Below are 72,089 nucleotides of genomic sequence, written 5' to 3'. Positions count from 1 at the left end.
TATTTGTACATCAGTCAGTCGCAATTTACCCATGGTACATCAGTTTTGATGCTCTCAAACACGGCCATTCATCCAGACATAAATCTATTGTTGTAGAACATCTGACATGTAGAAGAAGGAATCCCATCCGAAGGCTGTATTTATCAAGCGTCTCAGTAGGAAGGCTGGTCTCAGATCAGTTTTAGATGGACAGGTGGGATCTGTTCCTAGGTCAGAGCTCCTACTCTTATCAAGCGTCTCAGTAGGAAGGCTGGTCTCAGATCAGTTTTAGATGGACAGGTGGGATCTGTTCCTAGGTCAGAGCTCCTACTCTGATGAGACATTATATTTATTTCACCTTTATTTAACCAGGTAGGCTAGTTGAGAACAAGTCCTTTATTAAACCAGGTAGGCTAGTTGAGAACAAGTCCTTTAATTAACCAGGTTGGCTAGTTGAGAACAAGTCCTTTAATTAGCCAGGTAGGCTAGTTGAAAACAAGTCCTTTAATTAACCAGGTAGGCTAGTTGAGAACAAGTCATTTATTTAACCAGGTAGACTAGTTGAGAACAAGTTCTCATTTACAATTGCGACCTGGCCAAGATAAAGCAAAGCAGTTCGACAACATACAACAACACAGAGTTACACATGGAGTAAAACAAACATACAGTAGAAAAAGAAGTCTATATACAATGTGAGCAAATGAGGTGAGATAAGGGAGGTAAGGCAACAAATGCCATGGTGGTGAAGTAAATACAATATAGCAAGTAAAACACTGGAATGGTAGATTTGTAGTGGAAGAAAGTGCAAAGTAGAAATAGAAATAATGGGGTGCAAAGGAGCAAAATAAATAAATTAATACAGTAGGGGAAGCGGTAGTTGTTTGGGCTAAATTATAGATGGGCTATGTACAGGTGCAGTGATCTGTGAGCTGCTCTAACAGCTGGTGCTTAACCTGTTGGGGATAGGGGGCAGTATTTGCACGGCCGGATAAAAAACGTACCCGATTTAATCTGGTTACTACTCCTGCCTAGTAACTAGAATATGCATATAATTGTTTGATTTGGATAGAAAACACCCTAAAGTTTCTAAAACTGTTTGAATGGTGTCTGTGAGTATAACAGAACTCATTTGGCAGGCCAAAACCTGAGAAGATTCTGTACAGGAAGTACCCTGTCTGATCATTTCTTGGCCTTCTTGATCATCTCTATCCAAAACAGGGGATCTCTGCTGTTACGTGACACTTCCTACGGCTCCCATAGGCACTCAGAAGGCGGCAAAAAGCTGAATGGTGGCTTTGCAGGCCCTGGCTGAAAAACATTAGCGCATTTTGATAGTGGTCGATCAGAGAACAGAGACTGGAGGCGCGTGCACGAGGCGACCCCATGTTTTTATTATTTCGTCTTTGAACGAAAACAACGACTCCCGGTCGGAATATTATCGCTTTTTACGAGAAAAATAGCATAAAAATTGATTTTAAACAGCGGTTGACATGCTTCGAAGTACGGTAATGGAATATTTAGAATTTTTTTGTCACGAAACGCGTCGGGCGTGTAACCCTTCGTCACCCTTGGATAGTGTCTTGAACGCACGAACAAAACGCCGCTATTTGGATATAACTATGGATTATTTTGAACCAAACCAACATTTGTTATTGAAGTAGAAGTCCTGGGAGTGCATTCTGACGAAGAACAGCAAAGGTAATCACATTTTTCTAATAGTAAATCTGAGTTTGGTGAGGGCCAAACTTGGTGGGTGTCAAAATAGCTAGCCCGTGACGGCGAGCTATCTACTCAGAATATTGCAAAATGTGCATTTGCCGAAAAGCTATTTTAAAATCGGACATAGCGATTGCATAAAGGAGTTTTGTATCTATAATTCTTAAAATAATTGTTATGTTTTTTGTGAACGTTTATCGTGAGTAATTTAGTAAATTCACCGGAAGTTTGCGGTGGGTATGCTAGTTCTGAACGTCACATGCTAATATAAAAAGCTGGTTTTTGATATAAATATGAACTTGATTGAACAAAACATGCATGTATTGTATAACATAATGTCCTAGGAGTGTCACCTGATGAAGATCATCAAAGGTTAGTGCTGCATTTAGCTGTGGTTTGGGTTCATGTGACATTATATGCTAGCTTGAAAAATGGGTGTCTAATTATTTCTGGCTGGGTACTCTGCTGACATAATCTAATGTTTTGCTTTCTTTGTAAAGCCTTTTTGAAATCGGACAGTGTGGTTAGATTAACGAGAGTCTTGTCTTTAAATTGGTGTAAAATAGTCATATGTTTGAGAAATTGAAGTAATAGCATTTCTAAGGTATTTGAATAACGCGCCACGGGATTCCACTGGCTGTTGAGTAGGTGGGATGATTTCGTCCCACATACCCTAGAGAGGTTAACGGGATTGGTTGGACAACAACCAGTGAGATAGCACGGCGCGAAATTCCCCCAAAAATTTCTCAAAATTTAAATTCAAGTATTATACGGCATTTTAAAGATACTCTACTCGTTAATCCAACCACATTGTCCGATTTCAAAAAGGCTTTACGGTGAAAGCAAAACATTAGATTATTGTAGGATAGCACCTTAGCAACAAAAAAAGCCATTTTCCAAAGACGGATAGCCATCACAAAACCAGATATACAGCTAAAATTAAGCACTAACCTTTGACAATCTTCATCAGATGACACTCCTAGGACATCATGTTACACAATACATGCATTTTTTCTTCGATCAAGTTCATATTTATATCCAAAAACCCAATTTTTACATTGGTGCATGACGTTCAGAAAATGTTTTCTCCCCATAACTATCGGTGAATGGGCACATTAATTTACAGAAGAACTCATAAACGTTGACAAAATGTATAACAATTTTGTGGTAGTGCTTTGCTGCAGGAGGGACTGGTGCACTTCACAAAATAGATGGCATCATGAGGGAGGAAAATCATGTGGATATATTGAAGCAACATCTCAAGACATCAGTCAGGAAGTTAAATCTTGGTCACAAATGGGTCTTCCAAATGGACAATGACCCCAAGCATACTTCCAAAGTTGAGGCAAAATGGCTTAAGGACAACAAAGTCAAGGTATTGGAGTGACCATCACAAAGTCCTGACCTCAACCCTATAGAAAATTTGTGGGCAGAACTGAAAAAGTGTGTGCGAGCTATAAGGCCTACATCCTGACTCAGTTACACCAGCTCTGTCAGGAGGAATGGGCCAAAATTCACCCAACTTATTGTGGGAAGCTTGTGGAAGGCTACCCAAAACGTTTGACCCAAGTTAAACAATTTAAAGGCAATGCTACCAAATACTAATTGAATGTATTTCCTACTTCTCACCCACTGGGAATGTGATGAAAGAAATAAAACCTGAAATAAATAATTCTCTACTATTATTCTGACATTACACATTCTTAAAATAAAGTGGTGAACCTAACTGAGCTAAGACAGGGAATATTTACTAGGATTAAATGTCAGGAATTGTGAAAGATGTAGTTTAAATGTATTTGGCTAAGGTTTATGAAAACTTCCGACTTCAAATGTATATTGCAATATATTTCAATCTCTTTTTCCATTTTTAAATTAAATATTACTTCTGGCAACCCGCCTCACCCAATGTGATACGGATCTGCTATTTTTTTAGACCTTATAGCTAGAACCTCCATCAGAAGCTAGCCATCAGAAGCTAACCAGCTAATTAGCTACTAGCTATTTAGTCCTTGTTAGCCACTGCTAGCGGACCATTACACCGGATAATCGCAGCTAGCTAGCTGCTACCGAGTGGCCCAGCCCATCTCCCGGCCTGCTCAGTGGACTCTATGATCACTCGGCTACACAGCTGATGCCTCCTGGACTCTTCACTAACACAACTAGAAGCCACTACATCACCGGATTCCTGCCGTAAGCTCTGGACCTTTGCACCGGAGTGGCTATAGTGGCTAACACCCTTGTCCCGAAGCTAGCACCAGTTAGCCTTGAGCCAGGTGCATCTCCCGGCTAGCAAACAAAATTTCTCCAGCTACAATTCCTCTTTTGCCAATTGGCCTGGACCCTTTGTTGACATGGAGCCCCGACGATCCATCACGACTGGTCTGCCGACGTAATTCCGTCCGATGTGCCCTCAACTGGCCTTTGCCAGACGTCGGTGACGCCCTTGTCCCGAAGCTAGCACCAGTTAGCCTCAAGCCAGGCGCGTCTCCCGGCTAGCATAGTAACGACTACCTAACGGCTTCCCTGGTTCATATATTGCTGTTCACTGGACCCTATGATCACTTGGCTACATAGCTGATCCCTGCTGGACTGTTCATTAATCACGGTACTCTGTTTTGTTTATCTGTCGGCCCCAGCCTCGAACTCAGGCCCTGTGTGTAGTTAACTGACCCTCTCTGCCCATTCATCGACACTTTACCTGTTGTTGTTGTCTTAGCTGATTAACTGTTGTCTTACCCGTTGTTGTCTTAGCTAGCTATCCCAATCAACACCTGTGATTGCTTTATGCCTCGCTTTGTCTCTCTAATGTCAATATGCCTTGTATACTGTTGTTTAGGGTAGTTATCATTGTTTTATTTTACTGCGGAGCCCCTAGTCCCACTCAACATGCCTCAGAGAGCTCTTTTGTCCGACCTCCCACACATGCGGTGACCTCACCTAGCATAACTGGTGCCTCCAGAGATGCAACCTCTCTTATCATCACTCAACGCCTAGGTTTACCTCCACTGTACCCGCACCCTACCATACCCCTGTCTGTACATTATGCCTTGAATCTATCCTACCACACCCAGAATTCTGCTCCTTTTATTCTCTGTTCACAACGCATTAGACGACCAGTTCAGATAGCCTTTAGCCGTACCCTCATCCTACTCCTCTGTTCCTCGGGTGATGTAGAGGTTAACCCAGGCCCTGTGTGTCCCCAGGCGCTCTCATTTGTTGACTTCTGTAACCGTAGAAGCCTTGTTTTCATGCATGTTAACATCAGAAGCCTCCTCCCTAAGTTTGTTTTACTCACTGCTTTAGCACACTCCACCAACCTTGATGTCTTTGCCGTGTCTGAATCCTGGCTTTGGAAGGCCACCAAAAATTCTGAAATTTCCATCCCCAGCTACAACATTTTCCGTCAAGATAGAACTGCCAAAGGGGGAGGAGTTGCAATCTACTGCAGAGATGGCCTGCAGAGTTCTATCATACTTTCCAGGTCTATGCCCAAACAGTTCGAGCTTCTAATTAAAAAAATTAGCTCCCAGCTGTACCCAGCTGTACCCTGGACACCATATGTGAATTGATTGCCCCCCATCTATCTTCAGCATTCGTTCTGTTAGGTGACCTAAACTGGCATATCCTTAACACCCCTGGCCATCCTACAATCCAAGCTAGATGCCCTCAATCTCACACAGATAATCAAAGAACCTACCAGGTACAACCCTAAATCCATAAACATGGGCACCCTCATAGATATTATCCTGACGAACTTGCCCTCCAAATACACCTCTGCTGTTTTCAGTCAGGATCTCAGCGATTACTGCCTCATTGGCTGCATCCGTTATGGGTTTGCAGTCAAACGACCACCCCTCATCACTGTCAAACGCTCCCTAAAACACTTCTGCAAGCAGGCCTTCCTAATCAACCTGGCCCTGGTCTCCTGGAAGGATATTGACCTCATCCCGTCAGTAGAGGATGCCTGCTTGTTCTTTAATTATAATTTCCTCACCACCTTAAATAAGCATGCCCCTTTCAAAAAATGTAGAACTAAGAACAGATATAGCCCTTGGTTCACTCCAGACCTGACTGCCACTCGACCAGCACAAAAACATCCTGTGGCGTACTGCACTAACAGCTCCCCACCCCCCCGCAGCTACTTCCCCAAGCCTCCCCAGCTTCTCCTTCACCGAAATTCAGATAGCTGATGTTCTGAAAGAGTTGCAAAACTTGGACCCGTACAAATCAGCTGGGCTTGATAATCTGGACCCTCTCTTTCTAAAATTATCCGCCGCCATTGTGGCAACCCCTATTACTAGTCTTTTCAACCTCTCTTTCGTATCGTCCGAGATTCCTAAAGATTGGGAACGCTTCCGCGGTCATCCCCCTCTTCAAAGGGGGTGACACTCTAGACCCAAACTGTTACTGACCTATATCCATCCTGCCCTGCCTTTCTAAAGTCTTCGAAAGTCAAGTTAACCTCTTACATCTAGACGTTCCGCTAGCGGAACACCTGCTCTAATATCCAATGATGGGCGTGGCGCGAAATACAAATTCCTCTAAAATCCGAAAACTTCCATTTTTCAAACATATGACTATTTTACACCTTTTTAAAGACAAGACTCTCGTTAATCTAACCACACTGTCCGATTTCAAAAAGGCTTTACAGCGAAAGCAAAACATTAGATTATGTCAGCAGAGTACCCAGCCAGAAATAATCAGACACCCATTTTTCAAGCTAGCATATAATGTCACAAAAACCCAGAAGACAGCTAAATGCAGCACTAACCTTTGATGATCTTCATCAGATGACACACCTAGGACATTATGTTATACAATACATGCATGTTTTGTTCAATCAAGTTCATATTTATATCAAAAAACAGCTTTTTACATTAGCATGTGACGTTCAGAACTAGCAAACTAGCAAACTTCCGGGGAATTTACTAACAATTTACTAAATTACTCACAATAAACGTTCACAAAAAGCATTACAATTATTTTAAGAATTATAGATACAGAACTCCTCTATGCACTCGATATGTCCGATTTTAAAATAGCTTTTTGGTGAAAGCACATTTTGCAATATTCTAAGTACATAGCCCGGCCATCACAGGGCTAGCTATTTAGACACCCGGCAAGTTTAGCCTTCACCAAAATCAGATTTACTATAATAAAAATGGTCTTACCTTTCCTGTTCTTCGTCAGAATGCACTCCCAGGACTTCTACTTCAATAACAAATGTTGGTTTGGTCCCAAATAATCCATCGTTATGTCCAACAGCGGCGTTTTGTTCGTGCGTTCTAGACACTATCCGAATGGTAAATCAGGGTCGTGCGCATGGCGCATTTCGTGACAAAAAAATTCTAAATATTCCATTACCGTACTTCGAAGCATGTCAACCGCTGTTTAAAATCAATTTTTATGCAATTTATCTCATAGAAAAGCGATAATATTCCGACCGGGAATCTGCGTGTCTGTAAACGGAGGGAAAAACAGAAAGGCGGGGGCGGCCAGTGCTCGAGCCTAAGCCCTTTGTCCTCTGATAGACCACTTAGCAAAAGCGCTCGTGTGTTTCAGCCAGGGTTTTGAATTACGTCATTCAGCTTTTTGCCGCCTTCTGAGAGACCATGTGAGCCGTAGGAAGTGTCACGTTAGAGCAGAGATCATTTGTAATGGATAGAGATGGCAAACAAGTTCAAGAAATGGTCAGACAGGGTACTTCCTGTACAGAATCTTCTCACGTTTTGGCCTGCCAAATGAGTTCTGTTATACTCACAGACACCATTCAAACAGTTTTAGAAACTTTGGAGTGTTTTCTATCCAAAGCTAATAATTATACGCATATTCTAGTTTCTGGGCAGGACTAATAATCAGATTAAATCGGGTACGTTTTTTATCCAGCCGTGAAAATACTGCCCCCTAGCCATAAGAGGTTAACAAACAGATCACTGACCATTTTGAATCCCATCGTACCTTCTCCGCTGTGCAATCCAGTTTCCGAGCTAGTCACAGGTGCACCTCAGCCACGCTCAAGGTACTAAATGATATCATAACCGCCATCGATAAAAGACAGTACTGTGCAGCCGTCTTCATCAACCTGGCCAAGGCTTTCGACTCTGTCAATCACCGTATTCTTATCGGCAGACTCAATAGCCTTGGTTTCTCAAATGACTGACTCCCCTGGTTCACCAGCTACTTCTCAGACAGAGTTCAGTGTGTCAAATCGGAGGGCCTGTTGTCCGGACCTCTGGCAGTCTCTATGGGAGTACCACAGGGTTCAATTCTCGGACCGACTCTTTTCTCTGTATATACCAATGATGTTGCTCTTGCTGCGGGTGATTCTTTGATCAACCTCTACGCAGAAGACACCATTCTGTTTACATCTGGCCCATTCTGTTTACACTGTGTTTGCAAACCTCCAAACGAGCTTCAATGCCATACAACACTCCTTCCATGGCCTCCAACTGCTCTTAAACGCTAGTAGAACTAAATGTATGCTCTTCAACCGATCGCTGCCTGCACCCGCCCATCCAGCATCACTACTCTGGACGTTTCTGACTTAGAATATGTGGACAACTATAAATACCTAGGTGTCTTGCTAGACTGTAAACTCTCCTTCCAGGCTAATATTAAGCATTTCCAATCCAAAATGTAATCTAGAATCGGCTTCCTATTTCGCAACAAAGCCTCTTTCACTCACGCTGCCAAACATACCCTCGTAAAACTGACTATCCTACCGATCCTTGACTTTGGCGATGTCATTTTCAAAATAGCCTCCAACACTCTACTCAGCAAACTGGATGCAGTCTATCACAGTGCCATCCGTTTTGTCACCAAAGCCCCATATACCACCCACCACTGGGACCTGTATGCTCTCGTCGGCTGGCCCTCGCTACATATTCGTCGCCAAACCCACTGGCTCCAGGTCATCTATAAGTCTTTGCTAGGCCGCCTTAACTCAGCTCACTGGTCACCATAGCAACACCCACCCATAGCACGCGCTCCAGCAGGTATATCTCACTGGTCATCCCCAAAGCCAACACCTACTTTGGACACATTTCTTTCCAGTTCTCTGCTGCCAATCACTGGAACGAATTGCAAAAATGTCTGAAGTTGGAGACTTATATCTCCCTCACTAACTTTAAGCATCAGCTATCTGAGCAGCTTACCGATCGATGCAGCTGTACACAGCCCATCTGTAAATAGCCCATCCAACTGCCTACCTCATCCCCATGTTTTTATTTACTTTCTCTGCTCTTTTCCACCCCAGTATTTCTACTTGCACATCATCATCTGCACATCCATCACTTCAGTGTTAAATTGTAATTACTTCGCTACTATGGCCTATTTATTGCTTTTCCTCCGTACTCCAGATTTTTCTATTGTGTTATTGACTGTTCGTTTGTTTATCCCATGTGTAACTCTGTTGTGTTTTTGTCGCACTGCTTTGCTTTATCTTGGCCAGGTCGCAGTTGTAAATGAGAACTTGTTCTCGACTGGCCTACCTGGTTAAATAAAGGTGAAATAAAAAATAAAATCTTAACTTTATTGACAACACCCAAATGGATACTGTCATTAACACGGTTCTTCAATAATTACACACAATTCATAATACTGTAGCAAATATTATATTAAACAGGACATTCAAATGAGCCTTACAATTATAATCCAAAGTAGTGTGAAATGAACTCATCATCAACCTGGTAATGGAGGTTACTCCCCTGAATTTCCCCCATTCACATTCAGAATACATCGTGAAAAACTAAAATCTTTGCTCACCATTTTTGCTCCTGGCAGATATACTACATCCATAACTATCGGTTTCTTCATTAGCAGGGAGGAGTTTCTGCAATCAAATTGCCCTCGTGCTGCAATTTTAGCAAACACAGAAAGGGGACTATATTGGAGACCAATTAGTCGTCTGGCACACTGCTTAGAGTTTCAACAACATGAATAACTTATTTCTAGCCTACAATCATCGATGTCACTACTAATGTGAAAAGAAGACAAAATATGACTATTCTTGCTCATTTTAAGACAATTGTCAAATAATTTTAACATTCATTACAGACGTCAATTGTTGTCCAACATCATGGCTCCACTGTTGGCATCACCTTTTACAGTGGATTACCGCTGTTGTGGGCCTTTAATCATCTGTCTGACTTTGTTGTTCACACAGGAGAGATACGGGACTATCGTGGATCCTCTGGGGAGCCTCAACAACATCATGATGCTGAAGAGGCAGAGAAGAGTCTCTCCACATTAGAACACCTCAAGAAACACCTGCAGAGATCCACAGGGAAGAGAACTCACTGCTGCTCTGACTGTGGGAAGAGATTCACCTCCCCATCAGGCATTAAAATTCATCAGAGAATCCACACAGGAGAGAAACCTTATAGCTGTGATCAATGTGGGAAGAGTTTTAGTCAATCTGGCTCTCTGACTCTACACCAGAGAACACACACAGGAGAGAAATCTTATAGCTGTGATCATTGTGGGAAGAGATACTTATATAAAAGTTATCTGATCAAACATCAGAAAAGACATGAAGGAGTTTTTTCATGATATCAATGAAATAATGTCACAATGTAGAATGTTTTAACATTGTAGTAGGAATATTTTAATAGGGTCACAATGTAGAAACCTAAACGTTTGTCCCCTATTCTATTGATTTCAACATGATATGGATATTAGCCTCAGGGGGAAAATCCAGGCTCTGAAATGGAAGAGTTACTATTTATGAGATTTAACAAAAAGAGTTGTGTTACACTTACCATGTTGGTGACGCACTTGAATCAAAATGTATCTGGCTGTTTTCTACAAATTGTCCTCTAACCAGGGATGTACACATTATTCCCAGATTCCGTGTGGTTTTTGAGCTGTTAGTTTTAACAGGACGTGCAACCTCATCTCCCTCCTCTCGGCACAATTGATTTCAACATGATATCGATGAGTTATGACAAATAAGTTTTGCGTTCCTTTGTTTAGTGACCCCTACATTTAAATGCATCACTCCAAAATGTAGCTGACTGTCTTCTGCAGGTTGTCCTCTAACCAGTGAGGTAAAATATATCTCCATTTCCATGTGTGTTTTGTTTTGTTGTGTTAGTTTCAAGAGCAGGTTCAACCTGATTTCCCCCCAAATGGATATAAGATTTGTGTTTTGCGTTTAGCTAGTGCGTTGCTATGGATCTTTATTTATTTTGACTGCACGTTTTTCCGTATTGGAGATGAGTTTTGTTTGGGCTCGTTCCAAGGAGACGAGAGTTCTAGAAGCTAGTGGGATTTAGAAAGAGGAGAGTTCTAGAAGCTAGTGAGTTTTAGGAAGACGAGTGTTCTAGAAGCTAGTGAGTTTTAGGAAGACGAGAGTTCTAGAAGCTAGTGAGTTTTAGGAAGACGAGTGTTCTAGAAGCTAGTGAGTTTTAGGAAGACGAGAGTTCTAGAAGCTAGTGGGATTTAGGAAGACGAGAGTTCTAGAAGCTAGAGGGATTTAGGATTCTATAGAAAGAAAAAGGAGAAACAAATAATCCTATTTTATATTATTATTTAGAAATACGTGTTTTTTCTTGTTTTTAATTGTTGACAGCCAGTAGACACCATGTTTATATTGGTGAAGGTGAATCATTGTAGTTGATTATAATGTGAAATGGAAGTTGTTTTCTGTTGGTGGTGAGCAAACTTTTCCAACAAAAATATAGGATATATTTGTTGTCTTAAGGGGGGAGGTATTACAGGCTTTGGTTTTTCCATTTATGTTTTGAGGTTGGACTTTAGCATGTCTAGCTCGTTAGCACGTCTAGCTCGTTAGCCCGTCTAGCTCGTTAGCACGTATAGCTCCGTTAGCACGTCTAGCTCGTTAGCTCGTTAGCACGTAGGACGCACTATTTGTCACTCGTTAGTCAGTATGTGTTACACCTGTGCTGGCTTGTCCATCTCGTTAGTGGGAAGGTGTTTCACCTGAGCTGGTCCAGGTTCTATTTAAGAGTGTCTGGCCCAGTGCTCCAGTTGTCTTGATACATGTGGAGAGTCAACACCTTTAGTTGCTCCACCTTTTTGGTTTGCTTCCTGTCTTTAAGTTTGGTGTGGGTTTTTCTTTTGTTTTCCTCTTCTTGGGCAGATTTAGTGGGTCTCATGGTGGGTGTCTTTTAGGTCCCAGTTGTTGTTACTAGTCAACTTTCAGAGCCCCTCCTAAAAAACAAGTTATATTGTGGGTTGGATATAGCATCATATTGTTGATATTTTAATCAATGGCGTTTCCTTACAATGCTCATTAGTCTTTCAGTTGTTATTGTTTTTTATCCTCATATTTGTGTACTAAATATTTCTGATTATTTTCATAGTTTTTTCCTGTGAAGCCATTGTGTTGCATCCATGTCTGACATGTGCTGTATAAATAAAGCTTGATTTGATTTGAACATATTGTAAAACAAATTTACCCAATGACTGACCAATCAACAAACTCTTGGTCCACCTTAGTCTGAAAAACTGTATCAATCCCACTTTTCCAGCCTGCTGAAGGCGTGGTGGAGTGGTAAACACCACCCCCGGCTCTACCAGGGGCTTGAGGTGGTCTCCCACAGCTCTGATTATGTCATGTTCTGTGGCCTTGCTGTTCCATTTCTTGACTGCCCCTGCAACACAGAAACACATTTAGTCATATTATATAAAACACTCAAAGTAATGGATATGGAGCATCTATGGCCTCAGTTACACCTGGCACCTAAATGTGACTTCTGTCATCCGATCACTCCAAGCTGCATTAGGTTCAGATCTACCAGGATGGGCCTTTGACATAGTCTGGATGCAGTCCGGCCATTGAATATGCATAAGCAATGTAAAGATATGCTGGGAAAAGTACATTTTACACAAATGACCTTCATAAATCAAATGTTGTTGGTCACATACAGGTGTTCAGCAGATGTTATTGCGGGTGTAGCGAAATGCTTGTCCACAACAAATACCTAATACACACAAATCTAAGTAAAGGAATGGAATTAGGAATATATAAATATATGGATAAACAATGTCAGAGCAGCATAGACTGAGATACAGTGGAGAAAAAAGTATTTGATCCCCTGCTGATTTTGTACGTTTGCCCACTTACACTTTCACTGACAAAGAAATGATCAGTCTATCATTTTAATGGTTTATTTGAACAGTGAGAGACAGAATAACAACAACAAAAAATCCTGAAAAACGCATGTCAAAAATGTTATAAATTGATTTGCATTTTAATGAGTGAAATAAGTATTTGACCCCTTTAACTTGTTGTCTGAAGATAAAATGTACATTTTACTGAACTGCGTCCAGTCAGCAGATGGACTAGATGCCTCTTAGGCCGCCCATTGTGACTCCGTCAAGAATTCAGCAGAGCAAGTTTGTATGAAGGTCTGGTTATTAAATGGGTACATAGTTCAATAGTAATATCCTCTAAAACGCTCCGGTGACAAACTTTACTGCCCTGTTTCTAGTTGTCCACATGGCTGGGAGAACCTATTCAAGTAAGTAAGTAAATATATTATGAAAATGTAAAAAAAAACGATGTATTATTAGCTAACTAGCTACAGTGCAGGCTAACTCAAATGAGCTGCTAAATGAGCTAGCTATCTATCTAGACAACTACACATACTGTATAGATAGATCGCTAGATATAATTAAATATCACATTCTGTATAGATATAATTAAATATCACCAGCTACCTAACTTCATTTTAGCTAGCTATCTTGATGTATTTATCACTGTAAAAAACAAACTCCACATGCATTTGTAGGTAGCTAGCTAACAGCCATGGAGGAGGGTGAAAGGATAGCAGCCCCAACTGTCAGTGAGAGAGGAGGCTATTCTGGATAGGGCCGGTACTTTTGTGTAGTTCCTGTCCCTAGAAGTGAGGACGGAGATAATAGTAACATAATATTCAGTGTGGTGTAATCTGACTATAATGAAGTCTGTTTCTTGTGAGGTTTTCTGTCCTCAGATAAAGAGCTCTATGAAAGCCAGTCTACATATGAAGAGGTCCCAATGAAGAGCAGTGGTTCTCAGTCCTGGGGACTCAAAGAGGGGAACATTGTTGTTTTTGCCTTCACACTGCACAGCTGATTCAAATGATTCAAACTCATCATCAAGCTTCAAGTGGTATTTATGTATTCATTTGTGATGCCATCCTTGATATGATCCTGTTATTGTCACATGCTACACATGTACATATGTGTGCCCATGCATCTATCAATCCAATGTTATCATGATTTGTTATCAGGGATATTATACTTTAGTAATCCACAATGACCTGGTGATGTAACAGTCTAATAATTACATTGTCTTCCATATTCCTACAGATACCTTGTAACTGGAGATTCCTTCAAAACGATTGCCTACAGTTACCGTGTAGGGCACTGCAAGGTTGGGTGACCAGGGTCATCTGGGACTGCCTCCTGGAGGAATTCAGGTGTGTGAAGGCTACCTGTGTCCTGCGTAACTTCATGAGGATGGACACGAGGACCAGGAGGGGATCTGCAGCTCGTCGCCGTGTGCCAGAGGAGGAGTCTGCTGCTCTGCAGGATGTTTCAAGGATGGGGTCCAACAACGCAGCAAGAGAGGCAATCCGTGTGCAGGAGATCTTCACCTCCTACTTCTTCAAAGAGGGTGCTGTTCCCTGACATCACCATAGACGTCACTATGCACAACCAAAGGCTCTTTTAAGAGCCATTCACATTGCAATAAGAGTATTCTTCCATTTGCTGAGCTATGTCAACTGCAGTTATTCAATTCACAGTTTCTCTCCCTTTGATTTCTACTTCTCAGGTGAGGGTGCTGTTTAGGTAAGGGTGTGATGTCTGTTCAAAAACAAAACAGGCTATTTTAAATCACCCATATTGAAAAAATGTAGAACAATTAGACACCCTATAACCCACACCTCCACACTCATGTATCAATCTGATTGATGGATTGTGTTGTGCAGTAAGCAGGTTCAGGTGTATAACTGTGGCTCCTTCCACCTTCAAAGAATAGGCAAGAGGGCCAACCATGGAGAATAGTAAGACACTTCATTATTTCTATAACTACGCTGTATTGTTTGTCCTTGTGTGTCCGTTCATGTTTTTCAGCATAAAGTCCTCTGCAACCACTTAGTGTGGTGTGGACACCAGGTGAGGCCTCACACAGATTCCTGTTGAACACTGTCGCTTTAACGACCTTATTTTCTCAATAACAGTCTCTCTCCTTCACTTCATCCCTCTCTCCTCTTCTCCCTAAATCCTCTAGGTTATATCAGCTGTGTCGGTGAACCCCTCCTGCATCTGAACGCTACAGTCACAAGATGCAGGCCTCCTAATTGTCCCTAGAATTTCTAAGCAAACGGCTGGAGGTAGGGCTTTCTCCTATAGAGCTCCGTTTTTATGGAATGGTCTGCCTACCCATGTGAGAGACGCAGACTCAGTCTCAACCTTTAAGTCTTTACTGAAGACTTATCTCTTCAGTAGGTCCTATGATTAAGTATAGTCTGGCCCAGGAGTGTGAAGGTGAACGGAAAGGCTGGAGCAACGAACCGCCCTTGCTGTCTCTGCCTTGCTGGTTCCCCTCTTTCCACTGGGATTCTCTGCCTCTAACCCTTTTACAGGGGCTGAGTCACTGACTTACTGGTGTTCTTCCATGCCGTCCATGGGAGGGGTGCGTCACTTGAGTGGGTTGAGTCACTGACGTGGTCTTCCTGTCTGGGTTGGCGCCCCCCCCCCTTGGGTTGTGCCATGGCGGAGATCTTTGTGGGCTATACTCGGCCTTGTCTTCGGACGGTGAGTTGGTGGTTGTAGACATCCCTCTAGTGGTGTGGGGGCTGTGCTTTGGCAAAGTGGGTGGGGTTATATCCTGCCTGTTTGGCCCTGTCCGGGGTATCATCGGATGGGGCCACAGTGTCTTCTGATCCCTCCTGTCTCAGCCTCCAGTATTTATGCTGCAGTAGTTTATGTGTCGGGGGGCTAGGGTCAGTCTGTTACATCTGGAGTATTCTCTTGTCTTATCCGGTGTCCTGTGTGAATGTAAATATGCTCTCTCTAATTCTCTCTTTCTCTCTTTCTTTCTTTCTCTCGGAGGACCTGAGCCCTAGGACTATGCCTCAGGACTACCTGGCATGATGACTCCTTGCTGTCCCCAGTCCACCTGGCCATGCCGCTGCTCCAGTTTCAACTGTTCTGCCTGCGGCTACGGAACCCTGACCTGTTCACCGGACGTGCTTGTTGCACCCTCGACAACTACTATGATTATTATTATTTGACCATGCTGGTCATTTATGAACATTTTAACATCTTGACCATGTTCTGTTATAATATCCACCCGGCACAGCCAGAAGAGGACTGGCCACCCCTCATAGCCTGGTTCCTCTCTAGGTTTCTTCCTAGGTTTTTGGCCTTTCTAGGGAGTTTTTCCTAGGGAGTTTTTCCTAGCCACCGTGCTTCTTTCACATGCATTGCTTGCTGTTTGGGGTTTTAGGCTGGGTTTCTGTACAGCACTTTGAGATTTCAGCTGATGTACAAAGGGCTATATAAATACATTTGATTTGATTTGAACTGGCTACATAGAGGGCACAGCATGATCAGAGGTGAGAGGTCACTTGGTCAGGTCAACAGGAAGTATTATTAAAGAGATGCTTTACATTGAAATACAGACAGAGATGCAGTAGTCCCAGAGTTAATGATCCAAGGTCAGTTTTGCATTTCACCTCCTGATTGATGACTAACAATGTTAAAATAAAAAATAATAACACAAGGTTTAAACATGCTCTCTCTCTCCATCTGTCTCTTGTCTGCAGGTATGTTTTGATGTGAGAGGATGCCAACCCCCAGTCCCATCATCGCCACCTCACCTGCTTTTAAGAACCTTTGGGTCGACGAGAGACACTATTATGTAATTGTGATGAACTGAGAGAATATTTATGTAGCACTGTGATTCATTAATCATGTGCTGCCTTCCCTGCTCCTATGTGCTTACCTCTTTCCCTTTCTGTCTTTTACACCTCTCTCACCACCTCCTCTTTCTTCCTCTGTTTTTATAATGCACAACAGATGTGCATTGAAGTACAGATTAAACTTGTATTTATAACACTTGGATAATGAGCTTTTCAATAAAGCATTTCACATTCTCTACTGGTTGAAATGAAGTGTAATGTGATGAAATACTCCACCTATCCTGTGTTTATCAGATCAATGCAGATGAAGGGCATTAGATGTTGAGATGAACCAGTGTTAGAGTATTTACATGATGCATAGGAAGTGTAGTGTTCTGTTTTTTAACATGATATTTCTGTATATATGAATTAACTAGTTAAATCCTGTTTCTTGTCTATTAGTTACAATGTGTAACCATTGATGTCCCAGGACCAAGATTGGTAAACACTGTTGAAGTGTATAATTGTAATACATGCATGCAGACACAGCGTCATTCAAAGACTGGAATTTGATACTCCTGGTATTGGATATGACTGAAAAATAATCTCAAAGACATTCATACCTAAACTGCACCTTTATTTGCCAAGGTAGAGTACATGATCAGTGAATATGTTAAATGTACAGGCTACAATGTGGGGATCTCATGCATGGTAATAACTACATGTATATACGACTTGCATCCTTGGCACAACATGATATTATATTCTACTCAATCCATAGGCTTCATTAATGTCATTCAGGCTGTTTTGAAGTTGATACAACTGGCTATGATAGCTGAGGTTCATAGGTTCTGAACTAATATGTATACCAAACGTTTGGGTCCATACACAGATCGGCTAGATAGCTAGCTACACATCCATAGGCATACAGGTATTTTAATCATCCACTGCACAATAAGCAAGAACATAGCTAGCTACGTTATTTCATCTATCTGCATGGCAAATATCAGCAAGGCAAGCTAACACAATTGTACATTCAATTTTCAGTAAATTCTTCAGCTAGCTAGATTCTATACATTCACTGTTTCACAAAACGACAGCCTGGTTTGCTGGTTGTTTCAGGAGTCCCTAAAACAACCAGAATGACAATTACATACTCATGTCACAACACCCATAATGCTAGTCAGCTAGCTGGCTAATGTTAGCTAGTCAGCTAGTTGGTTAATGTTAGCTAGTCAGCTAGCTGGTTATTGTTAGCTAGTCAGCTAGCTGGTTAATGTTAGCTAGTCAGCTAGCTGGCTAATGTTAGCTAGTCAGCTAGCTGGTTAATGTTAGCTAGTCAGCTAGCTGGTTAATGTTAGCTAGTCAGCTAGCTGTTTAATGTTAGCTAGTCCGTTAGCTGGCTAATGTTAGCTAGTCAGCTAGCTGGTTATTGTTAGCTAGTCAGCTAGCTTGTTAATGTTAGCCAGTCAGCTAGCTGGCTAATGTTAGCTAGTCAGCTAGCTGGTTAATGTTAGCTAGTCCGTTAGCTGGCAAATGTTAGCTAGTCAGCTAGCTGGCTAATGTTAGCTAGTCAGCTAGCTGGCTAATGTTAGCTAGTCAGCTAGCTGGCTAATGTTAGCTATTCAGCTAGCTGGCTAATGTTAGCTAGTCAGCTAGCTTGCTAAATCGCGATTTTCGTAAATAAACATTATGATAAGAAAAAGCATAATCGTTTGTCTCTACATTAACTAACATTTCTGTCAACTGTACATGTTTCTGCATGATTCGTTATGACGTTATAATCCCTTACATTTGCTTCCATCCTAGTATTTCTGTCCGCCATCTTTGATCCAGTTCAGTTCTGTGTAGGGGTACCCCTCTCTCCTAGTGTTTCTGTCCGCCATCTTTGATCCAGTTCAGTTCTGTGTAGGGGTACCCCTCTCTCCTAGTATTTCTGTCCACCATCTTTGATCCAGTTCAGTTCTGTGTAGGGGTATCCCTCTTTCCTAGTATTTCTGTCCGCCATCTTTGATCCAGTTCAGTTCTGTGTAGGGGTTCCCCTCTCTCCTAGTATTTCTGTCCGCCATCTTAGATCCAGTTCAGTTCTGTGTAGGGGTACCCCTCTCTCCTAGTATTTCTGTCCGCCATCTTTAATCCAGTTCAGTTCTGTGTAGGGGTACCCCTCTCTCCTAGTATTTCTGTCCGCCATCTTTGATCCAGTTCAGTTCTGTGTAGGGGTACCCCTCTCTCCTAGTGTTTCTGTCCGCCATCTTTGATCCAGTTCAGTTCTGTGTAGGGGTATCCCTCTTTCCTAGTATTTCTGTCCGCCATCTTTGATCCAGTTCAGTTCTGTGTAGGGGTACCCCTCTCTCCTAGTGTTTCTGTCCGCCATCTTTGATCCAGTTCAGTTCTGTGTAGGGGTACCCCTCTCTCCTAGTATTTCTGTCCACCATCTTTGATCCAGTTCAGTTCTGTGTAGGGGTCCCCTCTCTCCTAGTATTTCTGTCCACCTTTTTTGATCCAGTTCAGTTCTGTGTAGGGGTATCCCTCTTTCCTAGTATTTCTGTCCGCCATCTTTGATCCAGTTCAGTTCTGTGTAGGGGTACCCCTCTCTCCTAGTATTTCTGTCCGCCATCTTTGATCCAGTTCAGTTCTGTGTAGGGGTACCCCTCTCTCCTAGTATTTCTGTCCGCCATCTTTGATCCAGTTCAGTTCTGTGTAGGGGTTCCCCTCTCTCCTAGTATTTCTGTCCGCCATCTTAGATCCAGTTCAGTTCTGTGTAGGGATACCCCTCTCTCCTAGTATTTCTGTCCACCTTTTTTGATCCAGTTCAGTTCTGTGTAGGGGTACCCCTCTCTCCTAGTATTGCTGAAGAAAGTCTAACAGTCACTAGTGCAGCAGCAGCCTCCCCCGGTCCTAGTGCGGCCTGGTAAGAAGTTTAAGATGCGATGGAACGGTTGACGGGAAAAAAAAATCACAGAAAAAATATATTGACTGATATTGATTTATTTAGGGGGGGGGGGCTAATGAATATTTTAGGACCAGCGATGTTCCTTATTCCTACCCTTTAACTTTTTGTCTGACAAAATTAACATTTTACTCAACTGCGTTACCCACTCCAGTCAGCAGATGGCGGTCTGGGAATTTCAGGCGATGCTGTTGGTGTGACGTATAATGTAGTGGACGGAACGCTTCTTACAACAGCAGCAACAGTTAGTCAGACACCACGGTAGCTTGCTAGACAAAATAGCCGAACCAATAAAGCTCTTTAGATGCGTTAGTGTATATTAGCCACTGTGTTTTAAACCCACTACTGTCGTCTAGTTAGTTATCCGATTTAATTTCATATTTACGGTGTTGTTGTTATTATTCAGCTAGCGGGCTGGTTAAGTTAGCATTAGCCTAGCTAACTAACATCTCCGACCATGCGGTCACTGAGCTACTCTCCTGCTAAAGAAGAGAATATCACAGTAAAACAAGAAGTAGAGGGTGAGGCCGTTACTGTGAAAGAAGAAAAATACGCGTTCAGAGTGAAAGAGGAGGAGGATGTTACAGTAAAAGAAGAGGAGGATGCAGTTTATGGAGTGAAAGAGGAAGAGGGGGAGATGACTGTTACATCGATAGAGGAGGAAACTGGACATCTGGGCCCGGTTTCCCAAACGCATCTTAAGGCGTCCAATGGTTCTAACGGTGAACTTAGCCATAAGATGGTTTTGAGAAACCGTTCCCTGATTAACACTAGTAAGTACTGTCTTAAATACAGAGGCACAAACTCTGCAGTTGTTGAACTGATGTGTGGTGTTAAAGAGGAAATATGCAATAGCTACATCCATATTGTGACTTTTAAATTATTTATTTATAGCCATTGATTCTTGAAGAATATAACACATGCCTCATGAGCTTAGTTCAACTGTTGTACCCCATCAGAACCCCAAATAAGCTTTTTTTACTCCAATGTTTAGAAACAATGTAAATCAACACTGTATAGCCTCAACATGGTTAAAACTATAATGTTGATATCATGGATGGTCAGTCCTTGCATCCATAGGTCTGTCTATGAATTTGAAAGTAGTTACATTTCTCCAACCCCATCATCTTATTACCAAAACAGTGTTTGAACTGCAGATTGATGGGTTGTGTGGGTTTTTTAAACAGCAACAAAATGGCTGCCCAGAGACTTGGTTTGGTAAACAGCTGAGGGATGGGGGAAGGAGAAATGTGACCACTCTCAAATTCATAGAGAAAGCTATTGTAGCAACCGTAACCCAACACCTAGCGACCTCTTCAAGAAGTTCAGACATTTTGGTGTAACAGTTATAAGGTGTTGGCTTGATAGTTGCTGGACCCAGGTTTGAGGTCAGCTCAGGACTACCCCCTGAATTCACTACACTATAAATACAAAGGCTGGACATCCATGAGGTCAAAATTATCGTTTTAACCAGATTGAGGCTATATAGTATATTCTAGAATTGCCAGTGAAGATTTCTTGTGGGGGTCAAATTGTTACAGCTGTTGATAAGTCATTGTATAATATTCAGCCAATTTTTTTTTCATGCCATTACATACCTAGATACATTCATGAATTGGTTTGAAACCTTTGTTTTAAAACCTTCTCAAAGTTGGTGCCTTGATGGATTTGTAGAAAACGGTTTGTCATAAAACACTATTTTTTTATTAATTAAATGTAACCTGCTCCAATATCCAATGATAGGCGTGGCGCGAATTACAAATTCCTCAAAAATACAAAAACTTCCATTTTTCAAACATATGACTATTTCACAGCATTTTAAAGACAAGACTCTCCTTTATCTAACCACACTGTCCGATTTCAAAAAGGCTTTACAGCGAAAGCAAAACATTAGATTATGTCAGCAGAGTACCAAGCCAGAAATAATCAGACACCCATTTTTCAAGCTAGCATATAATGTCACAAAAACCCAGAAGACAGCTAAATGCAGCACTAACCTTTGATGATCTTCATCAGATGACACACCTAGGACATTATGTTATACAATACATGCATGTTTTGTTCAATCAAGTTCATATTTATATAAAAAAACAGCTTTTTACATTAGCATGTGACGTTCAGAACTAGCATACCCCCCGCAAACTTCCGGGGAATTTGCTAACAATTTACTAAATTACTCACGATAAACGTTCACAACGATATGTCCGATTTTAAAATAGCTTTTTGGTGAAAGCACATTTTGCAATATTCTAAGTACATAGCCCAGCCATCACGGGCTAGCTATTTAGACACCCCGCAAGTTTAGCACTCACCAATATCAGGTTTACTATTATAAAAGTTTGATTACCTTTTGTTGTCTTCGTCAGAATGCACTCCCAGGACTGCTACTTCAATAACAAATGTTGGTTTGGTCCAAAATAATCCATCGTTATATCCGAATAGCGGCGTTTTGTTCGTGCGTCCCAGACACTATCTGAAATGGTAAATCAGGGTCGTGCGCATGGCGCAATTCGTGACAAAAAAAATCTAAATATAAAATTACCGTACTTCGAAGCATGTCAACCGCTGTTTAAAATCCATTTTTATGCCATTTTTCTCGTAAAAAAGCGATAATATTCCGACCGGGAATCTCCGTTTAGCTAAACAGAGGAAAGTAAACAAAGCTTTCGGTCGACGCGGGCACGAGCCTGAGTCTCACAGTACTGTAACCAGCCACTACCCAAACGCGCTACTTTTTTTCAGCCAGAGCCTGCAAAGCCACGATTCAGCTTTTTACCGCCTTCTGAGACCCTATGGCAGCCGTAGGAAGTGCCACGGGACAGCTAAGATCCTGACTCTTCAATAAACAGAGACAAGAAGAACGACACCTTGTCAGACAGGCCACTTCCTGAATGAAACCTTCTCAGATTTTTGCCTGCCAAATGAGTTCTGTTATACTCACAGACACCATTCAAACAGTTTTAGAAACTTTAGGGTATTTTCTATCCATATGTAATAAGTATATGCATATTCTAGTTACTGGGTAGGAGTGGTAACCAGATTAAATCGGGTACGTTTTTTATCCAGCCGTGAAAATACTGCCCCCCTAGCCATAACAGGTTAAAATCAATTTTTATGCCATTTTTCTCGTAAAAAGCGATAATATTCCGACCGGGAAAGCGTGTTTAGGTTCAGAGACGAAAGAAAATAAAAACATGGGGTCGTCTCGTGCACGCGCCTAAGCCCATTGTCCTCTAATAGAGCACTTGCCAAAAGCGCTAAAGTTTTTCAGCCAGCGCCTGGAATTACATCATTCAGCTTTTTCCCGGGTTCTGAGAGCCTATGGGAGCTGTAGGAAGTGTCACGTTACAGCAAAGATCCTACATTTTCTTTAAACAGAGCCAAGAAGCTCAAGGAATGGTCAGACAGGCCACTTCCTGTACAGAGTCTTCTCAGGTTTTGGCCTGCCAAATGAGTTCTGTTATACTCACAGACACCATTCAAACAGTTTTAGAAACTTTGGAGTGTTTTCTATCCAAAGCTAATAATTATATGCATATTCTAGTTTCTGGGCAGTAGTAATAACCAGATTAAATCGGGTACGTTTTTTATCTGGCCGTGTAAATACTGCCCCCTACCCCAACAGGTTAACAAACCTCCAAACGAGCTTCAATGCCATAGAACACTCGTTCCGTGGCCTCCAACTGCTCTTAAACGCTAGTAAAACTAATCGCTAATAACCGATCGCTGCCCGCACCCGGATGGTTCTGACTTAGAATATGTGGACAACTATAAATACCTAGGTGTCTGGCTAGACTGTAAACTCTCCTTCCAGACTAATATTAAGCATCTCCAATCCAAAATGAAATCTAGAATTGGCTTCCTATTTTGTAACAAAGCCTCCTTCACTCACGCTGCCAAACATACCCTCGTAAAACTGACTATCCTGCCGATCCTTGACTTCGGCGATGTCATTTTCAAAATAGCCTCCAACACTCTACTCAGCAAACTGGATGCAGTCTATCACAGTGCCATCCGTTTTGTCACCAAAGCCCCATATACCACCCACCACTGGGACCTGTACGCTCTCGTCGGCTGGCCCTCGCTACATATTCGTCGCCAAACCCACTGGCTCCAGGTCATCTATAAGTCTTTGCTAGGCCACCTTATCTCAGCTCACTGGTCACCATAGCAACACCCACCCATAGCACGCGCTCCAGCAGGTATATCTCACTGGTCATCCCCAAAGCCAACACCTACTTTGGCCGCATTTCCTTCCAGTTCTCTGCTGCCAGTGACTGGAACGAATTGCAAAAATCGCTGGAGTTGGAGACTTATATCTCCCTCACTAACTTTAAGCATCAGCTATCTGAGCAGTTTACCGATCGCTGCAGCTGTACACAGCCCATCTGTAAATAGTCCATCCAACTGCCTACCTCATCCCCATGTTTTTATTTACTTTTTTTGCTCTTTTGCACACCAGTATTTCTACTTGAACATCTATCACACCAGTGTTAAATTGTAATTACTTCACTACTATGGTCTATTTATTGCCTTGCCTCCGTACTCCATTTGCACACACTGTATATAGATTTTTCTATTGTGTTATTGACTGTACGTTTGTTTATCCCACGTGTAACTCTGTTGTTTGTGTCGCACTGCTTTGCTTTATCTTGGCCAGGTCGCAGTTATAAATGAGAACTTGTTCTCAACTGGCCTTCCTGGTTAAATAAAGGTGAAATCTTAACTTTATTGACAACACCCAAATGGATACTGTCATTAACGCGGTTCTTCAATAATTACTCATAATACTGTAGCAAATATTATATTAAACATTACATTCAAACGAGCCTTACAATTATAATCTAAAGTAGTGTGAAATGAACTCATAAGCAACCTGGAAATGGAGGTTACTTCCCTCAGTTTCACCCATTCACTTTCAGAATACATTGTGAAAAACTAAAATCTTTGCTCACCATTTTTGCTCCAGGCAGATATAGTACATCCATAACTATCGGTTTCCTCATTAGCAGGGAGGAGTTTCTGCAATCAAATTGCCCTCGTGCCGCAATTTTAGCAAACACAGAAAGGGGCCTATATTGGAGACCAAAAGTCGTCTGGCACACTGCTTAGAGGTTCAACAACATGAATAACTTATTTCTAGTCTACAATCTTAGATGTTACTACTAATGTGAAAACAAGACAAAATATGACTATTCTTGCTCATTTTAAGACAATTGTAAAATAATTTTAACATTCATTACAGATGTCAATTGTTGTACATCATCATGGCTGCGCTGTTGGCATCACCTTTTACAGTGGATTACCGCTGTTGTGGGCCTTTAATCATCTGTCTGACTTTGTTGTTCACACAGGAGAGATATGGGACTATCGTGGATCCTCTGTGGAGCCTCAACAACCTCATGATGCTGAAGAGGCAGAGAAGAGTCTCTCCAGATCAGAACACCTCAAGAAACACCTGCAGAGATCCACAGGGAAGAGAACTCACTGCTGCCGTGGGAAGAGATTCACCTCATCAGGCATTAAAATTCATCAGAGAATCCACACAGGAGAGAAATCTTATAGCTGTGATCAATGTGGGAAGAGTTTTACTTAGTCAATCAGCCTGATATCACACCAGAGAACACACACAGGAGAGAAACCTTATATCTGTGATCAATGTGGGAAGAGTTTTATTACATCTAGCATTCTGACTCGACACCAGAGAACACACACAGGAGATAAACCTTATAGCTGTGCTCAATGTGGGGAGAGTTTTCTTACATCTGGCCATCTGATAGTACACCAGAGAACACACACAGGAGAGAAGCCTTATAGCTGTGATCAATGTGGGAAGAGCTTTGGTCAATCTAGCAGTCTGACAATGCACCAGAGAATACACACAGGAGAGAAACCTTATAGCTGTGGTCAATGTGGGAAGAGTTTTACTACATCTGGCTGTCTGACTCGACACCAGAGAACACACACAGGAGAGAAACCTTATAGCTGTGATCAGTGTTACAAGAGATTCTCCGCTAAAAGACATCTCATCAAACATCAGAAAATACATGAATGAATTGATGGAGTTGTTTCATGATATCAATGAAATAATGTCACAATGTAGAATGTTTTAACATTGTAGAAGGAGTATTTTAATGATGTCACAATGTAGAATGTTTTAACATTGTAGAAGGAGTATTTTAATGATGTCACAATGTAGAATGTTTTAACATTGTAGTAGGAGTATTTTAATGATGTCACAATGTAGAACCCTAAACGTTTGTCCCCTGTTCTATTGATTTCAACATGATATGGATATTAACCTCAGGGGGAAAATCCAGGCTCTGAAATGGAAGAGTTACTATTTATGAGATTTAACAAAAAATGACTAACAAAAAAAGGGTTGTGTTACACTTACCACAAAATGTATCTGGCTGTTTTCTACAAATTGTCCTCTAACCAGTGATGTACACATTAGTCCCATATATTTTTGAGCTGTTAGTTTTAACAGGACGTGCAACCTCATCTCCCTCCTGTCGTACATTTGATTTTAGCGATGAGTGATGACAAATAAGTGTTGTGTTCTTTTGTTTAGCGACCCCTACATTTAAATGCATCACTCCAAAATGTAGCTGACTGTCTTCTGCAGGTTGTCCTCTAATCAGTGAGGTCAAATATATCTCACATTTCCATGTGTTTTTTTTGTTGTGTTAGTTTCAACATCACGTTCAACCTGATTTCCCCCCTAATCCATATCAGTGATTTATTGCTACTTGTCAAAACAACAGTGTTTCTGGTGCTTGTGCAGTTTAAAAGGAGCTTGTTTTAAAAAATACAAGTAATATGATTATTGTGGCAGATGTTTGTGTATGTATTACATTTTATGTTTTCAATATATCACAAACTGTTTCTGCATATTGGTAATTGATTTGGACACGTTAAAACTGTGTTTTGACATTGGGCTATCCCACCTAGAAAAATGTAATTGAAAAGTCATTGAAAATAAGACTATGCAATCAAATATTTCATATTTACATGTCATGGAACATTTGGTAATGAAAATTATTCATGCAACCAACTGACAATTTATGGGTATAATTATATTGACATTGTTATCCTGCTTTTAGAATATCAGGGTTCATTCTCAGATGTGCCAACCCAAATGTACTAGAGCATGACATTGGGGACTGGGCCCCGATCCAACAACATGCCTATCTAGTGAACCCTGAAAAGAGAGAGAAGCTCTGCAGTGAGGTGGAAAGTTACTACGGATATTGCAGGAGTTTCCTCTTGAAATCAGACATGTCTGTGGTGAGGACAACTTGGTTGCTGATTGTCTCAAGGGTGGGCAGTCAAAAAGTTTTGCATTTAGCTAGTGCGTTGCCATTTATTTTGACTGCACGTTTTTCCGTATTGGAGATGAGTTCCAAGGGGACGAGAGTTCTAGAAGCTAGTGAGTTTTAGGAAGACGAGAGTTCTAGAAACTAGTGAGATTTAGGAAGAGGAGAGTTCTAGAAACTAGTGAGTTTTAGGAAGACGAGAGTTCTAGAAACTAGTGAGTTTTAGGAAGAGGAGAGTTCTAGAAACTAGTGAGTTTTAGGAAGAGGAGAGTTCTAGAAACTAGTGAGTTTTAGGAAGATGAGAGTTCTAGAAGCTAGTGGTATTTAGAAAGACGAGAGTTCTAGAATCTAGTGAGTTTTAGGAAGACGAGTGTTCTAGAAGCTAGTGAGTTTTAGGAAGACGAGAGTTCTAGAAACTAGTGAGTTTTAGGAAGACGAGAGTTCTAGAAGCCAGTGAGTTTTAGGAAGACGAGAGTTCTAGAAGCTAGTGGTATTTAGAAAGACGAGAGTTCTAGAATCTAGTGAGTTTTAGGAAGACGAGTGTTCTAGAAGCTAGTGAGTTTTAGGAACATGAGAGTTCTAGAAGCTAGTGAGTTTTGTTTGGGCTCGTTCCAAGGGGACGAGAGTTCTAGAAGCTAGTGAGTTTTAGGAAGACGAGAGTTCTAGAAGCTAGTGAGTTTTAGGAAGACGAGAGTTCTAGAAACTAGTGAGTTTTAGGAAGACGAGAGTTCTAGAAACTAGTGAGTTTTAGGAAGACGAGAGTTCTAGAAGCTAGTGAGTTTTAGGAAGACGAGTGTTCTAGAAGCTAGTGAGTTTTAGGAAGACGAGAGTTCTAGAAGCCAGTGAGTTTTAGGAAGACGAGAGTTCTAGAAGCTAGTGAGTTTTAGGAAGACGAGAGTTCTAGAAGCTAGTGAGTTTTAGGAAGACGAGAGTTCTAGAAGCTAGTGAGCTTTACGAGTTTTTTTTCTTGTTGTTTTTAATTGTTGACAGCCAGTAGACCCCATGTTTATATTGGTGAAGGTGAAGCATTGTAGTTGATTATAATGTGAAATGGAAGTTGTTTTCTGTTGGTGGTGAGCAAACTTGTCCTAAAGAAATGTAGGATATATTTGTTGTCTTAAGGGGGAAGGTGTTACAGGCTTTGGTTTTTCCATTTATGTTTTGAGGTTGGACTTGAGCACGTCTAGCTCGTTAGCCCGTCTAGCTCCGTCAGCACGTCTAGCTCGTCAGCACGTAGGACGCACTGATTGGTGTCACCTCGTTAGTCAGTATGTGTTACACCTGTGCTGGCTTGTCCATCTCGTTAGTGGGAAGGTGTTTCACCTGAGTTGGTCCAGGTTCTATTTAAGAGTGTCTGGCCCAGTGCTCCAGTTGTCTTGATACATGTGGAGAGTCAACACCTTTAGTTGCTCCACCTTTTTGGTTTACTTCCTGTCTTTAAGTTTGGTGTGGGATTTTCTTTTGTTTGTCTCTTCTTGGGCAGATTTAGTGGGTCTCATGGTGGGTGTCTTTTAGGTCCCAGTTGTTGTTACTAGTCAACTTCCAGTGGACACCCCCATAGTGTCTTTCAGAGCCCCTCCTAAAACCCCACCTGTTTAGTTGTGGTTTTTGCCAGTGAATCTTTGTTAGTTCCCTCTTCTAAGTAAGCGACATTTTTGGTTTTCTTGTTGGGGAATGTAGTAAAACAAGCTTATATTTTGGGTTGGATATTGCATCATATTGTTAATATTTTTATCAAATGGCATTTCCTTAAAATGCACATTAGTCTCCCATTTAATCTGTTTTTTATCCTGTTGTGTAGTAAATTTGAGTTTTTTTTCATTTTCTTTCTATGAAGCAATGTCTGAAATTTGCTATATAAATAAAGCTTGATTTGAATATATTGCGAAACGAATCAACCCAATGACCGACCAATCAACAGACTCTTGCAAAAGCAACACATATTTTGGGCACCAGGTAGCCTAGTGGTTAGAGTGTAGGGCCAGTAACTGAAAATGTGCTGGATTGAATCCCAGAGCTGTCAAGGTAAAAATCTGTCATTCTAACCCTGAACAAGGAAGTTAACTCACTGTTCCCCTGTAGACCATCATTGTAAATAAGAATTTGTTCTTGCCTAGTTAAATACATGTTATTTTTTTTAAACAAAATATATATATCTTGGTCCATCTTAGTATGAAAAACAGTATAAATGATGTATGTTGAAATCAACAAAGGATTCAACTATTAAACATTGAAACAAACAAATGGATCAACCAGATCAATCCCACTTTTCCAGCCTGCTGAAGGCGTGGTGGAGTGGTAAACACCACCCCCGGCTCTACCAGGGGCTTGAGGTGGTCTCCCACAGCTCTGCTTATGTCATGTTCTGTGGCCTTGCTGTTCCATTTATTGACTGCCCCTGCAACACAGAAACACATTTAGTCATATTATATAAAACACTCAAAGTAATGGATATGGAGCATCTATGGCCTCAGTTACACCTGGCACCTAAATGTGACTTCTGTCATCTGATCACTCCAAGCTGCATTAGGTTCAGATCTACCAGGATGGGCTTTTGACATAGTATGGATACAGTCAGGCCACTGAATATAAAGAGATGGGGTGAATGAGTGGGGAAAAGTACATTTGACACAAATTACCTTCATAATATCAAAGAACAAATGTGTGTGTCTGAGGGGAAATTAACTTTCATACAGCCAAAAGGGGTGAGAAATTACACCAATATCAGTGGACAATTTGTACTAATGTAAATAAACATAGATGATGGAATATATTCCCTTTTGCTGACGTGATGAACCACTAAGGGGACATAAATATTTACCATCTAAACCATGTGTGACCTCTCACCTCTCTGGCTGTAGAAGTGTTCTTCCTAACCAGTCCCTCAACAGCTCTCTGACTGAGCTCCACCCTCACTGGGTCTTCAGAGGAGAGGAAGGCTGAGGAGGGATGGAAGGATGAATGGATCAGTCACTCAATAAAGTGTAGAGCTGCTGTCTGACAAAATCACTATTTTAGTAGTTCATTAAAGTAAATAAGGCTTTATGACTGCTGAATACCAACGATCAATCATTTAGATCATGTATTTCTAGGTAGAGATACATCCTTGGGATGTCCCTAACCCGTTGAAGTTGACATTTAAAATGGTTAAGGTAGGGTTTAAGGTTAGGGTTTAGGGTAGGGATGTACCAAGGATCCCAGATAGCATTGACCATTGTGCATTCTTCTGTCTCTTTTACAAAGCAGGTGTAAAAGAAACACAGACAAGACAAGTAGGCACGCAGTGCATTATGGTCATTGTAGTTAAAAAAAAATAGCATCTAATTATTCCAATCTGTATGTGGGGTTGTTAGAGAAGAATGTGATTGTCAGCCCTAACAATCCATTCTAGCACCTCATCAGGCTCTGAAAAAGTCTTCATTGATGACGTGTTCCATCTATTCCAGGGGACAGCAGAGGAACTTCATCGATTCCACTCCTTCATCAATACAAGCAGTGAACATCTGAAATTCACCCTCACCTTTGATAAGCATGAAACAAGTTATCTGGACATTTTGACTAAGAGGGACGGGGGTGGTTTTAGCACAGACCTATACAGGAAGCCGATGGACAGGAATTCCCTGTTACGCGGAGTCAGCTTCCACCCTACACCCCTAAAAGAGATCCTCCCCATCAGCCAATAAAGTTGCATACACAGGATTTGTAGTACACAGAGTGACTATGACAAACAAGCTGACTGTCTGAGTGTTTCAGACAGCGGGGTTACCCAGAGGAATGGCTGGATGAGTGTTTCAGACAGCGGGGTTACCCAGAGGAATGGCTGGATGAGTGTTTCAGACAGCGTGGTTAACCAGAGGAATGGCTGTCTGAGTGTTTCAGACAGCGGGGTTACCCAGAGGAATGGCTGGATGAGTGTTTCAGACAGCGGGGTTACCCAGAGGAATGGCTGGATGAGTGTTTCAGACAGCGGGGTTACCCAGAGGAACGGCTGGATGAGTGTTTCATACAGCGGGGTTACCCAGAGGAATGGCTGGATGAGTGTTTCAGACAGCGGGGTTACCCAGAGGAATGGCTGGATGAGTGTTTCAGACAGCGGGGTTACCCAGAGGAACGGCTGGATGAGTGTTTCAGACAGCGGGGTTACCCAGAGGAATGGCTGGATGAGTGTTTCAGACAGCGGGGTTACCCAGAGGAACGGCTGGATGAGTGTTTCAGACAGCGGGGTTACCCAGAGGAACGGCTGGATGAGTGTTTCAGACAGCGGGGTTACCCAGAGGAATGGCTGGATGAGTGTTTCAGACAGCGGGGTTACCCAGAGGAATGGCTGGATGAGTGTTTCAGACAGCGGGGTTACCCAGAGGAATGGCTGGATGAGTGTTTCAGACAGCGGGGTTACCCAGAGGAATGGCTGGATGAGTGTTTCAGACAGCGGGGTTACCCAGAGGAATGGCTGGATGAGTGTTTCAGACAGCGGGGTTACCCAGAGGAATGGCTGGATGAGTGTTTCAGACAGCGGGGTTACCCAGAGGAACGGCTGGATGAGTGTTTCAGACAGCGGGGTTACCCAGAGGAACGGCTGGATGAGTGTTTCAGACAGCGGGGTTACCCAGAGGAATGGCTGCATGACGCAAGGGATCTTTATAAAAAATACAGTGGTGGAAAAAGTACCCAATTGTCATACTTGAGTAAAGAAAACATTTAAAATGTCCTTTTAATTTTGTAAATTTAAAACAGAAACATAACTGTTTGTCCTTATAGGGAACCAGATCGTGACTACAACTCAGTTACTAAGTCTTTAACCACACTGTGTTGTTACACTGCTGAGTAAAAACTCATGCTTCCTACCCTTTAACTTGTTGTCTGAAGATAAAATGTACATTTTACTGAACTGCGTCCAGTCAGCAGATGGACTAGATGCCTCTTAGGCCGCACATTGTGACTCCGTCAAGAATTCAGCAGAGCAAGTTTGTATGAAGGTCTGGTTATTAAATGGGTACATAGTTCAATAGTAATATCCTCTAAAACGCCCTGGTGACAAACTTTGCTGCCCTGTTTCCAATTGTCCACATGGCTGGGAGAACCTATTCAAGTAAGTAAGTAAATAGATTTTGAAAATGTAAAAAAAAACGATGTATTATTAGAAAATTCTAAATATTCCATTACTGTACTTCGAAGCATGTCAACCGCTGTTTAAAATCAATTTTTATGCAATTTTTCTCGTAAAAAAGCGATAATATTCCGACCGGGAAAGCGTGTTTACGTTCAAAGAGAGAGAAAGTAAAAGCATGGGATCCCCTCGTGCACGAGCCTCAGTCTGATGGCCCTCTGATCGACCACCATCCAAACGCGCTAAAGTTTTTCAGCCAGCGGCTGGAATTACATCATTCAGCTTTTTCCCGGGTTCTGAGAGCCTATGGGAGCCGTAGGAAGTGTCACGTTACAGCAAATATCCTACATTTTCTTTAAACAGAGCCAAGAAGCCCAAGGAATGGTCAGAGAGGGTACTTCCTGTTTGGAATCTTCTCAGGTTTTTGCCTGCCATATGAGTTCTGTTATACTCACAGACACCATTCAAACAGTTTTAGAAACTGTAGGGTGTTTTCTATCCAAAGCCAATAATTATATGCATATTCTAGTTTCTGGGCAGTAGTAATAACCAGATTAAATCGGGTACGTTTTTTATCCGGCCGTGTAAATACTGCCCCCTAGCCCTAACAGGTTAACACAGTGTCCAAAGAGTGGCCAGAAGTATACAGAATGGTGTCATCTGCGTAGAGGTGGATCAGAGACTCACCAGCAGCAAGAGCGACATCATTGATGTATACAGAGAAGAGAGTCGGCCTGAGAATTGAACCCTGTGTCACCCCCATAGACTGCCAGAGGCCCGGACAACAGGCCCTCCGATTTGACACACTGAACTCTATCAGAGAAGTAGTAGGTAAACCAGGCGAGGCAATCATTTGAGAAACCAAGGCTGTTGAGTTTGCCAATAAGAATGTGGTGATTGACAGAGTCGAAAGCCTTGGCCAGGTCGATGAATACGGCTGCACAGTAATGTCTCTTATCGATGGCGGTTATGATGTCGTTGATGTAGTTAGTATGCCAAAAGTTCCCGGATGTCGTACTAAATTAGCCAAAATATGACGTATACACGCAGTACTTTAGGGCCCATAATGCAATTCTTCAGGAAATGGACGTAGCTTCACATCATTTTCAGATTTGAAGAAAATGGCGGAAAATATGCAGCCGAAGTCCAACGAGAGCCGATACAAATTCATTGCTTTAACTAATTATGACAAATGTTAAGAACATGTTAAGCAATGTAATAAAGACATTTCTTTTCAAGTAAGTTACCTTACACGATATTTTGGCTGACAATTTGCTTGCATGTTATTACAGCAGCATGTACCGGCATGTTAAAACCTCTCTGGGGTAGGTGGGACGCTACCGTCACACCTCGCCAACAGCCATTGAAATAGCAGGGCGCCAAATTTCTCACACATACAAGTATTATACACCATTGTAAAGGTACACTTCTCATTAATCCAACCAGTGTCCGATTTCAAAAACACTTTACGGCGAAAGATTATGTTAGGACACCACCTAGACAAGAAAAACCACACAGCCATTTTCCAAGCAAGGAGAGGCGTCACAAAAACCAGAAATATAGCTAAAATTAATCACTAACCTTTGATGATCTTCATCAGATGGCACTCATAGGACTTCATGTTACACAATATATGTATGTTTTGCTCGATAAAGTTCATATTTATATCCAAAAACCCCATTTTACATTGGCATGTAATGTTCAGAAATGTTTTGCCTCCAAAACCCCCGATGAATGAGCACATCAATTTACAGAAATACTCATCATAAACGTTGATAAAATATACAACTGTTATGCATAGAATTAAAGATATACTTCTCCTTAATGCAACCGCTGTGTCAGATTTCAAAAAAGCTTTACGGCGAAAGCACACTTTGCAATAATCTGAGTACAGCGCTCAGACACCAAAACAAGCCATACAGATACCCGCCATGTTGTGGAGTCAACAGAAGTCAGAAATACCATTATAAATATTCACTTACCTTTGATGATTTTCATCGGAATGCACTCCCAGGAATCCCAGTTCCACAATACATGTACGTTTTGTTCGATAAAGTTCATGTTTATGTCCAAATACCTCCATTTTGTTTGCGTGTTAGCTTCACTATTCCAAATGCAGAAGGCGCGCGCACTAAAGTCCAGACGAAAAGTCAAAAAAGTTCTATTACAGTTTGTAGAAACACGTCAAACGATGTGTAGAATCAATCTTTAGGATGTTTTTATCATAAATCTTCCATAATATTCCAACCGGACAAGTCCTTTGTCTTCATAAAGGAAAGAGAACAGAGCTCGTGCTCATGGCTGCGCACGTAACTAAAATAAGACACCTGACTCAATCAGCTCTTATTCTCTCCCCATTCACAGTAGAAGCCTGAAACAACATTCTAAAGACTGTTGACATCTAGTGGAAGCCTTAGGAAGTGCAATATGACCCCATAGACACTGTATATTGGATGTATATTGTGTGTTAGATAGGCAATCACTTGAAAAACTACAAACCTCAGATTTCCACACTTCCTGGTTGGATTTTTCTAAGGTTTGCCTGCCATATGAGTTCTGTTATACTCACAGACATTATTCAAACCGTTTTAGACACTTCAGTGTTTTCTATCCAAATCTACTAATTATATGCATATTCTAGCTTTTGGGCCTGAGTAGCAGGCAGTTTACTCTGGGCACGCTTTTCATCCGGACGTGAAAATACTGCCCCCTACCCCGATGAAGTTAAGCATTTCCAATCCAAAATGAAATCTAGAATCAGCTTCATATTTCGCAACAAAGCCTCCTTCACTCACGCTGCCAAACATACCCTCGTTAAACTGACTTTCCTGCCGATCCTTGACTTCGGCGATGTCATTTTCAAAATAGCCTCCAACACTCTACTCAGCAAACTGGAGGCAGTCTATCACAGTGCCATCCGTTTTGTCACCAAATCCCCATATACCACCCACCACTGCGACCTGTATGCTCTCGTTGGCTGGCCTTCTCTACATATTCGTCGCCAAACCCACTGGCTCCAGGTCATCTATAGGTCTTTGCTAGGCCGCCTTCACTCAGCTCACAGGTCACCATAGCAACACCCACCCATAGCACGCACTCAAAGAGGTATATCTCACTGGTCATCACCAAAGCCAACACCTACTTTGGACACATTTCTTTCCAGTTCTCTGCTGCCAATGACTTGAACGAATTGCAAAAATCGCTGAAGTTGGAGACATATATCTTCCTCACTAACTTTAAGCATCAGCTATCTGAGCAGCTAACCGATCGCTGCAGCTGTACACAGTCCATCTGTAAATAGTCCATCCAACTGCCTACCTCATCCCCATGTTTTTATTTACTTTTTTGCTCTTTTGCACACCAGTATTTCTACTTGCACATCATCATCTGCACATCTATCACTCCAGTGTTCATTTGTTAAATTGTAATTACTTCGCTACTATGGCCTATTTATTGCCTTACCTCCGTACTCCATTTGCACACACTGTATATAGATTTTTCTATTGTGTTATTGACTGTATGCTTGTTTATCCCATGTGTAACTCTGTGTTGTTTGTGTCGCACTGCTTTGCTTTATCTTGGCCAGGTCGCAGTTGTAAATGAGAACTTGTTCTCAACTGGCCTACCTGCTTAAATAAAGGTGAAAAACAAAATGTAATTAAAAATTAATTTAAAAAATCATAACTTTATTGACAACACCCAAATGGATACGGTCATTAACTCGGTTCTTAATACTGTAGCAAACATTATATTAAGCAGGACATTCAAGCGAGCTTTACAATTATAATCCAAAGTAGCGTGAAATGCACTCATAAGCAACCTGGAAATGGAAGTTACTTCCCTGAGTTTTTCCCCGTTCACATTCAGAATACATTGTGAAAAACTAAAATCTTTGCTCACCATTTTTGCTCCAGGCAGATATACTACATCCATAACTATCGGTTTCCTCATTAGCAGATACACTACATCCATAACTATCGGTTTCCTCATTAGCAGGGAGGAGTTTCTACAACCAAATTGCATGTGCATCGCCCTCATGCCGAATTTTAGCAAACACAGAAAGGGGCCTATATTGGAGACCAAAAGTCGTCTGGCACACTGCTTAGAGTTTCAACAACATGATTAACTTATTTCTAGCCTACAATCTTAGATGTTACTACTAATGTGAAAACAAGACAAAATATGACTGTTCTTGCTCATTTTAAGACAATTGTTAAATCATTTTAACATTCATTACAGACGTCAATTGTTGTATAACATCATGGCTACGCTGTTGGCATCACCTTTTACAGTGGATTTCTGCTGTTGTGGGCCTTTAAATCATCTGTCTGACTTTGTTGTTCACACAGGAGAGATACTTCACTATCGTGGATCCTCTGGGGAGCCTCAACAACATCATGATGCTGACGAGGCAGAGAAGAGTCTCTCCAGATCAGAACACCTCAAGAAACACCTGCAGAGATCCACAGGGAAGAGAACTCACTGCTGCTCTGACTGTGGGAAGAGATTCACCTCATCAGGCATTAAAATTCATCAGAGAATCCACACAGGAGAGACATCTTATAGCTGTGGTCAATGTGGGAAGAGTTTTGTTCAATCTGGCCAGCTGACATTACACCAGAGAACACACACAGGAGAGAAATCTTATATCTGTGATCAATGTGGGAAGAGTTTTAGTAAGTCTGGCTCTCTGACTTTACACCAGAGAACACACACAGGAGAGAAACCATATAGCTGTGGTCAATGTGGGAAGAGTTTTGCTGCACCTAGCACTCTCACTCGACACCAGAGAACGCACACAGGGGAGAAATCTTATAGCTGTGATCAGTGTGGGAAGCGTTTTGGTCGATCTGGAGATCTGACAGTGCACCAGAGAACACACACAGGAGAGAAATCTTATAGCTGTGGTCAATGTGGGAAGAGGTTTACTCAGTCAACCAGCCTGATATCACACCAGAGAACACACACAGGAGAGAAACCTTATAGCTGTGATCAATGTGGGAAGGGTTTTAGTATGTCTGGCTCTCTGACTTTACACCAGAGAACACACACAGGAGAGAAACCTTACAGCTGTGGTCAATGTGGGAAGAGTTTTGCTGCATCTAGCACGCTGACTCTACACCAGAGAATACACACAGGAGAGAAACCTTATAGCTGTGATCAGTGTGGGAAGAGTTATGGTCGATCTGGAGAGCTGACAGTGCACCAGAGAATACACACAGGAGAGAAACCTTATAGCTGTGATCAATGTGGGAAGAGTTTTAGTAAGTCTGGCTCTCTGACTTTACACCAGAGAACACACACAGGAGAGAAACCTTTTAGCTGTGATCAGTGTGGGAAGAGTTATGGTCGATCTGGAGAGCTGACAGTGCACCAGAGAATACACACAGGAGAGAAACCTTATAGCTGTGATCAATGTGGGAAGAGTTTTAGTAAGTCTGGCTCTCTGACTTTACACCAGAGAACACACACAGGAGAGAAATCTTTTAGCTGTAATCATTGTGGGAAGAGTTTTGGTCGATCTGGAGAGCTGACAGTACACAAGAGAACACACACAGCCTTTTAGCTGTGACCAGAGATAATCTGATAAAAGACCTCTGATCAAATATCAGAAAATACATGAAGGAGTTGTTAAATGATATCAATATATTTTAATGATGTCACAATGTAGAACCCTAAACGTTTGTCCCCTGTTCTATTGATTTCAACATGATATGGATATTAGCCTCAGGGGGAAAATCCAGGCTCTGAATTGGAGGATTACTATTTATGAGATTTAACAAAAAGTGACTAACAAAAAAAGAGCTGTGTTACACTTACCATGTTGGTGACCCACTGGAATCAAAATGCAACACTTCAAAATGTAGCCAGCTGTTTTCTACAAATTGTCCTCTAACCAGGGATGTACACATTATTCCCAGATTCCATGTGGTTTTTGAGCTGTTAGTTTTTACAGGACGTGCAACCTCATCTCCTTCCTCTCACACAATTGATTTCAACATGATATCGATGAGTGATGACAAATAAGTGTTGTGTTCCTTTGTTTAGTGACCCCTACATTTAAATGCATCACTCCAAAATGTAGCTGACTGTCTTCTGCAGGTTGTCCTCTAACCAGTGAGGAAAAAGATATCTCCATTTCCATGTGTTTTTTGTTTTGTTGTGTTAGTTTGAATAGCAGGTTCAACCTGATTTCCCCCCAAATGGATATAAGATTTGTGTTTTGTGTTTAGGCAGTGCGTTGCCATGGATCAGAATTTATTTTGACTGCACGTTTTTCCGTATTGGAGATGAGTTTTGTTTGGGCTCGTTCCAAGGAGACGAGAGTTCTAGAAGCTAGTGGGATTTAGAAAGAGGAGAGTTCTAGAATTTAGTGAGTTTTAGGAAGACGAGTGTTCTAGAAGCTAGTGAGTTTTAGGAAGACGAGAGTTCTAGAAGCTAGTGAGTTTTAGGAAGACGAGTGTTCTAGAAGCTAGTGGGATTTAGGATTCTATAGAAAGAAAAAGGAGAAACAAATAATACTATTGTATATTATTATTTAGAAATACGTGTTTTTTTCTTGTTTTTAATTGTTGACAGCCAGTAGACACCATGTTTATATTGGTGAAGGTGAAGCATTGTAGTTGATTATAATGTGAAATGGAAGTTGTTTTCTGTTGGTGGTGAGCAAATTTGTCCAAAAGAAATATATTAGGATATATTTGTTGTATATAGGATATATTTGTTGTCATAAGGGGGAAGGTGTTAAAGGCTTTTGGTTTTTCCATTTATGTTTTGAGGTTGGACTTTAACACGTCTAGCTCGTTAGCACGTCTAGCTCGTTAGCACGTCTAGCTCGTTAGCACGTCTAGCTCGTTAGCACGTCTAGCTCGTTAGCACGTCTAGCTCGTTAGCACGTCTAGCTCGTTAGCACGTAGGACGCACTGATTGGTGTCACCTCGTTAGTCGGTATGTGTTACACCTGTGCTGGCTTGTCCATCTCGTTAGTGGGAAGGTGTTTCACCTGAGCTGGTCCAGGTTCTATTTAAGAGTGTCTGGCCCAGTGCTCCAGTTGTCTTGATACATGTGGAGAGTCAACACCTTTAGTTGCTCCACCTTTTTGGTTTGCTTCCTGTCTTTAAGTTTGGTGTGGGTTTTTCTTTTGTTTGCCTCTTCTTGGGCAGATTTAGTGGGTCTCATGGTGGGTGTCTTTTATGTCCCAGTTGTTGTTACTAGTCAACTTTCAGTGGACACTGTGAGAGCACAATTGCAAGATTATGTTATAATACTTTTATTGCATCAAATGGTTGTTTTATGCAACAGAATGCAAGGGTTCTTATAACTATTATGTCTGTGTTCTACTGAGGATGGGCCTCTGGGAGAAAACACTGACAGGAGATTTACAATGTCTTTTGGGTGATAAAACCTAAAGAGACTGCATTCCAGAGCATGAGTTAATGTTTCTGTTCTATATGGTACCAGGGAGAGATGACCTCAGGGCCAGACCCTGGTCTCTACACAAAGAGTACTGTTTTTACAGCAGATACTGTCTGCTGAGAATTATAAGTATCTTTCATACAAATCTTAACCTTGTGACCAGTTCTATACATCTGTTGTTGGTCATGTAGGTTGAAAGGGGTGTATCTTGGCTGTAAAAGACCTTTGTACTTTTGTCTCGGGGCTCTCAACGAATCATCTGGGGTTGATTCATCTCTCAACGAATCATCTGGTGGTGATTCATCTCTCAACGAATCATCTGGGGGTGATTCATCTCTCAATGAATCATCTGGGGGTGATTAATCTCTTAATGAATCATCTGGGGGTGATTCATCTCTCAATGAATCATCTGCGGGTGATTCATCTCTCAATGAATCATCTGCGGGTGATTCATCTCTCAATGAATCATCTGGGGGTGATTCATCTCTCAATGAATCATCTGGGGGTGATTCGTCGACCAGCCATCATTATCGTAGGGCACTCAATTGATTGACTTTATTTGTGTGTTGTATTGACCTGCTCCCTTATAAGTGAATAAAGATTTAGTTTAAGAATAACTCTGACTTGTGTGATAAGTTTGTCTCATTTGATATTAAAGAAATTAACCACCACATTTGGCGACGGGGATGTGAATCTTCACTTGGTGACCGCTCCTGATGACCTGGATAAATGACCTGACTCCTGACGACCTGGGTAAATGACCTGACTCCTGACGACCTGGGTAAATGACCTGGCTCCTGATGACCTGGGTAAATGACCTGGCTCCTGCCGACCTGGGTAAATGACCTGACTCCTGACGACCTGGGTAAATGACCTGGCTCCTGCCGACCTGGGTAAATGGTGCACAAGGGATCCCTCTAACTTGGGATCTCAGGGAGACCACACTTCAGGAACGGAGCAGATGAACCCACCTTTGATCTGAGAGGCAGCGAGCCGAGTGGATACCATCAGTATAGTATATATAGTGGATACCATCAGTATAGTATATATAGTGGATACCATCAGTATAGTATATATAGTGGATGCCACATCTCCAACGTAGTTTAAAAAGGAAGAGGTGAGCGAAAGACGCAAAGTGGAGTTTTTAGAAAATCCTTGTAGGCTCTGAGTGTGTATTCCTGTGTGGAGGTGTAAACAGGGCCCAGTCAGTAGGCTCTGAGTGTGTATTCCTGTGTGGAGGTGTAAACAGGGCCCAGTCAGTAGAATCTGAGGCTGAGTCAGCTATCTGTGCAAACTGGATGAAAACTAGAATCTGTGTTTACTAGTTAAGACCATTTATGATATAGTATAAGATAGTAAGGTGCACCTGTAATTGTTTTAAACCTGGACCCCATTTTAGAAGTATTGAAAGATGTAAATGTATTTGATTCATTATCCTAGGAACTAACCATGAGATAGAAATGTGAAAATATTCCTGCAGGTTAAAATATTGTTGAAAAACAACTAATTGATTAGGTATGTTTGAGAATAGCATTGTGTGACTGTGATATGAGAGTTGTGTGACTGTGATATGAGAGTTGTGTGACTGAGTCTTAATCTGATGTTTGGATAATAACATAGAGATCTATAGTTCCTCCTAGAGATCTGTAGTTCCTCACAGAGATCTATAGTTCCTCCTAGAGGTCTATAGTTCCTCCTAGAGATCTATAGTTCCTCCTAGAGGTCTATAGTTCCTCCTAGAGATCTATAGTTCCTCACAGAGATCTATAGTTCCTCCTAGAGATCTATAGTTCCTCCTATAGATCTATAGTTCCTCCTAGAGATCTATAGTTCCTCCTAGAGATCTATAGTTCCTCACAGAGATCTGTAGTTCCTCTCAGAGATCTGGACTGCCAAAATAGCAGGATGATGTCCTCACCCCTGCCTCACCTCTCTACCTCTGCTAGTCCTTATTCTCTTGTTGTCTATATCCATTCCATGGACTTTATTCATTTCTGAGAAGATAATTTGCACACATTTGTATGCTAATAGATTTCAGTTTGTATTGACTGCTATGTAGGTTAAATGTACACTTCAAATGCAGCTGTCCTACAACATATCTGTACCTTCTTCTTGATCCCAATTGCATTGTGTCCATGTTCTGTCCTATAAGAGTTTCAAAGGAAGAGAAAATGTGTCAAAGAATAGTCTTTAAAAAAACCTAAATATATATATTAAATAAATATTGAAAGATACAATGTAATGTAAAATAGAAGAACATATTGGAGAAAGCACTAGCCAATACAGTACTGCCATACAGTAACAGTACTGCCATAAAGGCCTAATATCACATTTCAAGATATCTTTGTACACAAATTGTTCAATATTTTATCAGGCTAACTTGAAAGATTATACACAACATTTTGCTGCGTGGCAATACTGTGTTTGGATTCTGAAGGACATTTATACAAAAGAGGTAGTCTAGACACTGTATTAATACCATTATGCATTTGAATCCCATCTACAGCTACCATCAAGATATTAATTTCCCTCCACAAGGGGCGGACATGTAACGTTTCCAAAATGGGATAGTATTGTACATGTAACGTTTCCAAAATGGGATAGTATTGTACATGTAACGTTTCCAAAATGGGATAGTATTGTCCATGTAACGTTTCCAAGATGGGATAGTATTGTACATGTAACGTTTCCAAAATGGGATAGTATTGTACATGTAACGTTTCCAAAATGGGATAGTATTGTCCATGTAACGTTTCCAAAATGGTATAGTATTGTACATGTAACGTTTCCAAAATGGGATAGTATTGTACATGTAACGTTTCCAAAATGGTATAGTATTGTACATGTAACGTTTCCAAAATGGGATAGTATTGTACATGTAACGTTTCCAAAATGGGATAGTATTGTACATGTAACGTTTCCAAAATGGGATAGTGTTGTACATGTAACGTTTCCAAAATGGGATAGTATTGTACATGTAACGTTTCCAAAATGGGATAGTATTGTCCATGTAACGTTTCCAAAATGGTATAGTATTGTACATGTAACGTTTCCAAAATGGGATAGTATTGTACATGTAATGTTTCCAAAATGGGATAGTATTGTACATGTAACGTTTCCAAAATGGGATAGTATTGTACATGTAATGTTTCCAAAATGGGATAGTATTGTACATGTAACGTTTCCAAAATGGGATAGTATTATCCATGTAACGTTTCCAAAATGGGATAGTATTGTACATGTAACGTTATGCCCCCCTTGTGAGTTAATAGTATTGCATGCTGTAGCAGCCTATATAAAGAGGAAGACCTCTATTGACGATTCAGTTCGTTGTAACATCTCGTCTGGACAGGTCACCGTCCTTAGTTAGTTAGTTAACGAAGCTAACGTTAGTAGAAGCTGCTGCAACTCCAATACAGTATGAGTTGAGACGGTGAACTGATGTTGAATTACACCTCTGTTGCTAGGCAGAACTTTAGTCACATGAGTTCTTCCTCACTTGACCTGACCTGACCTCAGCCTAAATTCCTCACTCCTCCCCACCTCACGGCTGTCCTGTTGACTTGTTCCAGACTGTGGTCCTTCTCCTCCCCACCTCACGGCTGTCCTGTTGACTTGTTCCAGACTGTGGCCCTTCTCCTCCCCACCACCTCACGGCTGTCCTGTTGACTTGTTCCAGACTGTGGTCCTTCTCCTCCCCACCTCACGGCTGTCCTGTTGACTTGTTCCAGACTGTGGCCCTTCTCCTCCCCACCTCACGGCTGTCCTGTTGACTTGTTCCAGACTGTGGCCCTTCTCCTCCCCACCTCACGGCTGTCCTGATGACTTGTTCCAGACTGTGGCCCTTCTCCTCCCCACCTCACAGCTGTCCTGTTGACTTGTTCCAGACTGTGGCCCTTCTCCTCCCCACCTCACGGCTGTCCTGTTGACTTGTTCCAGACTGTGGCCCTTCTCCTCCCCACCTCACGGCTGTCCTGTTGACTTGTTCCAGACTGTGGCCCTTCTCCTCCCCACCTCACGGCTGTCCTGTTGACTTGTTCCAGACTGTGGTCCTTCTCCTCCCCACCTCACGGCTGTCCTGTTGACTTGTTCCAGACTGTGGTCCTTCTCCTCCCCACCACCTCACGGCTGTCCTGTTGACTTGTTCCAGACTGTGGCCCTTCTTCTTCCATAGGATCCCTGACGTCTAACAATAACACATTCTGACAGAATATAAACGTTCTACATTCCCTTCTCTCAAACAGTGACATGAATAAGGATATTTCATATTTTGAAGTTCAGAACCCATCACCTGCTATGTAAAAGAGACAGAAGAATGCACAATGGTCAATGCTATCTGGGATCCTTGGGACATCTCTACCCTAAACCCTAACCTTAACCCCTACCTTAACCATTATAAAAGTCAACTTCAACAGGCTAGGGACGTCCCAAGGATGCATCTCTACCTGAAAATACATGATCTAAGTGATTGATAGTTGGTATTCAGCAGTCATAAAGCCTTATTTACTTTAATGAACTACTAAAAATAGTGATTTTGTCAGACAGCAGCTCTACACTTTATTGACTGACTGATCCTTCCATCCCTCCTCAGCCTTCCTCTCCTCTGAAGACCCAGTGAGGGTGGAGCTCAGTCAGAGAGCTGTTGAGGGACTGGTTAGGAAGAACACTTCTACAGCCAGAGAGGTGACACATGGTTTATATGGTAAATATTTACGTCCCCTTAGTGGTTCATCACGTCAGCTAAAGGGAATATGTTCCATCATCTATGTTTATTTACATTAGTGCAAATTGTCCACTGATATTGGTGTAATTTCTCACTCCTTTTGGCTGTATGAAGTTAATTTCCCCTCAGACACACACATTTGTTCTTTGATATAATGAAGGTCATTTGTGTCAAATGTATTTTTCCCCACTCATTCACCCCATCTCTTTACATTGCTTATGCATATTCAGTGGCCTGACTGTGTCAAAGGCTCATCCTGGTAGATCTGAACCTAATGCAGCTTGGAGTGATCAGATGACAGATGTCACATTTTAGTGCCAGGTGTAACTGAGGCCATAGATGCTCCATATCCATTACTTTGAATGTTTTATATATTACTAAGTGTTCATTTCTGTGTTGCAGGGGCAGTCAATGTTTACCACTCCACCACACCTTCAGCAGGCTTCAAAAGTGGGATTGATACTGTTTTCATACTAAGAGTCTGTTGATTGGTCAGTCATTGGGTTAATGTGTTGAAATCAAATCAAGCTTTATTTATACAGCACCTTTCAGACATGGATGCAACACAATGGTTTCACAGAAAAAAAACTAATTAAAAAAATGAAAATAAACAGAAATATTTAGTACACAACAAACATTAGATTAACAACTGAAAGACTAATGAACATTCTAAGGAATTGCCATTGATTTAAATATTAATTGGATGCAATATCCAACCCAAAATATAACTTGTTTTTTAGGAGGGGCTCTGAAAGACACTATGGGGGTGTCCACTGGAAGTTGACTAGTAACAACAACTGGGACCTAAAAGACACCCACCATGAGACCCACTAAATCTGCCCAAGAAGAGACAAACAAAAGAAAAACCCACACCAAACTTAAAGACAGGAAGCAAACCAAAAAGGTGGAGCAACTAAAGGTGTTGACTCTCCACATGTATCAAGACAACTGGAGCACTGGGCCAGACACTCTTAAATAGAACCTGGACCAGCTCAGGTGAAACACCTTCCCACTAACGAGATGGACAAGCCAGCACAGGTGTAACACATACTGACTAACGAGGTGACACCAATCAGTGCGTCCTACGTGCTAACGAGCTAGACGTGGTAACGAGCTAGACGGGCTAACGAGCTAGACGTGGTAACGAGCTAGACGTGCTAACGAGCTAGACGTGCTAACGAGCTATACGTGCTAACGAGCTAGACGTGCTAACGAGCTGGACGGGCTAACGAGCTAGACGTGCTAACGAGCTATACGTGCTAACGAGCTAGACGTGCTAAAGTCCAACCTCAAAACATAAATGGAAAAACCAAAGCCTGTAACACCTTAAGACAACAAATATATCCTATATTTATGTTGGACAAGTTTGCTCACCACCAACAGAAAACAACTTCCATTTCATATTAAAATCAACTAAAATGCTTCACCTCCTGTCAACAATTAAAAACAAGAAAAACACACTTATTTCTAAATAATAATATACAATTGAAATATTTTTTTCTCCTTTTTCTCTTCTTTCTATAGAATCCTAAAACTCACTAGCTTCTAGAACTCTCGTCTTCCTAAAACTCACTAGCTTCTAGAACTCTCGTCTTCCTAAAACTCACTAGCTTCTAGAACTCTCGTCTTCCTAAAACTCACTAGCTTCTAGAACTCTCGTCTTCCTAAAACTCACTAGCTTCTAGAACTCTTGTCCCCTTGGAACGAGCCCAAACAAAACTCATCTCCAATACGGAAAAAGTCAAAATAAATTGTGATCAAATGTACACCCCTTGGTTAATATGTATTGGCAATAATTAACTTAATGGTGAGGCATGGAATAATAAAACATGTATATTTTGTTTGAAATATGAGGTGATGTGAGACATGCTTCTTCAGTAGTGGAATAAAGACAATTAACGCTTGAATGTTGTGAAGAAATACTGGAGTGATGTAGGATTGTTAATAAAATTGATTACAGACCAAATTATTATACTGCGTCCATGTGTATTTATTTCTTTATTTTAACCTTCATTTAACAGTAACCGAAAGGTTGCTGGATTGAATCGCGAGCTGACAAGGTAAATCTGTCGTTCTGCACCTGAACATGGCAGTTAACCCTCTGTTCACCGGTAGGCAATAATTGTCAATAAGTCAGTTATGAACAAATTCTGATTTACAATGACGGCCCAACGCTCTAACCACTAGGCTACCTGCAACTAAAGTTGAAATGAAGTTTTTTTCAAGTCACTGAAAAAACGGGGCATAGTCTTCTTTTCAACGTCTTTTCAATTACATGTTGCTAGATGGGATAGCCCGATGTCAAAACACAGTTTTAACGTGTCCAAATCAATAACCAATATGCAGAAACAGTTTGTGATAAATTGAAAACCTAAACATAACATCTGCTATATACACAAACATCTGCCACAATAATCATATTACTTGTAATTTTTAAAACAAGCACCTTATAAACTGCACCAGAAACGCTGTTGTTTTGACAAGTAGCAATAAATCAATGATAACGATTAGGGGGGAAATCAGGTTGTACGTGCTGTTGAAACTAACACAACTAAAAAACACATGGAAATGGGAGATATATTTTACCTCACTGACTAGAGGACAACCTGCAGAAGACAGTCAGCTACATTTTGGAGTGATGCATTTAAATGTAGGGGTCGCTAAACAAAGGAACTTATTTGTCATCACTCATCGATATCATGTTGAAATCAATTATGCAAGAGGAGGGACATGAGGTTGCACATCCTGTTAAAACGAACAGCTGAAAAACCACATGGAATCTGGGAATAATGTGTACATCCCTGGTCAGAGGACAACTTGTAGAAAGCTGCTAGCTACATTTTGAAGTGTTGCATTTTGATTCAAGTGGGTCACCAACATGGTAAGTGTAACACAACTCTTTTTTTGTTAGTCACTTTTTGTTAAATCTCATAAATAGTAACTCTTCCATTTCAGAGCCTGGATTTTCCCCCTGAGGCTAATATCCATATCATGTTGAAATCAATAGAACAGGGGACAAACGTTTAGGGTTCTACATTGTGACATCATTAAAATACTCCTTCTACAATGTTAAAACATTCTACATTGTGACATCATTAAAATACTCCTTCTACAATGTTAAAACATTCTACATTGTGACATTAATTCATTGATATCATGAAACAACTCCATCAATTCCTTCATGTATTTTCTGATGTTTAATCAGAGAACGTTTTTGAGAGTATCTCTTCCCACATTGATTGCAGCTATAAGGTTTCTCTCCTGTGTGTGTTCTTTGGTGTCTGGTCCACATGCTAAAGTAAGCAAAACTCTTCCCACATTGAGCACAGCTATAAGGTTTTTCTCCTGTGTGTGTTTTCTGGTGGTATATCAGGCTGCTTAGCAGAGTAAAACTCTTCCCACATTGATTACAGCCAAAAGGTTTCTCTCCTGTGTGTATTCTCTGGTGTGCTGTCAGGCCGCCAGGTGAAGCAAAACTCTTCCCACATTCATCACAGCTACATGGTTTCTTTCCTGTGTGTGTTCTCTGGTGTGATATCAGAGCGATTAAAATAGGAAAACTCCTCCCACATTGATCACAACTGTAAGTTCTCTCTCTTGTGTGTGTTCTCTGGTGTGATATCAGGCTGGTTGACAGAGGAAAACTCTTCCCACAGAGCAGAAGTAAGGTTTCTCTTTTGTGTGATTTCTCAGGTGTATTTTGAGTTCTGATGAAGATTTAAAAAATTTCCCACAATCAGAGCAGCAGTGAGAATTATCACTTGTGTGAATTCTCCGGTGTAGTTTAATGCCTGATGAGGTGCATCTTTTCCCACAGTCAAAGCAGCGGTGAGATCTTATCCCTGTGGTTCTCCGCTGGTGTCTCTTGAGGTGTTCTGATGTGGAGAGACTCTTCTCTGCCTCGTCAGCATCATGAGGTTGTTGAGGCTCCCCAGAGGATCCACGATAGTCCCGTCTCTCTCCTGTGTGAACAACAAAGTCATACAGATGGTTAAAGGCCCACAACAGCAGTAATCCACTGTAAAAGGTGATGCCAACAGCGGAGCCATGATGTTGTACAACAATTGACGTTTGTAATGAATGTAATGATTACTTGACATTTGTCTTAAAATGAGCAAGAATAGTCATATTTTGTCTTGTTTTCACATTAGTAGTAACATCGATGATTGTAGGCTAGAAATAAGTTATTCATGTTGTTGAAACTCTAAGCAGTGTGCCAGACGACTTTTGGTCTCCAATATAGGCCCCTTTCTATGTTTGCTAAAATTGCCAAAACTGACCCATCTTGCGGGGTCAGGTGAAAAATGGGTGTCTGATTATTTCTGGCTGGGTACTCTCCTGACAATCTAATGTTTTGCTTTCGTTGTAAAGCCTTTTTGAAATCGGACAGTGTGGTTAGATAAAGGAGAGTCTTGTCTTTAAAATGGTGTAAAATAGTCATATGTTTGAAAAATGGAAGTTTTCGGATTTTTGAGGAATTTGTAATTCGTGCCACGCCCTATCATTGGATATTGGAGCGGTGTTCCACTAGCGGGAACATCTAGATGTAACAGGTTAATATCTCAATGTTCAAAGTTTAGCCCGAATCCAACAATAGTCATAAAGTTACACTCCCTTTCAACTTCGGTACAACATACTATGGGGAAATACAATCATTCCTCATGCCGACCCAAACGGACACTAAATGAAACGGCCCCTGGCAGACCACCCAGACCTGACCCCGCAAGATGCGTCAGTTGTCAATTTATTAATTGTCTTTTGTTTGAAACACTCCTGTCAATGTTGAGTAAGGACGCACACCTAATTACACATATAGAAGTAGGACTAGTCTACCTGGTTACACATATAGAAGTAGGACTAGTCTACCTGGTTACACATATAGAAGTAGGACTAGTCTACCTGGTTACCCATATAGAAGTAGGACTAGTCTACCTGGTTACACATATAGAAGTAGGACTAGTCTACCTGGTTACCCATATAGAAGTAGGACTAGTCTACCTGGTTACACATATAGAAGTAGGACTAGTCTACCTAATTACACATATAGAAGTAGGACTAGTCTACCTGGTTACACATATAGAAGTAGGACTAGTCTACCTGGTTACCCATATAGAAGTAGGACTAGTCTACCTGGTTACACATATAGAAGTAGGACTAGTCTACCTGGTTACACATATAGAAGTAGGACTAGTCTACCTGGTTACACATATAGAAGTAGGACTAGTCTACCTGGTTACCCATATAGAAGTAGGACTAGTCTACCTGGTTACCCATATAGAAGTAGGACTAGTCTACCTGGTTACACATATAGAAGTAGGACTAGTCTACCTGGTTACACATATAGAAGTAGGACTAGTCTACCTGGTTACCCATATAGAAGTAGGACTAGTCTACCTGGTTACCCATATAGAAGTAGGACTAGTCTACCTGGTTACACATATAGAAGTAGGACTAGTCTACCTGGTTACACATATAGAAGTAGGACTAGTCTACCTGGTTACACATATAGAAGTAGGACTAGTCTACCTGGTTACCCATATAGAAGTAGGACTAGTCTACCTAATTACACATATAGAAGTAGGACTAGTCTACCTGGTTACCCATATAGAAGTAGGACTAGTCTACCTGGTTACCCATATAGAAGTAGGACTAGTCTACCTGGTTACACATATAGAAGTAGGACTAGTCTACCTGGTTACACATATAGAAGTAGGACTAGTCTACCTGGTTACACATATAGAAGTAGGACTAGTCTACCTGGTTACACATATAGAAGTAGGACTAGTCTACCTGGTTACCCATATAGAAGTAGGACTAGTCTACCTGGTTACACATATAGAAGTAGGACTCGTCTACCTGGTTACACATATAGAAGTAGGACTAGTCTACCTGGTTACCCATATAGAAGTAGGACTAGTCTACCTGGTTACACATATAGAAGTAGGACTAGTCTACCTGGTTACACATATAGAAGTAGGACTAGTCTACCTGGTTACACATATAGAAGTAGGACTAGTCTACCTGGTTACCCATATAGAAGTAGGACTAGTCTACCTGGTTACACATATAGAAGTAGGACTAGTCTACCTGGTTACACATATAGAAGTAGGACTAGTCTACCTGGTTACCCATATAGAAGTAGGACTAGTCTACCTGGTTACACATATAGAAGTAGGACTAGTCTACCTGGTTACACATATAGAAGTAGGACTAGTCTACCTGGTTACACATATAGAAGTAGGACTAGTCTACCTGGTTACACATATAGAAGTAGGACTAGTCTACCTGGTTACACATATAGAAGTAGGACTAGTCTACCTGGTTACACATATAGAAGTAGGACTAGTCTACCTGGTTACACATATAGAAGTAGGACTAGTCTACCTGGTTACACATATAGAAGTAGGACTAGTCTACCTGGTTACACATATAGAAGTAGGACTAGTCTACCTGGTTACCCATATAGAAGTAGGACTAGTCTACCTGGTTACCCATATAGAAGTAGGACTAGTCTACCTGGTTACACATATAGAAGTAGGACTAGTCTACCTGGTTACCCATATAGAAGTAGGACTAGTCTACCTGGTTACCCATATAGAAGTAGGACTAGTCTACCTGGTTACCCATATAGAAGTAGGACTAGTCTACCTGGTTACACATATAGAAGTAGGACTAGTCTACCTGGTTACACATATAGAAGTAGGATTAGTCTACCTGGTTACGCATATAGAAGTAGGACTAGTCTACCTGGTTACACATATAGAAGTAGGACTAGTCTACCTGGTTACACATATAGAAGTAGGACTAGTCTACCTGGTTACACATATAGAAGTAGGACTAGTCTACCTGGTTACACATATAGAAGTAGGATTAGTCTACCTGGTTACACATATAGAAGTAGGACTAGTCTACCTGGTTACACATATAGAAGTAGGACTAGTCTACCTGGTTACACATATAGAAGTAGGACTAGTCTACCTGGTTACACATATAGAAGTAGGACTAGTCTACCTGGTTACACATATAGAAGTAGGACTAGTCTACCTGGTTACCCATATAGAAGTAGGACTAGTCTACCTGGTTACCCATATAGAAGTAGGACTAGTCTACCTGGTTACCCATATAGAAGTAGGACTAGTCTACCTGGTTACACATATAGAAGTAGGACTAGTCTACCTGGTTACACATATAGAAGTAGGACTAGTCTACCTGGTTCTCATATAGAAGTAGGACTAGTCTACCTGGTTACACATATAGAAGTAGGACTAGTCTACCTGGTTACACATATAGAAGTAGGACTAGTCTACCTGGTTACCCATATAGAAGTAGGACTAGTCTACCTGGTTACACATATAGAAGTAGGACTAGTCTACCTGGTTACCCATATAGAAGTAGGACTAGTCTACCTGGTTACCCATATAGAAGTAGGACTAGTCTACCTGGTTACACATATAGAAGTAGGACTAGTCTACCTGGTTACACATATAGAAGTAGGACTAGTCTACCTGGTTCTCATATAGAAGTAGGACTAGTCTACCTGGTTACGCATATAGAAGTAGGACTAGTCTACCTGGTTACACATATAGAAGTAGGACTAGTCTACCTGGTTACACATATAGAAGTAGGACTAGTCTACCTGGTTACGCATATAGAAGTAGGACTAGTCTACCTGGTTACACATATAGAAGTAGGACTAGTCTACCTGGTTACACATATAGAAGTAGGACTAGTCTACCTGGTTACCCATATAGAAGTAGGACTAGTCTACCTGGTTACACATATAGAAGTAGGACTAGTCTACCTGGTTACGCATATAGAAGTAGGACTAGTCTACCTGGTTACACATATAGAAGTAGGACTAGTCTACCTGGTTACACATATAGAAGTAGGACTAGTCTACCTGGTTACCCATATAGAAGTAGGACTAGTCTACCTGGTTACACATATAGAAGTAGGACTAGTCTACCTGGTTACCCATATAGAAGTAGGACTAGTCTACCTGGTTACCCATATAGAAGTAGGACTAGTCTACCTGGTTACACATATAGAAGTAGGACTAGTCTACCTGGTTACACATATAGAAGTAGGACTAGTCTACCTGGTTACACATATAGAAGTAGGACTAGTCTACCTGGTTACCCATATAGAAGTAGGACTAGTCTACCTGGTTACCCATATAGAAGTAGGACTAGTCTACCTGGTTACACATATAGAAGTAGGACTAGTCTACCTGGTTACACATATAGAAGTAGGACTAGTCTACCTGGTTACACATATAGAAGTAGGACTAGTCTACCTGGTTCTCATATAGAAGTAGGACTAGTCTACCTGGTTACGCATATAGAAGTAGGACTAGTCTACCTGGTTACACATATAGAAGTAGGACTAGTCTACCTGGTTACACATATAGAAGTAGGACTAGTCTACCTGGTTACGCATATAGAAGTAGGACTAGTCTACCTGGTTACACATATAGAAGTAGGACTAGTCTACCTGGTTACACATATAGAAGTAGGACTAGTCTACCTGGTTACCCATATAGAAGTAGGACTAGTCTACCTGGTTACACATATAGAAGTAGGACTAGTCTACCTGGTTACGCATATAGAAGTAGGACTAGTCTACCTGGTTACACATATAGAAGTAGGACTAGTCTACCTGGTTACACATATAGAAGTAGGACTAGTCTACCTGGTTACCCATATAGAAGTAGGACTAGTCTACCTGGTTACACATATAGAAGTAGGACTAGTCTACCTGGTTACCCATATAGAAGTAGGACTAGTCTACCTGGTTACCCATATAGAAGTAGGACTAGTCTACCTGGTTACCCATATAGAAGTAGGACTAGTCTACCTGGTTACCCATATAGAAGTAGGACTAGTCTACCTGGTTACACATATAGAAGTAGGACTAGTCTACCTAATTACACATATAGAAGTAGGACTAGTCTACCTGGTTACCCATATAGAAGTAGGACTAGTCTACCTGGTTACCCATATAGAAGTAGGACTAGTCTACCTGGTTACACATATAGAAGTAGGACTAGTCTACCTGGTTACACATATAGAAGTAGGACTAGTCTACCTGGTTACACATATAGAAGTAGGACTAGTCTACCTGGTTACACATATAGAAGTAGGACTAGTCTACCTGGTTACCCATATAGAAGTAGGACTAGTCTACCTGGTTACACATATAGAAGTAGGACTAGTCTACCTGGTTACACATATAGAAGTAGGACTAGTCTACCTGGTTCTCATATAGAAGTAGGACTAGTCTACCTGGTTACCCATATAGAAGTAGGACTAGTCTACCTGGTTACCCATATAGAAGTAGGACTAGTCTACCTGGTTACACATATAGAAGTAGGACTAGTCTACCTGGTTACACATATAGAAGTAGGACTAGTCTACCTGGTTACCCATATAGAAGTAGGACTAGTCTACCTGGTTACCCATATAGAAGTAGGACTAGTCTACCTGGTTACCCATATAGAAGTAGGACTAGTCTACCTGGTTACACATATAGAAGTAGGACTAGTCTACCTGGTTACACATATAGAAGTAGGACTAGTCTACCTGGTTACCCATATAGAAGTAGGACTAGTCTACCTGGTTACACATATAGAAGTAGGACTAGTCTACCTGGTTACCCATATAGAAGTAGGACTAGTCTACCTGGTTACACATATAGAAGTAGGACTAGTCTACCTGGTTACACATATAGAAGTAGGACTAGTCTACCTGGTTACCCATATAGAAGTAGGACTAGTCTACCTGGTTACACATATAGAAGTAGGACTAGTCTACCTGGTTACGCATATAGAAGTAGGACTAGTCTACCTGGTTACACATATAGAAGTAGGACTAGTCTACCTAATTACCCATATAGAAGTAGGACTAGTCTACCTGGTTACACATATAGAAGTAGGACTAGTCTACCTGGTTCTCATATAGAAGTAGGACTAGTCTACCTGGTTACACATATAGAAGTAGGATTAGTCTACCTGGTTACACATATAGAAGTAGGACTAGTCTACCTGGTTACACATATAGAAGTAGGACTAGTCTACCTGGTTACACATATAGAAGTAGGACTAGTCTACCTGGTTACACATATAGAAGTAGGACTAGTCTACCTGGTTACACATATAGAAGTAGGACTAGTCTACCTGGTTACCCATATAGAAGTAGGACTAGTCTACCTGGTTACCCATATAGAAGTAGGACTAGTCTACCTGGTTACCCATATAGAAGTAGGACTAGTCTACCTGGTTACCCATATAGAAGTAGGACTAGTCTACCTGGTTACACATATAGAAGTAGGACTAGTCTACCTGGTTACCCATATAGAAGTAGGACTAGTCTACCTGGTTACCCATATAGAAGTAGGACTAGTCTACCTGGTTACACATATAGAAGTAGGACTAGTCTACCTGGTTACACATATAGAAGTAGGACTAGTCTACCTGGTTACACATATAGAAGTAGGACTAGTCTACCTGGTTACACATATAGAAGTAGGACTAGTCTACCTGGTTACACATATAGAAGTAGGACTAGTCTACCTGGTTACCCATATAGAAGTAGGACTAGTCTACCTGGTTACCCATATAGAAGTAGGACTAGTCTACCTGGTTACACATATAGAAGTAGGACTAGTCTACCTGGTTACACATATAGAAGTAGGACTAGTCTACCTGGTTACCCATATAGAAGTAGGACTAGTCTACCTGGTTACACATATAGAAGTAGGACTAGTCTACCTGGTTACACATATAGAAGTAGGACTAGTCTACCTGGTTACACATATAGAAGTAGGACTAGTCTACCTGGTTACACATATAGAAGTAGGACTAGTCTACCTGGTTACACATATAGAAGTAGGACTAGTCTACCTGGTTACACATATAGAAGTAGGACTAGTCTACCTGGTTACCCATATAGAAGTAGGACTAGTCTACCTAATTACACATATAGAAGTAGGACTAGTCTACCTGGTTACCCATATAGAAGTAGGACTAGTCTACCTGGTTACCCATATAGAAGTAGGATTAGTCTACCTGGTTACCCATATAGAAGTAGGACTAGTCTACCTGGTTACCCATATAGAAGTAGGACTAGTCTACCTGGTTACACATATAGAAGTAGGACTAGTCTACCTTGTTACCCATATAGAAGTAGGACTAGTCTACCTGGTTACCCATATAGAAGTAGGACTAGTCTACCTGGTTACACATATAGAAGTAGGACTAGTCTACCTGGTTACACATATAGAAGTAGGACTAGTCTACCTTGCCTGTGTGCAAATATAGGCCTATAAATGTGCCCATTTGGGAATGTCTGATAGTATTTCTGATTGTCTTAACGCACCACCACTAATGAGTTGTGGAGCTTCTCAAAGTCATTTTTTCTTCACCTCAAACAGCAAGTAAACAAAGTCTTCCTAAAATCAATTGCAAATGACAATAGTTCCTCAAAGTATTTTCGTAAAATATTTCCACTCGGCACGAAAGAGAAACTGTATTGTGCTGATCCAGTGGAAATGTCATAAAATACCTGATTACTTCTTATCCCTTTAACAAATAGCCTACAGCTGCGTCTGTCCTGAACTCACTGGAGCAGGAAACTGAGGGCCCAGAATATTTTATAGTGTTTCAAGTTCGTTATAGACAGGCCATGTGATTTAGAGGATATTTATTAGCAATTTTTATTTGTTGGCTTTATGTAGGGAATTTACACATAGTTGGCAATAACAATAAAAGTTCCTTTTAGATTTGTATAATTTTCATTTAGATAGAATGTAGATTAATCACAGACAATGATTTTGAGATACTATTATAAATTAAATTAAACTGTTCCATGAAAATCATAACTGGCACTCAGATCGGTAGAAATGGTCAGATTAATTTGCACTCCAAATGTAGGTTGCTGACTGCTTGTGTAGCCTATTACCAGCAACGTCAGAATTTATGAAGGCCAGCAGGAGGAGGTGGTTCAGGAAGGTTTTATTCTCTTCTGGTTGGGCAATATTGATGTAATGGCATGAAAATAAATTAGCTGAATATTATACAATGACTTATCAACAGCTCTAACAATTTGACCCCCACAGGAAATCTACACTGGCAATTCTAGAATATACTATATAGCCTAGAAACCTGGTTAAACTATCATTATGACATCATGGATGAATTCTAGAATATACTATATAGCCTAGAAACCTGGTTAAACTATCATTATGACATCCTGGATGAATTCTAGAATATACTATATAGCCTAGAAACCTGGTTAAACTATCATTATGACATCATGGATGAATTCTAGAATATACTATATATCCTAGAAACCTGGTTAAACTATCATTATGACATCATGGATGGCCAGTCCTTGTATTCATAGTGCAGTGAATTCAGGGGGTTGCCCTGAGCTGAACTCAAACCTGGGTCCAGCGACTGTCATGCCAACACCTTATAACTGTTACACCAAGATGTCTGAACTTCTTGACGAGGTCCCTATGAATGTGAGAGTGGTTACATTTCTCCTTCCCCCATCCCTCAGCTGTTTACCAAACCAAGTCTCTGGGCAGCCATTTTGTTTCTGTTTTAAAACTAGGTTGCCCCTTTAAAAAAGCCACACAATCAATCAACCAATCTGCAGTCCAAACAACAACAAAGCTGTAATTCCACCACTGTTTTGGTAATAAGATGATTATGGGGCTGGAGAAATGTAACTACTCTCAAATTCATAGACAGACCTATGGATGCAAGGACTGACCATCCATGATATCAACATTATAGTTTTAACCATGTTGAGGCTATACAGTGTTGATTTACATTGTTTCTAAACATTGGAGTAAAAAAAGCTTATTTGGGGTTCTGATGGGGTACAACAGTTGAACTAAGCTCATGAGGCATGTGATATATTCTTCAAGAATCAATGGCTATAAATTAATAATTATAAAGTCACAATATGGATGTAGCTATTGCAGATTTCCCCTTTAACACCACACATCAGTTCAACAACTGCAGAGTTTGTGCCTCTGTATTTAAGACAGTACTTACTAGTGTTTATCAGGGCCCGTTCATCGTTAAAACCATTGGATGCCTTAACATGCCTTTGGGAAACCGGGCCCAGATATCCAGTTTCCTCCTCTTCTTCCTTTTTCGATGTGACAGTCATCTCCCCCTCCCCCTCTTCCACTCCATAAACTGCATCTTCCTCCTCTTCTTTCACAGTAACATCCTCCTCCTCCTTCACTCTGAACGCGTCTTCCTCTTCTTTCACTGAAACGTCTTTCTCTTCTTCTTTCACTGTAACAGCCTCACCCTCTACTTGTTTTTGCATTGAAACAGCCTCCTCTTCCTCCTCCTCTTTGACGAGAGCTTCTTTCTCCGTCCAGCAGGCCTCTTCTTTAACAGGAGAGTAGCTCAGTGAGCGCATGGTCGGGGATGTTAGCTAGCTAAGCTAATGCTAACTTAACCAGCCCGCTAGCTGAATAATAACAACAACACCGTAAATTTGAAATTAAATTGGATAACTAACTAGACGACAGAAGTGGGTTTAAAACACAGAGGCTAATATACACGAAAGCATCTAAAGAGCTTTATTGGTTTGGCTATTTTGTCTAGCAAGCTACCGAGGTGGCTGACTAACTGTTGTTGCTGTTGAACGAAGCGTTCCGTCCACTACATTATACGTCACACTAACAGCATTACCTTAAATTCCCACACCGCCATCTGCTGACTGGAGTGGGTAACGCAGTTGAGTAAAATGTATATTATAATGTTCAGACAAAAAGTTAAACGGTAGGAACTTCCTGAATTGGAATTACCCCTCTACACATGTACTGCACTGGAATTATCCCATTGGCTGGCAGAAACGTGCAGTTTCGTTTTTATTGGGCCATCAAAGCTGTGTCAGGGATTTTTGTGATTGGTTCCATTTCAGTCACATGTGCATAAGGGAGAGGTGGTGTCTGATGTCTGCAGGTCAATGCAGCTGAGAAATATGATCCTTGTAACTATTCTCTGTGAATATCAGCAGTGGTAATGATTGTGAAATATGATCCTTGTAATTATTCTCTGTGAATATCAGCAGTGGTAATGATTGTGAAATATGATCCTTGTAACTATTCTCTGTGAATATCAGCAGTGGTAATGATTGTGAAATATGATCCTTGTAATTATTCTCTGTGAATATCAGCAGTGGTAATGATTGTGAAATATTTAGTTCATTTCATCAGAGCAACATGATAATTAATGATTTCTGAACAACCATTTTTTATTTAATGTCTATTAAGAATATCTGATCAACTTTATTTCACTTGGTGATGTTTCATTATAGAGAACATAACATAACAATACATGACATCTACAGTGGTGATGTTTCATTATAGAGAACATAACATGACAATACATGACATCTACAGTGGTGATGTTTCATTATAGAGAACATGACAATACATGACATCTACAGTGGTGATGTTTCATTATAGAGAACATGACATAACAATACATGACATCTACAGTGGTGATGTTTCATTATAGAGAACATAACATAACAATACATGACATCTACAGTGGTGATGTTTCATTATAGAGAACATAACATGACAATACATGACATCTACAGTGGTGATGTTTCATTATAGAGAACATAACATGACAATACATGACATCTACAGTGGTGATGTTTCATTATAGAGAACATAACAATACATGACATCTACAGTGGTGATGTTTCATTATAGAGAACATAACATAACAATACATGACATCTACAGTGGTGATGTTTCATTATAGAGAACATAACAATACATGACATCTACAGTGGTGATGTTTCATTATAGAGAACATGACAATACATGACATCTACAGTGGTGATGTTTCATTATAGAGAACATAACATGACAATACATGACATCTACAGTGGTGATGTTTCATTATAGAGAACATGACAATACATGACATCTACAGTGGTGATGTTTCATTATAGAGAACATAACAATACATGACATCTACAGTGGTGATGTTTCATTATAGAGAACATAACATAACAATACATGACATCTACAGTGGTGATGTTTCATTATAGAGAACATAACATGACAATACATGACATCTACAGTGGTGATGTTTCATTATAGAGAACATGACAATACATGACATCTACAGTGGTGATGTTTCATTATAGAGAACATGACATGACAATACATGACATCTACAGTGGTGATGTTTCATTATAGAGAACATAACATGACAATACATGACATCTACAGTGGTGATGTGTCATTATAGAGAACATGACATGACAATACATGACATCTACAGTGGTGATGTTTCATTATAGAGAACATAACATGACAATACATGACATCTAAGTAGCTGAATATGATTATGGACTAACAGTCTGAAGGACACAATTTATGTTATTCTGGTTAAACAGTGGGAGACTAGTTTATTATGGACTAACAGTCTGAAGGACACAACTCATGTTATTCTGGTTAAACAGTGGGAGACTAGTTGGACTAACATTTTGGACACACTTATTCCATTTTTTACATATTTTTTTTTTACTATTTTCTACATTGTACAATAATAGTGACAACAATAACACTATTGGCATTCTCTCAACCTGCTTCATGAGGAATTCATCAGGAATGCTTTTCCAACAGTCTTGAAGGAGTTCCCACATATGCTGAGCACTTGTTGGCTGCTTTTCCTTCTTTTCCTTCTCTGCGGTCCAACTCATCCCAAACCATCTCAATTGGGTTGAGGTCGGGTGATTGTGGAGGCCAGGTCATCTGATGCTACATATCGCTGTCCTTCTTGGTCAAATAGCCCTTACACAGCCTGGAGGTGTGTTGGGTCATTGTCCTGTTGAAAAACAAATGATAGTCACACTAAGTGCAAACCAGATGTGATGGAGTATCACTGCAGAAAGATTACAGGTAACTTATTAGATATTTTGTAGTCATGTTGGGCGAGTTGGAACCAGTGTTTTTCTGGATCAAACACGCCAAATAAATGGACATTTTGGAGATATAACGACGGAATTAGTCGAACAAAAGGACCATTTGTGATGTTTATGGGACATATTGGAGTGCAAACAAAAGAAGATCTTCAAAGGTAAGGCATGAATTATATCGTTGTTTCTGAGTTTTGTGTCGCGCCGGGCGGTCTGAAATATGATTGTCTGTGTTTGTTTGATGGGGTGCTGTCCTCAGATAATCGCATGGTTTGCTTTCACCGTAAAGCCTTTTTTGAAATATGACACCGTGGCTGGATTAACAAGAAGTCAAGCTTAAATTTGACATATTGCATGTGTATTTTCAAGAATGTTAAATATTTACAATTCTGTAGTTTGAATTTGGTGCCCTGCACTTCACTGGATGTTGGCCAGGTGGGAGGCTACCGTCCCACGTACCCTAGAGAGGTTTTAATAGCCATCACGTCAGCAAAGGGAATATGTTCCATCATCCATGTTTATTAACATTAGTTCAAATTGTCCACTCATATTGGTGTAATTTCTCACCCCTTTTGGCTGTATGAAAGTTAATTTCCCCTCAGACACACACATTTGTTCTTTGTTATTACCCGAGCCACTGCCTGTTCAGCCTGCTATCATCCAGAAGGCGAGGTCAGTACAGGTGCATCAAAGCAGGGACCGAGAGACAGAAGCTGTTTTTCAATCTCAAGGCCATCAGACTGTTAAATAGCATCACTAACACAGAGGCTGCTGCCTACAAACACAGACTTGAAATCATTAGTCACTTTAATAATGTTTACATATCTGGCATTACTCATCTCATATGTATATACTGTATTCTACACTATTCTACTGTATCTGTCTATGTATTACTCATCTCATATGTATATACTGTATTCTATACTATTCTACTGTATCTGTCTATGTATTACTCATCTCATATGTATATACTGTATTCTATTCTACTGTATCTGTCTATGCAGCTCTGACATTGCTCGTCCATATATTTATATATTCTTATTCCATTACTTAGATTTGTGTGTATTAGGTATTTGTTGTGAAATTGTTAGATATTGCTGCACTGTGGGAACTAGGACAAGCATTTCGCTACACCCACAATAACATCTGCTGAACCCCTGTATGTGACCAATAAGATTTGATTTATTATGAAGGTAATTTGTGTAGAATGTATTTTCCCCACTCATTCACCCCATCTCTTTACATTGCTTATGCATATTCAGTGGTCTGACTGTGTCCAGACTATGTCAAAGGCCCTTCCTGGTAGATCTGAACCTAATGCAGCTTGGAGTGATCGGATGACAGAAGTCACATGTAGGTGCCAGGTGTAACTGAGGCTGTAGATGCTCCATATCCATTACTTTGAGTGTTTTATATAATATGACTAAATGTGTTTCTGTGTTGCAGGGGCAGTCAGAAATGGAACAGCAAGGCCACAGAACATGACATAAGCAGAGCTGTGGGAGACCACCTCAAGCCCCTGGTAGAGCCAGGGGTGGTGTTTACCACTCCACCACGCCTTCAGCAGGCTGGAAAAGTGGGATTGATCTGGTTGATCCATTTGTTTGTTTCGGTTTGCAGTAGTTGAATCCTTTGATGTATTGTTGAATTAAACATTTATCTTCAACAAATGCACTGGGTTGGTTGAAAAGTGATACTAAACGTACATACCAGCACTATTTTGACATAGTGGGAGATATACTGAATTTATACTTTTTTCATAATAAGATGGACCAAGATACGTATTGGTTTAGCAAGAGTCTGTTGATTGTCAGTCATTGGGTTAATTTCTTTTGCAATATGTTCAAATCAAGCTTTATTTATACAACACATTTCAGACATGGATGCTTCACAGGAAAAAATAATAAAACAATGAAAATAAACAGAAATATTTACCACAACAAACATAAGATTAACAACTGAAAGACGAATTAGCATTCTAAGGAAAATCCATTGATTAAAATATTAATTGGATGCAACATCCAACCCAAAATATAAGCTTGTTTTTAGGAGGGGATCTGAAAGACACTATGGGGGTGTCCACTGGAAGTTGACTAGTAACAACAACTGGGACCTAAAAGACACCCACCATGAGACCCACTAAATCTGCCCAAGAAGAGGAAAACAAAAGAAAAACCCACACCAAACTTAAAGACAGGAAGTAAACCAAAAAGGTGGAACAACTAAAGGTGTTGACTCTCCACATGTATCAAGACAACTGGAGCACTGGGCCAGACACTCTTAAATAGAACCTGGACCAGCTCAGGTGAAACACCTTCCCACTAACGAGATGGACAAGCCAGCACAGGTGTAACACATACTGACTAACGAGGTGACACCAATCAGTGCGTCCTACGTGCTAACGAGCTAACGAGCTAACGAGCTAGACGTGCTGACGGAGCTATACCTGCTAACGAGCTAGACGTGCTAACGAGCTGGACGGGCTAACGAGCTGGACGGGCTAACGAGCTGGACGTGCTAACGAGCTAGACGTGCTGACGGAGCTATACCTGCTAACGAGCTGGACGTGCTAACGAGCTGGACGTGCTAACGAGCTGGACGGGCTAACGAGCTAGACGGGCTAACGAGCTAGACGTGCTAAAGTCCAACCTCAAAACATAAATGGAAAAACCAAAGCCTGTAACACCTTAAGACAACAAATATATCCTATATTTTTGTTGGACAAGTTTGCTCACCACCAACAGAAAACAACTTCCATTTCATATTAAAATCAACTAAAATGCTTCACCTCCTGTCAACAATTAAAAACAAGAAAAACACACTTATTTCTAAATAATAATATACAATTGAAATATTTTTTTCTCCTTTTTCTCTTCTTTCTATAGAATACTAAAACTCACTAGCTTCTAGAACTCTCGTCTTCCTAAAACTCACTAGCTTCTAGAACTCTCGTCTTCCTAAAACTCATTAGCTTCTAGAACTCTCGTCTTCCTAAAACTCACTAGCTTCTAGAACTCTGGTCCACTTGGAACGAGCCCAAACAAAACATCTGCAAAACGGAAAAAGTCAAAATGAATTGTGATCAAATGTACACCCTTTTGTTAATATGTATTGGCAATAATTAACTTAAAGGTCAGGCATGGAATAATAAAACGTATATTTTGTCAGGCTGAATGTTTGAAATATGAGGTGATTTGAGACATGATTCTTCAGTAGTGGAATAAAGACAATTAACGCTTGAATGTTGTGAAGAAATACTGGAGTGATGTAGGATTGTTAATAAAATTGATTACAGACCAAATGATTATACTGCGTCCATGTGTATTTATTTCTTTATTTTAACCTTCATTTAACAGTAACCGAAAGGTTGCTGGATTGAATCGCGAGCTGACAAGGTAAATCTGTCGTTCTGCACCTGAACATGGCAGTTAACCCTCTGTTCCCCGGTAGGCAATAATTGTCAATAAGTCAGTTATGAACAAATTCTGATTTACAATGACGGACCAACGCTCTAACCACTAGGCTACCTGCAACTAAAGTTGAAATTAAGTTTTTTTCAAGTCACTGAAAAAACGGGGCATAGTCTTCTTTTCAATTACATTTTTCTAGGTGGGATAGCCCGATGTCAAAACACAGTTTTAACGTGTCCAAATCAATAACCAATAAGCAGAAACAGTTTGGGATGAATTGAAAACCTAAACATAACATGTGCTATATACACAAACATCTGCCACAATAATCATATTACTTGTAATTTTTAAAACAAGCACCTTATAAACTGCACCAGAAACGCTGTTGTTTTGACAAGTAGCAATAAATCACTGATATCGATTAGGGGGGAAATCAGGTTGTACATGCTGTTGAAACTAACACAACTAAAATAAACACATGGAAATGGGAGATATATTTTACCTCACTGGTTAGAGGACAACCTGCAGAAGAAAGTCAGCTACATTTTGGAGTGATGCATTTAAATTTAGGGGTCGCTAAACAAAGGAACTTATTTGTCATCACTCATCGATATCATGTTGAAATCAATTATGCAAGAGGAGGGACATGAGGTTGCACATCCTGTTAAAACGAACAGCTGAAAAACCACATGGAATCTGGGAGTAATGTGTACATCCCTGGTTAGAGGACAACTTGTAGAAAACAGCTGGCTACATTTTGAAGTGTTGCATTTTGATTCAAGTGGGTCACCAACGTGGTAAGTGTAACACAACTCTTTTTTTGTTTGTCATTTTTTGTTAAATCTCATAAATAGTACTCTTTCATTACAGAGCCTGGATTTTCCCCCTGAGGCTAATATCCATATCATGTTGAAATCAATAGAACAGGGGACAAACGTTTAGGGTTCTACATTGTGACATCATTAAAATACTCCTTCTACAATGTTAAAACATTCTACATTGTGACATTAATTCATTGATATCATGAAACAACTCCTTCATGTATTTTCTGATGTTTGATCAGATGTCTTTTACCGGAGAATCTCTTGTCACACTGACCACAGCTATAAGGTTTCTCTCCTGTGTGGATTCTCTGGTGTCTGGTCCACATGCTAAAGTAAGCAAAACTCTTCCCACATTGATTACAGCTATAAGGTTTCTCTCCTGTGTGTGTTCTTTGGTGTCTGGTCCACATGCTAAAGTAAGCAAAACTCTTCCCACATTGATTACAGCCAAAAGGTTTCTCTCCTGTGTGTGTTCTCTGGTGGTATATCAGGCTGCTTAGCAGAGTAAAACTCTTCCCACATTGATTACAGCCAAAAGGTTTCTCTCCTGTGTGTATTCTCTGGTGTGCTGTCAGGCCGCCAGGTGAAGCAAAACTCTTCCCACATTCATCACAGCTACATGGTTTCTTTCCTGTGTGTGTTCTCTGGTGTGATATCAGAGCGATTAAAATAGGAAAACTCCTCCCACATTGATCACAACTGTAAGTTCTCTCTCTTGTGTGTGTTCTCTGGTGTATAATAACATAACTAGATTTATAAAAACTCTTCCCACATTGATCACAGCTATAAGGTTTCTCTCCTGTGTGTGTTCTCTGGTGTGATATCAGGCTGGTTGACAGAGGAAAACTCTTCCCACAGTCAGAGCAGAAGTAAGGTTTCTCTTTTGTGTGATTTCTCAGGTGTATTTTGAGTTCTGATGAAGATTTAAAAAATTTCCCACAATCAGAGCAGCAGTGAGAATTATCCCTTGTGTGAATTCTCCGGTGTGATATAATGCCTGATGAGGTGCATCTTTTCCCACAGTCAAAGCAGCGGTGAGATCTTATCCCTGTGGTTCTCCGCTGGTGTCTCTTGAGGTGTTCTGATGTGGAGAGATTCTTCTCTGCCCTGTCAGCATCATGATGTTGTTGAGGCTCCCCAGAGGATCCACGATAGTCCCGTCTCTCTCCTGTGTGAACAACAAAGTCAGACAGATGATTAAAGGCCCACAACAGCGGAAATCCACTGTTTATTTGAGGTAAAAGGTGATGCCCAGATCATACCCATGAAGTTGTACAACAGTTGACTTCTGTTAACTGTCTTAATGGTCAAATCATTTAACTAATGAGGAAACCACTAGTTATGGATGTAGTATATCTGGTAATGAGGAAACCCCTAGTTATGGATGTAGTATATCTGCATGGAGCAAAAATGGTGAGCAAAGATTTAAATTTTTCACAATGTATTCTGAATATTACAGCGCAAGATCAGGAGTGCTACTCAAGGAAACTCACATTAAGCTCTGTGTCTATTCACTAATTCACCACCGTGGGGGAAAACTCAGGGGAGTTCTCAGAGGCTGACAGCAAAAATAGCCTCCATTTACAGGTTGCTTATGAGTGCATTTCACATTATTTGCAACACAGAAACACATTTATTTCTGACACTACTTTGGATTATAATTGTAAGGCTCGCTTGAATCACCTGCTTAATATGTTTGTGTTATTGTCGCAAATCAACTGCTTTATACTTAAAAAACACTTCAACCAGTAAAATGCTCTTTGGCTTTTCCATCAGCCTGACAATGAGGGTTTGTACACTAAGTGTTTAACAAATTGGCCCATAACTTCACCTAACAATAACATAGTTCTACTGTAGGACCCATAACTTCACCTAACAATAACATAGACCTACTGTAGGACCCATAACTTCACCTAACAACATAGACCTACTGTAGGACCCATAACTTCACCTAACAACATAGACCTACTGTAGGACCCATAACTTCACCTAACAACATAGACCTACTGTAGGACCCATAACTTCACCTAACAATAACATAGACCTACTGTAGGACCCATAACTTCACCTAACAATAACATAGACCTACTGTAGGACCCATAACTTCACCTAACAATAACATAGACCTACTGTAGGACCCATAACTTCACCTAACAATAACATAGACCTACTGTAGGACCCATAGCTTCCCCTAACAACAACATAGACCTACTGTAGGACCCATAACTTCACCTAACAACAACATAGACCTACTGTAGGACCCATAACTTCACCTAACAATAACATAGACCTACTGTAGGACCCATAACTTCACCTCACAATAACATAGACCTACTGTAGGACCCATAACTTCACCTAACAATAACATAGACCTACTGTAGGACCCATAACTTCACCTAACAATAACATAGACCTACTGTAGGACCCATAAATTCACCTAACAATAACATAGACCTAGGACTATAAATCATTTAATATTTCAGGTGAAACATGGAAACTAAAATGTCTGTCATGACATTTCATAACCTGATCACCAGATAATTTTGTGAATAATCCCACTAGGCTACTCTGTAATGTGTTGTCATTCTAAATGTCCTGAATATAGGAAAATAGCTCTGTGTGTTGTACAATAGCCTATCCATCAAGGAACAGTTCTCTACACATTATGAGCGAAGTATCTCTGTGTCCAGACAGACTAACGAGACCCTACAGTACATCAACCAGACAATAGCACATTATAAACATGAATTTGTTAGGGATGTTGGATCCAATGTGCAGCACAGCATAACTGTCTTTACCAGAGTAATGAATGAAGAAGCACTTTGGTTGTTGTTGCATGTCGTGATGTTTGTCATGTGACTGTCATTCAGAAAATGATTTCCTGGATCAGCTGATGATAGTTGAACATGTGACTGTAACTAAACAGCTACAGTATTAAGTATTATGTGTAATTATTGAAGAACCGCATTAATGACAGTATCCATTTGGGTGTTGTCAATAAAGTTAAGGTGACTCTCGGTTTTTACCATTGGATTTAGCAAACTCTGAAATTATTTAGTATTTCTGTGCCCATGAAAACTGTTTCCCCAGCGTAACACAAGGAGACACTAAATGTTACGTAGGTAGAGTGCATTTCAGAGATCTGAATACAAAAAACTGTCCTAACAGGACAATAACCTAAACCACAAGGCCAAATCTACACTGGAGGAGCTTACCAAGATGACATTGACTGTTCCTGAGTGGCCTAGTTACAGTTTGGACTTAAATCGTCTTTAAAATCTATAGCAAGACTTGAAAATGGCTTTCTAGCAATGATCAACAACCAACTTGACAGAACATGAAGGATTTTAAAAAGAATAATGAATATTCACATGAAGATCAGTCGCCTATTGGATGACATCACGACTTCCCATCAAGCCAACTCCTTGAAGGCCTTACTATGACATCACTCACTCCTTCTAGTTTGCAGTTGTTAAAAAAACACTATTTTGCTCAAAACATTTATTTGTTTCCCATTAGTGTGTTTATACTTTACTGTATTTATATCACTTTTCAACAGGAAAAGTTTTTTTAAAAAATCACTGTAGGACGTCATGAACAATTCCGACAGTACAGAAACATATTCAAGTGTAGAATGCCCTTTTAAAAATCACACATTAGTTCAACATCTGCAGAGTTTGTGTCCCTGTTTTATTAGATAGTACTCACTGTATTTACTGGTGTTAATCAGATCAATGTCCCTGTTTTATTAGATAGTACTCACTGTATTTACTGGTGTTAATCAGATCAATGTCCCTGTTTTATTAGATAGTACTCACTGTATTTACTGGTGTTAATCAGATCAATGTCCCTGTTTTATAAGATAGTACTCACTGTATTTACTGGTGTTAATCAGATCAATGTCCCTGTTTTATAAGATAGTACTCACTGTATTTACTTGTGTTAATCAGATCAATGTCCCTGTTTTATTAGATAGTACTCACTGTATTTACTGGTGTTAATCAGATCAATGTCCCTGTTTTATTAGATAGTACTCACTGTATTTACTGGTGTTAATCAGATCAATCTCCCTGTTTTATTAGATAGTACTCACTGTATTTACTGGTGTTAATCAGATCAATGTCCCTGTTTTATTAGATAGTACTCACTGTATTTACTGGTGTTAATCAGATCAATGTCCCTGTTTTATTAGATAGTACTCACTGTATTTACTGGTGTTAATCAGTTCTCCAGTCTTCTCTTCTTCGTCCTCCTCTAATGTGACAGTAATCTCCCCCTCTTCATCCTTCATTCCAAAAACGTCTTCATCTTCTTTCACTTCATCCTCCACTCTAAAAACTGCATCTTCCTCCTCTTCTTTCACAGCAACATCCTCCTCCTCTTTCACTCTGAAGGCGTCTTCCTCTTCTTTCACTGAAACGTCTTTCTCTTCTTCTTTCACGGTAACAGCTTCACCCTCTACTTGTTTTTGTATTGTAACAGCCTCCTCTTCCTCCTCCTCTTTCACGAGAGTTTCTTTCTCCGTCCAACAGACATCCTCTTCTTTAACAGGAGGAGAGTAGCTTAGTGAACTCATGGTCGGAGATGTTAGCTAGAGATAATAGCTAGTTAGCATTAGCGACTAGACTAGTGCTAATTTAACCAGCCAGCTAGCTGACTTACAACGTAAATATTACATAAAATGGAGTACTATGTTTAAATCACAGTGGCAATTAAACCACGAAATTGTCTTAAGAACTTGAATGTTCAGACTTTGTCGGCTAGCGAGCTACCGAGGTGGCTGCAGTTGTTGAAGAAGCGTTCCGTCCACTAGATTATACGTCACACTAGAAACATCGCCTGAAAGACACATATCGCCATCTGCTGTCTGGAGGGAGGAAACGCAGTTGAGGATGGAAAACTATTTTTTATTCTTCATTGAATTATAATATTATAAAGCAGTTTAGGGAAACGTTTTTTTCTCTCCATTAAATATGAATATTATATCAACAGGTACAAAGAGCAACAAGTGTTGTTTGATTAGTTCAGATTTTTTATGAGAATTTTAAACAAACTCTACATCTACTCCACATCTGTATTTCTGATTCAGTCAAATAACTAGATATCAAAATAAGCACCTAGTTATTGATACCCTTGATAATGATGAGCTAAAATTACTGTATGAAATAAATAAATAAACTTTACCCACTACCAGGATATTTTAGCCCAAAACCTGGTTACCTCTCTGCTAGGAGGCTGACACTTGGCCATAAGGGGATCTTCCAGCAAGACACATCAACATCCACAAAGAAATGGTTAATTGGGTACAAAATCCACATTTTCTATGGCTATCTCAGTCTTCGGACTTGAACTCCATTGAAAACCTGTGGTTTGAATTGAACAGGGCAGTCCATAAGACAGACTAAATAAATCAAGGACATGGAGAGATTCTGTATGGAGGAAGGGTCTAAGGTCCCACCCAATGTGTTCTCTAATCTCATTAAACATTTCAGTGTCATTATCCTCCCAAGGGGAGGGTGCTGGAGTATTGAAAACATGGGTGGCAATAATTCAGACCCCTACCTTTTGAGAATTACATGTTAAACTCTATATTTTTCTCTGAGCAATTGTATTAGTATAAAATAATATAATTTCCCTTTATTTTTTATACAATATAGCTCAGTATTTTAATTCTTTATTTTATTGAGTCGTTTTTGCTCATCTTTATCAAGGGTGTCAACAATTTTGTCCCCCACTGTACCTCCATACTGCTGCTACATGGTGTAACAATACATCATGTAGATGTATATAATGAACAGACTAGGTCTATACTGCTCCTACATGGTGTAACAATACATCATGTAGATGTACATAATGAACAGACTAGGTCTATACTGCTCCTACATGGTGTAACAATACATCATGTAGATGTATATAATGAACAGACTAGGTCTATACTGCTCCTACGTGGTGTAACAATACATCATGTAGATGTATATAATGAACAGACTAGGTCTATACTGGTCCTACATGGTGTAACAATACATCATGTGGGGCTTTAAGGCGATGTTAGTGTGACGTATAATGTAGTGGACGGAACGCTTATTTCATTTTTTTTGTTTTTTAAATTTATTTTTAATTTTTTTGTTTTTTTGCACAAATCTTTATTTAACTTGCTGTAAATAACAGTAACATGCAAAACATAAACAACAGCAGCAACAGGGAATTTGTAGATCAGTCAGTCGGCAGTCGCCTGCAGTGTCGAACAAGCCCAATACCAAACCAATCAGGTGGTTGTTTGATGAAATGAAGCTTCAGACGTCATTGATGGCGTGCTGCTGATAAAGTGATACAGGCATCGGTACACTGCTTTGAAGTTTACTGCTTATCGATTTGGACGCAGGCCTCGTAGCTCCGGTATCAAAAGTAACATCCCTACTGACAACAAGGCAGCAGAGTCTACCGTGCTAATGCGTTCCCACTAGATATCACAACCACACAGTATATGAAAGCATGAGGTGTGGCTGACGTTTACAAGCTGGAGCTAAATACCGAGCTAGCATACAAACTCTGTAGCACATAGTGCATTGTGGGTAGTTTAGAAGATATCCGGAAATAAGTTTAAGAAATATGTAACAACGCAAAAACATAACTGTTTGTACTTATAGGTAACCAGATTGTGACTACAACTAAGTTACTAAGTCTTTAACCACACTGTGTTGTTACACGGGCGAGTAAAAACGAACGCTTCCTACCCTTTAACTTTTTGTCAGAAAATAAAATAAACATTTTACTCAACTGCGTTACCCACTCCAGTCAGCAGATGGCGGTCTGGGAATTTAAGGCGATGCTGTTGGTGTGACGTATAATCTAGTGGACGGAACTCTTCTTTCAACAGCAGCAACAGTGATTCAGCCTCCTCGGTAGCTTGCTAGACAAAATAGCCGAACCAATAAAGCTCATTAGACGCTTTAGTGTATATTAGCCACTGTGTTTTAAACCCACTTCTGTCATCTAGTTAGTTATCAGATTTAATTTCATATTTACGGTGTTGTTGTTATTATTCAGCTAGCGGGCTGGTTAAGTTAGCATTAGCCTAGCTAGCTAACATCTCCGACCATGCGGTCACTGAGCTACTCTCCTGCTAAAGAAGATGAGGACATCACAGTAAAACAAGAAGTAGAGGGTGAGGCCGTTACTGTGAAAGAAGAAAAATACGCGTTCAGAGTGAAAGAGGAGGAGGATGTTACAGTAAAAGAAGAGGAGGATGCAGTTTATGGAGTGGAAGAGGAAGAGGGGGAGATGACTGTTACATCGATAGAGGAGGAAACTGGACATCTGGGCCCGGTTTCCCAAACGCATCTTAAGACATCCAATGGTTCTAACGGTGAACTTAGCCATAAGATGGTTTTGAGAAACCGTTCCCTGATTAACACTAGTAAGTACTGTCTTAAAAACAGAGGCACAAACTCTGCAGTTGTTGAACTGATGTGTGGTGTTAAAGCGGAAATATGCAATAGCTACATCCATATTGTGACTTAAATTATTAATTTATAGCCATTGATTGTTGAAGAATATAACACATGCCTCATGAGCTTAGTTCACCAGTTTACCCAATCAGATCCCCAAATAAGCTTTTTTTACTCCAATGTCTAGAAACAATGTAAATCAACACTGTATAGCCTCAACATGGTTAAAACTATAATGTTGATATCATGGATGGTCAGTCCTTGCATCCATAGGTCTGTCTGTCTGTAGTTACATTTCTCCAACCCCATAATCATCTTATTACCAAAACAGTGGTGGAATGACAGCTTTGTTATTGTATGAACTGCAGATT

General features: G+C 40.6%; 1 protein-coding gene across 1 annotated transcript; it reads right to left on the bottom strand.

Annotated features, from left to right (window-relative positions):
* Positions 1 to 39,140: 39,140 nt before the first annotated feature.
* LOC123733284 (zinc finger protein 22-like) lies at positions 39,141 to 68,578 on the bottom strand. Its single transcript, XM_045712747.1, has 3 exons — positions 68,474 to 68,578; positions 65,014 to 65,438; positions 39,141 to 39,161 (listed from the first exon to the last, which is right to left on the bottom strand). The coding sequence occupies exons 1-3, from the start codon at positions 68,559 to 68,561 to the stop codon at positions 39,141 to 39,143; spliced, it is 534 nt and encodes a 177-aa protein (XP_045568703.1). The 5' UTR covers positions 68,562 to 68,578.
* Between the last annotated feature and the right edge of the window lie 3,511 nt (positions 68,579 to 72,089).

The sequence above is a fragment of the Salmo salar genome, unplaced genomic scaffold (genome assembly GCF_905237065.1).
Source record: "Salmo salar unplaced genomic scaffold, Ssal_v3.1, whole genome shotgun sequence".
Classification (NCBI taxonomy): Eukaryota; Metazoa; Chordata; class Actinopteri; order Salmoniformes; family Salmonidae; genus Salmo; species Salmo salar.
The sequence above is the reverse complement of the archived record's forward strand: the minus strand, read 5'-3'. Positions and strand labels throughout refer to the sequence as shown.

Bases quoted from the DNA above. Each gene is read 5' to 3' on its own strand.
- LOC123733284 (XM_045712747.1), bottom strand. From the start codon at position 68,561: ATGAAGGATGAAGAGGGGGAGATTACTGTCACATTAGAGGAGGACGAA. The intron at 65,439-68,473 runs GTGAGTACTATC...TTGTTCACACAG, and splicing joins GATTAACACCAGTAAATACA to GAGAGAGACGGGACTATCGT. The intron at 39,162-65,013 runs GTTATTATACAC...GTGCTCTCACAG, and splicing joins GTTTTTATAAATCTAGTTAT to TGTCCACTGAAAGTTGACTA.